The sequence below is a fragment of the Vigna angularis genome, chromosome 11, assembly GCF_016808095.1.
Source record: "Vigna angularis cultivar LongXiaoDou No.4 chromosome 11, ASM1680809v1, whole genome shotgun sequence".
Taxonomy (NCBI): domain Eukaryota; kingdom Viridiplantae; phylum Streptophyta; class Magnoliopsida; order Fabales; family Fabaceae; genus Vigna; species Vigna angularis.
The window spans coordinates 13,127,912-13,200,000 of NC_068980.1; the positions used below are offsets into that span (position 1 = coordinate 13,127,912).

At 34.2% G+C, this 72,089-nt stretch overlaps 2 protein-coding genes, 2 non-coding genes and 1 pseudogene across 5 annotated transcripts; 4 read left to right on the forward strand and 1 right to left on the reverse strand.

Moving 5' to 3' along the window:
• The first annotated feature begins 17,561 nt into the window (after positions 1 to 17,561).
• LOC108333040 (beta-glucosidase 18) lies at positions 17,562 to 21,236 on the forward strand. 2 transcript variants are annotated; one of them, XM_017568361.2, is made up of 12 exons: positions 17,562 to 17,809; positions 18,007 to 18,067; positions 18,180 to 18,238; positions 18,327 to 18,402; positions 18,487 to 18,561; positions 18,786 to 18,873; positions 19,054 to 19,306; positions 19,387 to 19,502; positions 19,593 to 19,845; positions 20,172 to 20,274; positions 20,470 to 20,578; positions 20,657 to 21,236. In XM_017568361.2, the coding sequence occupies exons 1-12, from the start codon at positions 17,657 to 17,659 to the stop codon at positions 20,901 to 20,903; spliced, it is 1,593 nt and encodes a 530-aa protein (XP_017423850.1). In that variant the 5' UTR covers positions 17,562 to 17,656; the 3' UTR covers positions 20,904 to 21,236. The 2 variants fall into 2 exon arrangements, with proteins under 2 accessions (XP_017423850.1, XP_052726909.1); XM_052870949.1 differs by having other exon boundaries at positions 17,667 to 18,067; positions 18,331 to 18,402.
• A 150-nt stretch (positions 21,237 to 21,386) lies between these two features.
• TRNAN-GUU (transfer RNA asparagine (anticodon GUU)) lies at positions 21,387 to 21,460 on the forward strand. Its single transcript has one exon. It is a non-coding gene; the product is annotated as a tRNA-Asn (tRNA).
• Positions 21,461 to 32,042: 10,582 nt separating this feature from the next.
• LOC108332787 (probable calcium-binding protein CML25) lies at positions 32,043 to 33,984 on the forward strand (annotated as a pseudogene).
• A 5,303-nt stretch (positions 33,985 to 39,287) lies between these two features.
• On the forward strand, positions 39,288 to 49,197 carry LOC108332786 (nuclear/nucleolar GTPase 2). Its single transcript, XM_017568091.2, is given in 12 exon segments — positions 39,288 to 39,644; positions 39,748 to 39,881; positions 39,985 to 40,114; positions 40,665 to 40,825; positions 41,185 to 41,286; positions 41,393 to 41,497; positions 41,644 to 41,772; positions 41,941 to 42,081; positions 47,522 to 47,622; positions 47,900 to 47,957; positions 48,318 to 48,695; positions 48,698 to 49,197. Coding segments are annotated over 12 exon segments (1,689 nt in total). The 5' UTR covers positions 39,288 to 39,412; the 3' UTR covers positions 48,716 to 49,197.
• Positions 49,198 to 58,193: 8,996 nt separating this feature from the next.
• On the reverse strand, positions 58,194 to 58,266 carry TRNAA-AGC (transfer RNA alanine (anticodon AGC)). The gene has a single exon. It is a non-coding gene; the product is annotated as a tRNA-Ala (tRNA).
• Between the last annotated feature and the right edge of the window lie 13,823 nt (positions 58,267 to 72,089).

Genomic DNA, 72,089 nt, shown 5'->3' on the forward strand with positions numbered 1-72,089 from the left:
GTTGCTGCCAGAATTTGCTGATGAATATTTTGTCTCTATCCGAGACAATTGATATAGGAAAACGATGAAGCTTAATAATATGTTACACAAAAGTTTTAGCAACATGTTGACTAGATAAATCATGTTTCAATGGTAAAATAGGTGCAAATTTTGAGAGTTTATCAATCACAACTATTATAACAGAATAACATTGTGCTGGAGGTAGGGCAGTGATAAAATCCATGCAAATTTCTTCCTATATTTGTGATGGAACAAGTAAAGGTTGTAGCAATCCAGCAGGTAACATATTTTCAGTTTTAGCTTGTTGGCAAATTTTTCAATTCAGTACATATTCTTTGATTTGTTTGTGCATTTTGGCCCAGTAAAATTGAAAGCATATCCTTTCCACTATTTTAGAAATCCCTAAGTTTCCTCCTTCCAATGTTTCATGGCATTCTTTGAGAATTAGATTAATCAGGTCTCTATTTTGGGGAAGTACCATTTTGTTCCTCCATAATGATAACCTATTTGTGCAACTGTAATTGCTATCTAGTTGGTCTTTACTACCACATTGTTGTAAAATTTTATTTAGTTGCTCATCTTTAACCAATTCATCTTTAAGTGTTTGCAACCAATCTAATTGAGAAGTTGACCAAGTAGGCAAAAAACATCGTGAAAGAGCATCAATTGTAGTATTTTGTGCCTTTGGTTTATACTTTATATCTCGAAGTCATATCCCAAAAACTTGTGCAACCACTTCTAATGTTTAGGTGTTGAAAGATTTTGATCAAGCAAAGATTTAAAACTTTGTTCATCTGTTCTTATGATGAATCTCTTTCTTTCCCAACAAATAATGTATGAATTTGGCAATTTCCTCGGTTATAGCATACAAATGTAAGCCGACTATCTTTGCATACCTGGAGACATCTTTTTAGAGAAGTAATCAATGAGGTGTTTCCCTTGAATAAGGCCTATCAAAATTGGGTAGAGCTTGTTGAAATCGCACAACAAATTGTTTAATGCGTAGGACAAAAACCAAGAGGGGAGTGAATTGATTCTAGTTAAAAATTGCTTCTCTTTAATAGATTTTTGCTTTTAAAAATTTCTTTAATAAATATGAAAAAATTAATTTGAATAAAAGCAAATAAAAAAATGAGAGAAGGGAAGAGAAAAATTACACAAGTATTTTTTATACTGGTTCAGATCAGAAGACCCTATGTCCAGTGGTTAATCTCTCCAAAAAAGGGATTAACCTTTCCACTAAGATAAGTAATAATTTACAATAGAGAAATAAAGATTGAGAGTAGAACCACATCTCCTTAACAGATAAGAGACGAAAGACATCTCCTTTTGACGCACAAAAAGAATGAACAACTTGACTCTGCTTTATAGGTATACTTCACCACTTAGACACACTGTAAAAGAGAACTTTCTTCTACAAGCACCAAGTAACACAAGATCTCTTTTTTCATAAATAGAGAAATTCCATTAAACACACAGCTATAATACTCTTAGTGAAAATTTAAAGTTAAGTTAGGTTTAAGTTAAGTATTTATAGACTCTTATGTTTGAAAATTAGGTCAGAAAACTAAAAGTCAGGTTTAAAGTTAATTATCCCAAGTGATAATCGATTATCTAAAATCATTAAAAAGCGTTTTTATTCGATAATAATCGATTATCCCAAGTGATAATCAATTATTGCATAATCAAAGTATTTTCTTAGTTTTCCTTTGATAACCAATTATCTTAAGTGATAATCGATTATTACATATGTAGAAAAAGGGATGCCTTGTATCTCAACCAAGAGGAGGAGGGGGGGGGGGGGGGGGTGGGGGGGTTGAATTGGTTAGCCCTTTAAAAAACTGTTCCTTCAAAAAGCTTTTCAAAATCTTTAAGTTTTCTTGAAATCAATTTGACAAGTATATGAACAACAATAAAAGAAAAGGAAAGAAAGATCAACACAAAGATTTATATTAGTTCGGCCAAGCCTACATCTAGTCTTTCTTCAATAACCTTAATTGAAGGGAACCACTACAATGATAGAGTTATACAAGCTAGAATACAAAGAACTCATCTCTCAATGCATTCTCCTTCCCCAACTCAATATCACTTATAGCACAAGATGTGAACACCTCATAATCTCATAATCTCACAACCCAGAAAGAAATCCCAACTTTTTGTACACCTTGAGAGCAATCCAAACTCTATATGTAGAACACACATACTCTCCTGTTGGCTCACAACAAGAGGAAACACAATCCTCTTGATTGTAGCGTAGACACTGATCCTCAAAGAGTACACCTCAAGTGTAAAATATGATCAACAATGTATAAGCATAACTATATTGCAAGAATCTTAATGAATTTCTTTCCAAATGAATGATCTTGATTCTCCAAGAAGTTTATGACGCTCCTACAATCAATTCTTAACAAAAAAAGTCAATTATGAAAGTGTAAGTTCAAAGAATTGTATTGAATGAGCCCGCAACGCGTCTATTTATAGAATTTTTCAAACCAGATGTTGTTTAATCGATTTCGCTTTTAATGTAATCTGTTAAGCTTTTCTTTCTGCTTTAACAGTTTTACATCTGTATTAGATTTAACAGATTAAATAACGCATGCAATCAATTAGATAAATTATACAAGCCAACAACAAACAAATATGACCGTTATAGGCAATTATGACTTTTAATGAAAATGATTTTCACAAGATAAACACTTTAACCGATTATGAAACTTATGTAATCAGTTAAGTTCCATACTTAAGCAAATTTCAAAATCATTTTCCTTTTCAAGCACATTATTGCACTCAACAAACACATGTTGGCATAACAACGTGTTTTAATCGATTATACCACTAATGTAATCAATTAAAACATAGCTATTTTGCGCTTGTTATGCATGTACCGGAATATGAAGAAATTTAACAGATTATATAAATAGTTTAATCGATTATTTCTTCCAAATATGCAAAGTGCAATATGTTTCAACTTATGATTCATTTCATACAATAAATGCATATACCAATCATTTCAAGCACACACAGAATAAAGATCAAGTAATTGTTTTGTCATTTATTGTGCAAGAAACTTTAAAACATTTCTTTCGTTCATCATCAAAAACACATGGGAGATGGGTTTTGCTAGATATAGCTCCCCCTATCAACAATCTTCCACTTTTTTGATGATGCATAACAAGAAATTTGTTTTCCAATTACTCTCCCCTTTAGGCATTGGCAAAAAATGACAAAACAAGTAACATGGAAATAAAGTGCTAAAAGACACATCAAAATAAATCCTTACAAACCATTGAAGAATGTGATGCTCCCCCTATCATTAAACAATGTAACACTTAACCAGTTGAGCAGTATAAGATTTATCACAGTGTAAATCATGGCTCAAATGATCATTTTGAAAACAATATAACATTATATAACAGTATATAGATCAGAGTACATATACTGAATTCTAATGAATACACCATGTGATGTCATGTGCAATTGCCAATACTCAATATGGTTTATGCAATAAAGATAAATCTCAGAGTATTATAGCAGTTCAAATGTATGATACCAGCTAATTATGCAGTAGAATATTTGAACATATGTTAGCAAATCTGCAACAGTGCTGCTTTTTCATAATGAAACATATATATTGAGTTTCAAAACACTTTTTTTTAGTATGCAACATATGACATGTATAATATGCTCAACATGTATATAAGAATATGAAAATATGTTTAGCAATGAAGATTGTTAAAATAGAATGGCTCACACCAAGAGGGGGGGTGAATTGGTGAACTGTAAAAACAAAAGCTTTTAAAATCTTTTTCACAAAATGTGATGTCGTTACACTTTTCTTGAATCTCAAGGTAAATGAATAGCAATGCAGTGGAAACTTAATCGAATATGCAAAGAACTTAATCGAATGAATAAAAGAGAGTAGGGATCAGAAAATTCAAACACTTAATCGAATACTGTGTTGTTATACTAGTTCGGCCAAGCCTACATCCAGTGTCCTTCCAACCATAGGAAGCAAATGCACTATAAAGATCAAGGTGTTTACAACAAGGTTTTTATAGAGACCTCATGTCAAAAATATAAAACACCTTCTAATCTAATATAGGCAGTAAACAACAAGACCATAAGCAAGAACACCCTCTTCTACTGTCTAACCCTTTGAGGCACCCTCAAAGTCAAGAACACCACCGTTCTTCTTCATGTAATCACAACAGGGAAACCAAGCTAATCTTCAAAAGATTGCAAATCCTGATCACACAGTAAACCCCCAAAAGGTGAAGATTGATCAGACGTTTGAAACATAGCAAGTCTTGCTCCTCAACAAATCTCAGAATCCTTGATCACCACAGTCAATCTTGATTCTTGGAGCTTTTCCTTCTCTATAAGATCACACAACTTTCTGTAAAGAATATGAAAGTATTAGAATCACAAAAGTTCTTACAGAATTCAAATCAGTGTCAATTTATAGTTAAACACTTATCAGACACATTTTAATCGACTTTGCTACTAACGTAATCGAATATATCATTCAGTTATAACAATTTAGCAACAATCACAACAATTAATTGAATGTACAATTAATGCAATCGACTATCATTTAATGCTTGGTCAACACAATTAAAAATATGACTGTTATGTTGGTTGTGACAATCATTTAACAGTTTTTCAAAACATCAACCAACTTAGTCGAATACAAATCACATGCAATCGATTAAACAACAATACTTAACAAAGTTTTGAATACTTTTCTTCTTGAAAAATCTCACAACACACTTGAAAAGATTTTGTGCAAACACACGAGTTTTAACCGATTCACCCCATAATGTAATCGACTTAAAACTGTTGTTTTGCCACATATTTAAAGTTCAACTAAAGTGCTTGTGGTTTTCCTTTTCCAAAAACAAATGTTATGCATACACATATCAAATCACATATTTAACACAGTAATGATATGCAATGAACAACACAATCATGTTCTCATGTATGCTCATACAAATTTAACATAGTAAAGAACAACATATAATATGTAAACATAGAACATGTAACACAGAATATACATGTGTTATTAGTTATGTGTTGTCATCATAAAAAACTCAGATATTTCTGAGATTGGGTTAAGCAACAATTGTGCTCTCCCTATCAATAATCTCAACAATCTCCCCCTTTTTTTATGATGCACAACCATGATTAATAAAAAACCATGTTGCCCAAATCATACAGCCTATCTTCAATTACAAAAATCATCATAATTCTCCCCCTTTGGGAATTAGCAAAAAAAGTAAGCACACTGTAATTGATACACAGATAATCAACAATCTTAAGATGCATCAGATATAATAATCAAAACAGATTATGATGCGCCCCCTATCATTAATATCCACATGATTTTAAGATTTTCTCCCCTTAAATGAAAACATGTGAGATATATCAATAAAATGCAATGCTCCCCCTGTCATTATGCATGTATTAATCTCAAATCACATATGCACAATTAGTACAATCAGAGTATATATCAGAGCATGTAATAACATATTCCAGCATTGTATCAGAGCTCATGTATAGCAGTATAAACGTAGCAAAGTTGATACAATTTCAATCATCAAACACGGTTTAATCTTTTATCATCTCAGAACGTAGATATAGTGGATAAGCATAGAGATATAAGAAGAATAAACATTCAATCAGAATATAAAACAAGGTTTAAAGATAACAAATATTCCAAGTTTGGAAATTTCAAACCAATGTCGAAACTCAATCGATTTGATCACAGTCATAATCGATTTCTTGCTGTAACACTTTGTTGATTTCTCAGATTCACACAGTCAGCAAGCAATGTTTCTACAAAACCTTTCATGGTCTTTCCAGATCAAGCCTTTTAGAATCAATGTATTACAGGAATTATCACATGTAATGTATGAGTATGCAAAATATGAATGTAACAGTAAAATGTAACACATTGCATACACTCATAGTGTAATCGATTCCATCACTTATTTTATACTACTATCAGTTACACTTAATCACAAATATAAACATCCATATGATAACAGTTGAACATATCATTATTTGTGATTCAATTTTGATATTAAATAAACCCTTTTTTACTTAGAAGCTTGCTTGAACTCATGTTTTTAGTGTAGTTTTGTGAATAAGTGAGTAGAGGGTATACTTGATGATTTTATCACTAAATTCCTTTGATTTTGTAAATAATTGGAATGATTTAAAAGTACCAAGGAGTTGGAATGCAGAAAAAGAGAAAAAGACGCAGTGTAGAAAAGCCAGTCAGGGTTGAGCGCCAAAAAGGGGGGCTGAGCGCCAGTTTCATGTATCGCACAAAGCTTGAGCGCCCTTTTAGGGGCGCTGAGCGCCAATTTTCTCGCAGTTTTTCCTGGGCGCCCTAAGTAGGGGCACTAAGCGCCAGCGACATTAGCCCATGATCCAATTTAAATCTATTTAAGGACTTGCACGACCTAGGGTTGGTATCTTTTGATGGCTTAAGCATAGAAACACACTTTTCGCCCCTTGGAGGCAGATTTGGGGATGTGAGAGTTCTCCTCTTCAGTTTCTAGGGTTTTTCTATCTCTTTCATTCCATTGTTCATCTAGTTTCTCCATGATATTGGAGAACTAAACCTTATTTGTTGTTGGGGAAGATGTAACCTCTAAACTCTCATGTATTTGAATTGATTTCAATTTATATATGCTTCTTTCATTAATTGTTAGGGTTATTCTTCTTTGCTCTATGCTTGTTATGTTTAACTCATTCATGACATGATTATTGGTTTTCGTAATATGAACACATATGGGGAAACCTAGATCTGGAGAATTTCTCCCAAAAGTAGTATTGGTTAGGGATGGGGATATGAGTTTTGGTTATCTTAAGCTTCTAATCGTAATGCAGAATTAATTTTTAGGGATACAAGACATTGTGATCTAGTAAATAAGAATAGGCTTTCTTCGTTGAGACATCGGGTTTTAAGTAATTTAGAAAGTGATATTAACATTAATGAAGAAGATGAAATCATATATGCATGAGAGTAAACTAGGTGAAATCTAGACACCAACAAAATTATCATCTCATATTATCAACTTCATCCATTCATTCTAGTGTTTAGCCTCAATTGATCAAATTGTATTCATGTTTATTTTTATTGCATTTGCATTCAAAACCCCAAAAAAATTGTTCTTAAGTATTAATAAGTTAAGCAATTACACGACTTTTTAGTGCCATGAGTCCTCTAGGATACGATACTTGGTCTTACCATTTTATATTACTTGATACGATTCGGTACACTTGCCGACATCTTAACAAGGTTTTGGCGTTGTTACCGGAGACTCGTGGTTTAAACTATACTTTTTGTGTGATTCTTAACCGATTAGACTTTATCTTTAATTTTATCTTTTTTATCTTTAATTTTATCTTTTTGTTTTTTATTTTTGTTTTATCTTTAATTTTATCTTTTTTATCTGTTGGTGCTAATTGAGTGCTCTAGTGCAGTGTTCTTTAATGTCTGCAGGATAAAATTCGAAAATCTGTAATAGGAGCACAAGATCATCAGAATTTTTTTAGGTCTGGAAGTAGAGAAGACTGCCAATAGTAGATGAAGAAGGAAGATAATGAAGAGAAACTAGTTCATCAAGACTCTATGCATGAAAATAATGAACCCTACCTTGGCAAACCAGTGAAATTCAAGAATAGGTTATGGGTGATTAAAGATATTAAAGATAATGAAGTTATTGAGATTGAGGCTCCTTATTCAAGGAGAGTAAAGATGGTGACTAGGAAGTTGTTGAAGTTATGTTGGTGTGATGAAAGAAAGAAAAGCACCAATATCAAAAATTCGGATTGTGCTTAATGGTGTCAGGCTCGTGACGTTAAACAAGCGCTTATTAAGAGGCAACCCAGTTTCTGACTTTTTCTTTTTAATTGATTATTTGTGTGGTTTGGATTTGATTTTGCTTTGTAGTAATGACAACATCTACTGATGGATGTTGGACAACATCTACTGAGGGATGCTATGAGGACTCGGATGATAGCATCTACTGATGAATGCTAGGATGATTTAGATGAGAGCATCTAATGATGGATGCTACTAGATTATAGCATCTACTGATGGATGTTATGAAGATGAAGATTCATATGAAAGCATCTACTGATGGATGCTACTGGCGACATCTACTAATGGTTGCCGATGAAGATGAGAAAGATCAGCATCTATTAATGGATGCTGATGAGAAGGATTTGCATCTATTGATGGATGCTATGTGATTAAACATCTACTGATGGATTTTATTGATAGCATCTACTGATGGATGCTACTAGATCTGGATTTATTTTGCTTTATTTTTATGCTTATTTGAATTTTGTTTATTTTGTTTTTATTTAGCTTGCTTATGTACTTGGTTTAATGAATTGTGCTACAATGGTTTGGTATGATGTGATAAATTGTTGTTTGTGATGAGTAATATTTTTGTGTTTGCTCTATTGTTCTATGATGCATTTTGAGTTAATGATTGGTGAGGCTTTTAAGCATAGATGGTGGTTGCTCATAATTGTGTTTAACACAAATGCATGATTTCAATTGTGATTAATATGTTGGGCATGATGTTTATCAAATTGTTGAACTTGAGTTAACTGGTGAGAGGTTGGACTCCAGAGTCTTTGATTGAATTGAATGCTATTGCTTTGGAATCATAATTGATTTTGCCTGATTTTCTATGATTGAATCACTTGCTTGCTTGTTACACATGATCAAGGCCATTTTTTCTTCTCCCATATAGGCCAATGCCAATATGTGAACCCAACAAAGAACAATGTTTTTTTTATCCTTTGAACCTTGAGCTTAAATTTGAAATTTAAAAAAAAAAAACTTTTTGAAATTCTTGCCTTGAGTTTAGTAGAGATATGGAATCTGATAGAACAACAAATATGATCAACACTAAATATCCAGTCGAGGGCATGAGAATCATCAAACTTGGGAAGGCCGAAGTTCATCCTTCATGTTGGAAACGGTTGATGATTTGAAATGTGGACATCATTGTGGGAGTTCGCACCATGGTTGTGCTCGTGATGGGATAAAGAATCGTGATTGGAGTTCTGATTATGCAAAACCAAAGCTAATGATTGTTGAATTGGATCCACCCTACATTGATTAACCTCATTTATGCGAGCCATTTCAACTCGATGGGCTTCCAAATTTCCTTCCATAAGCTAGTAAAGTTTGTAATCTCAGCTTCCATTGCCTGCATCCTTGTACCTTCAATCATGCTAAATGAAAGTACCAATGTTAGGATTAAAATCCTAATACTAGATAAAACTTTGCACCCATAGGGGTATTGGTATTGAAACTAGGTTCAGTACAACACTAACCAAACCGGTAAAAGTAGCAAAACAAAAATTGGTTTCACCAGGCAATTACACTTTTCTAATATAAGAATTAAGTTGTGATAGTGACGAGATTTCAACGACTGCATTCACTTCAATTGCTTGACACTTGAGTAGGAGCATGAAGATTAGAAAGAGGTTTTTCCAAGAGAGATGACAGAAAATACTATGAAAAAGAGAAAGTACCACACTTTTCCTCCCAGACAAAGTCATGTAACCCAGTATTTAAGACTCTCCTTCTACTCTTCATTGGCTCCATGATTCTAGGATTGGTTGTCACATGTCTCCTCCTTATAACTAATTTTGAATTTCTCTCATTGTGCACTAGATCTTCCATGTGAGCATCCATTTCAATATTTGCATTAGTAGCCACCTCACAACTACTTTTCTTCCTTATGCCCCCACATTTTCATTGTGTTGTGTTGTTTTCTCAAATTTATGATAAAGGAATTGGTGCTAAAATTAATCTCTTATATAATTTGTTGTTTTTAGCAGACAAGAATATTACTATGTGGTTCCACAATGCATGGAGAAAATTGTAGACTACATTAAGATAAGATACCATAATATGCCTATGTACATTACATAAAATTGTGGGTAAACATTGATTATCCAAGCACAAAATCATTTCTTTGTTTCCATTTTTTTGTGTTTCGTAAACCAAGTTATTTGATGCCTTATAAATAATTTTAAAAAACTACTTATCTTAAAAAGACCTCTTATCTTGAATTAAGAGGCCAACAACAGTGACTATAAAGAGTTGATAATGGTTGATATGTATGTCTTGTTTTTGTTAAATGAGTTAGACAACAAAATTTGGCTTATTCTATGCAAAAGTTGTTTTAGGATATTCATCAATGCTTAAACTAGATTATGCACTCCACGATTTATTACAAGATTTCATAAAGCTTATCTTCCAGCCTTGCTTAGAGCCATAAGGTATCATATGAGTAGCAACTTTGTTTAAGGCCTATTCTTAGTTACTTTGTTGAGATAGAGGGATTTTATTATATGATATGGTCATTGATGTAAAAATTTGAATGGGCAAATGGTTATGACGTCAAATATGGTCTTTATTATGTGGATAGAGATACTATTGAACAAATTCCCAAACTTTCTATTCAATGGTTTTCAAGTTTCCTCAACAACACCACCAACACTAATGAATAAGACTTAAGTAAGATATATGTTAGAAGCCAAGATGCAATGACTATTGGTTTCAAAGTTATTTGAACTAGATGAATACTAGCAACATACTCCTTAGCATGACAACACTAAGCTTTACTCAAAAGTACTGCACATGGATCAAAAATCGTTGCGAAATAGAATGACATTCCTATAATGTTTCCCTAAAGATTTATGTCTTTTCGTAGTCGTACAAGCTCTCAATTCTAAAGCAATGTTTCTCTTCCCAAGATGTAGAAAAATATAAATCTTCATACAAGAAGTCACCTACTCTCAAGGAGGTCAACTCTCTCTGAGTAACAGTCATCTTTCAAAGAAAGTTATACAAGGAGGACTCACAAAAGATAATAGAAGAACTTTTGCTATCATTGAATAGTTACACTGTTATTTTCTCTAAAAGCTTACATCGTCTGAGTTTATTCTTAGAACAAGAAAAAGCATTTCAAGTTATCATATTTCATTGTATTGAACTTATTCTCTCTTTGAGAGTTATTTAAATATGTACTTGTAATCAAAACAGTGATTGTGTTTGTATATTAAGAACTGAATTAAAACACTTGTATTGTTTAACTCAGTTGAGTTAAAGCTTACATCGTTTGAGTTTATTCTTAGAACAAGAAAAACATTTCAAGTTATCATATTTCATTGTATTGAACTTATTCTCTCTTTGAGAGTTATTTAAATATGTACTTGTAATCAATACAGTGATTGTGTTCGTATATTCAGAAGTGAATTAAAACACTTGTATTATTTAACTCAGTTGAGTTAAACATTCTAGATAGTTGTCTAAGGTTGATACCAGGAGTGGTTACGCACTGACTAGTCAGGTTGACTAGGAGAACCAGAAGTGGTTTGATAATACTTGTATACCAGAAGTGATTTGTACTCGTTTGTAATCTTTGAAAAAGATTAGTGAAACCCCTTAAGTGGTCTTAAGGGAGAGTGAACTAGTACAAAAATATTTATGTTATTGTTTTTCCCATTAAAAACAGTTTCCTAAATGCTTGCTTGAAAACACAAGTGTGTAACAACTACTGCAGTTTATCTATCACTCGCAATAGTTATTAAACGTTGTTTTTGCAAAAAGTTTGAAACAGACCCCGTTTTCACTGTATTTCAAATATTTCATACTAAATTTTATAATCTTTTTGTTTTTCTTTAAAGAAAGTGAGTTTAATAAGCATTTACAAGATTTTATCAAATAATTATTAATATTACATATCATGGTTATCGAACTCGCGAGTTAACTCGTTAACTCAGTCGAGTTTACGAGTTCACACAGTGCTTTCGAGTTAACTTGTAAGCAAACTCGTTTTCAGAGTAGGATCGGTGGGATCAATGGTAGACTCGCTAAACTCGCTTAAAATCGCGAGTTTGGTTTCGATTTTGCGAGTTTGGGAAGAAATTTCGAAAACACAAAAATGACTACGTTTTTAGGACTCACCAGATTAGGTTTTCTAAAAGATTCACTCATTGTTCATCTTCGTTTTCACTGTTCATCTTCGTTTTCCCTGTTCATCTTCATTCTCGCACTCTCTCCTTCTATCTCGTTGTTCAATCTCGCCCTCCATCGCGCTGTCCATCTCAACATTCGAACTCAGCCTCCGTCTCACCGTCGATCTCCTCCTTTGATCTCGGTTTCGTTCCTACCATTTGCGTCGTTTGTAAGTTCAAACTCTCGGTTGGGTTCATTGAGTTTTAATGGTTTATAGCATTGACACTGCAACAGATATTTTAAACATTTTATGTTGGGTTTATGGCCTTGTCTCTCTACAACATATATTTTTTTAATAATTTTATGTTGAGTTTATGGCACGGAACTGCAACATATATATTTTTTAATGATTTTATGTTGGGTTCATTCATAGCACTGCAACATATATTTTAATGATATTTTATTCTACATTGCTGCAACATATATTTTAAAAATATTTTGTTTTACAAGCACTGCACCATTTTACAAGCATTATTCCTTTTATTTTTTTCAAAAATAAACACTATTAATTTTTTTTTCTAATTTATGTTTTACAATATTTCTATGAGTAATATTTCTATAAAACTATGTATTTAAATTTATATAATTTTGTTATTTTATTTGAATTAGATGTTATTTATATTTTTTTTTTCAAAAAAGTAAACTCTTACTAGTTTACGATTCAAGTTTACGAGTCGAGTTTATTGGACTCTTACGAGTTTACGTAAACTCTCGAGTTTGACAACCTTGTTACATACATACATATATATATATATGTGTGTGTGTGTGTGTGTGTATACATGTTTAAACCCCCGGATGGTCCTCGTATTTTTTTAGTAATCTAAGTTTGGTCCTCTAGTTTAAAACTACCTCCAATGGGTCCTAAATTTTGTAAAATAGTAACAATTGAGCCCTTTCCATTAAGTGATAACAAACGGCGTCAAGATCTACTTATGTGGTGTATATTAAACATTTTGATCTGGATTATTTTATTACATGGAAATGAAATTTAAATTATAACGTTCAATTAATAACACTACAAGCACTCATCTTCTTCATTGCACATATCTCGCGCTGTCATAATCTTCATCAGACCACAGTGAATCCACAATGTTTGTTGCAATCACCACAGTGAGCATCATCTTTCACGAGTCGCGCGCTCATCAGCTTCCTCACACACAGTAGGCCGTCGTTCAGCTACCGCGATGAAACCCTAATCACAAAAATCGCAAGTTCCACCACTACACCTTGATCGCGCCTCCATGAAGACCAAAAAACCCAGATTGTGAAAAGCCCCAAATCACAACTAAGACACGAACAAAAGAAGCGTCACCACGATCTCGTGTCTTCGTTCCTCTTCCACCGTGAATCATCTTCTTCGCAAACCTGAAGAAACCAAATCGCATAATCACAGTGGCCATGGAGCATCTAGTTCCATCATCACGCGCCTACAATCATAGATAACCCAAAACCATAAAAGCCCAAAGAAACACAAATTGAAACCGTAAGTCGTGAGTTCGCAAGCTCCTTACAGAAAACCATCAACCTCGTCGTTAATCACCGACAAAACTCAAATCACGCTCCAACCTGCAGAGAAAACAAAAGCCTAGTTTGAATCCTCGCGCAATCCTCCTTCATAGCGAGCTTAATCGCACCATCCATCGCTCTGCAATGGCAAATCACCTACAAATCGAAACAAGAAATCGCATTCTCGCGAGCATCATATGAACCTCATCTTCTGTAGGGAACCTCACAAACTGTCTACATTAGCTTCTTCAACCTGCAAAAAGGAAAAGACCACAAAACCCAACTATGCAATGTGCCATCGTGATAGAACTAGCAGCCACCAAAAAACCTTCTCCATGTCCTCGCGGCGCAAGAATCCCCTCTGCATCATAACCTTACTTTGGATGGGGAATTATAGGTCATAATTCACTTCACATATAAATTATCATCATAAAACACATCAGCCATTAAAACTAATCAAGAATGAAACGTCCTCCAAAAAATATTACAGTTCAGTATGTCTTGACTTCGTTTCTGACCACTTAACGAAAAACACTTAATTGTTACGAATTTACAAAAAATTTAAGAACCAATTGAAATCGTTTTAAAAAAGAGAACTAACTTGAGATTCCTTAACAAATATGGAGATCATCCGAAGGTTATATATATATATATATATATATATATATATATATATATATATATATATATATATATATATATATATATATATATATATATATATATATATATATATATATATATATATATATATATATATATACCCAATAAATATTTTTCTATTAAAATGCATGTTTGTTTCATTATTTTATATTTTACATTAAAGTTATTTTCTTAAATAAGTAACATTAACACTTAATTAAAAAAAATAAACATGAAATACTTACAAAATATTGATGGTTACGAAATCAAATATGGTGTAATATTTATATTATTTTTGCTATTTATTAACAAAACATTTTGAGTAGGAGTGATATCACCGCTACCTACTATAAAATAAATAAACATTTATATATTATTTACATTATTATTTTCTTAAGTTTTTTTTAAACATTTCTATTCATATAAAAAACATATTATATTTACATAAATTTTAAAAGAAATAAAGATAATATAGAAATTTATATGATTTAAATTACTAAAATACAAATATTACATGTGTTATATTTTAAAAAAATCATAGAGAATTTTAAGTACTTTATAACATAACATTTGTAACATCCCAAATACACTATTGAAACCATAAAGAAAAAATCACATAATCAATAAGATAAATAAGTTAACAAGCTGGAAAAAAAATATAAAGTCATTTCTACAGTTATCCAAGGTAAATATAAAGCTAACTATATACACAACAAGTACAAGTATTAAAACTATGAACAAGAATGATGTATCAAAAACCACCAAGAAAAGATAACCACTCAAGAATTAAAGTACTAAAATCACTACACATCAACACCCTCTCCGCCTAATGCTTGCTCAATCGTCACATCATCAAACTCTACTCATACCCATCAGATGATCATCGACAAAAGAATAACACATAAAACAAACAACCAAGAAACATACAAGAAGGGTAAGCTAACTATAAAACAACTATTCTATTAAAGTAAGTACAACATACAAAAACTAAAACACTCAATAAGCAGAACATCATTCACATTTATATCTACTGACTCAGCTTGGCCAAACCCTTTATTATATAGTATAAATCTCGACCCATCGAAGGTTCTGTACCTGTGTGGTGAAACAACTGACCTACTCAAACACAAGGTTAGTTCTTAAAACGCTCTTTGCCACCATGAAGAAAGGCCTCAGGCTAGGACCTCCTGCTCCTCTCACGACATGACTCATCACTCTCTAATTGAGCATGGATGATCATTAGAGTGTTAGAATAACCATCATTACGGCTTCTTACAATTTTATACTAGTCTTTCATAAAACCACCAATAAGAGATTTCTCTTTGGAATTCTCATCATAATGTTTCATTCACACTTTGATAACCTCATTGTACATTTCATCCAAACACAGGAAAATCATGCAACATCCATAAAAGAATCCAAAAAATACCAAATCAAGTATCACAAAATGCCTAAAAGTCAACTTGAAAAAAAAACTTGTTCCTGGCGCCCAAGTGCCCCCAAACCATGGGCGCTCAAGCGCCATGTCAGAAACAGACCCCTTTTTCTTGCCTTAGACACCATACCCCCAATTTCTACTACTCCCTAAGACCCTATAGACACTTAGACATCTCAGAAAAATCATCTCTAACTCAAATTGACCATTTCAAACCAAAACAACCTCTTTAAACTACCCGAACTCATTTCCATTTCTTCTAACAACCATTTCACTGCACAATCTACATAAACAAGTTTTGAATGACTTAATAATAGACTCTAAGTTCTCCAATTCCACCCAGAATCACTCCCTTAGAAATACACTACCTAAAACCCCTCTTTTTGACCAAAAACCATCAAATACACCCTCACAAGACCTCTACTGCATAATAGATCAGATTTTTACTGTTTTAAAAGTCCCAACAAGTATGAAATAACTCCAACACAGTTCCCAAACTTGTACTATTATTAAATCACCATTTCCTCAAAAATTCACCTACCAAAACCCCTAATTTTCACTCCAAAACAAGTAAGATTTGAACTCATTTTATCTCCCTCCCTTAACCTTCTTAATTTGACCATCTAATGATGCTAACAAATCATAAAACACTCCAAAACATATATCAAACTGTAGGTTTCACATTGTGATCATTATTCCAAAAATTGACATACCCACATCATCAATTCAAGCTACAAAGTGGAGTTTAATTTCATACGTTCACAACCATCATTATTAATACTCTTTTATCTCAGCAATATACTAAATTCATCATGCAATAACTCACAACAACAATCACATATTTTCAAAAGTATCATAACACGTGTTAAAATTATTATCACTCAACACTTTTCTCCAATTCAACATCACCAATTTTCATATAATTACATACACACAAATTAACAGATTTCAATCATCTTACTACACTTATGAAAGACAAATTAGCTTCACATACCTTAGGGAAACTAAGGCAGCTCTACAAATACCCGCTCGAAGCTTTCACCACCAAGAATTTTAGGAGAAAGCCTACAATTTGACATAATGATGATCAGAATGAAATCTTGGGACCCAAAATTAACCAATAATCAAAGAAGAAACTAAATTGATAAATGAGGGACAGATTTGGTACGTATGATCATAGACCGAAGATAGACCGAAAAAAGGGGTAGAAACTTACTTGCTCTAAACAAATAATCAATTGGATGAAAATGGAGAGTACTTCGTTGTGATCCTCTAGGAACCTTCTGATTGTCAAACAAAATATTAGACAGTAAGAAAATGTAGAGAGAAGATAGAAAAAGCTTAGAGAACGAGTTTTAGAGAGATGAAATGTGTTTTAAGGAATGAGACGACAGTATGAAAATTCTATTTATTTTATCAACTTATTTTAAAATAAAATAATTAATCTCATTATTTTAAAACACCTATCTATTATAATACTTCATTTTCTAGCTTTTTATAACATTCAACATTAGCATGTCTAATTTTATTTAAATCTATACTTCTATTGAATATGTAACTCTAATACTTTACAAAATTTATTCATATATTTTATATTATTTATCTAATTTTACATTTAAACAATGTTTTCATAAAAATATAAATTCTTATATTTTTAAATGAGAATTTATAATTGAGTCAAAAATATTTTTTATATTATTATAAATTATAACTAAATGCATCAATTTATCAAAAACTAAAATACTGAAATTCTATTATATTAAAACATAAAACAATATCTATTTAAAAACTTAAAAAAATGTAAGTTGATAAAGAAAGGCCAAATTTTTTTTGTCTTTATTGGACGATAACAGCATCCACATTTCCGGCAAATAATAATTGTAGACAGTCTACAGAATTATAGGAATTAGTTAGCAGAAACTACTTTGTCAATCATATGATATGTTTGTTTTAACCACCTGATCAGTTTATATAATGGTTTCAACATTTTGGCTAACACAAGTCAATAAACGATGATTATGTTGGAAAAACAACTGGTTCTTGTGTTGATACTACTTTGCCGTGTTCCTTTTCATGTCAAAAATTGTCTTGGATTAGAAGATGGAATCACCAGATCTCAATTCCCAAAAGGGTTCCTCTTCGGAGCATGCACTTCCTCCTACCAGGTACATGTTTTACTTCACCTTTCCCTGCCTTCAAATTCATGTTGGAGTTACTCTAAAGTTGAACTTTTCCCAGAAATATACCAAGTTTGTTGGAGTTACACAGTTGCTTACTTTTCCTTCTCTGTTTCTGAAATATTTAAAGTTGCTGTTTTTATAATGGGGTTTTTCTTCTTCTTTTTCTCCAAAAAAAAATTGAGGGAGCACCTCGTGAAGATGGCAAGGGTTTGAGCAACTGGGATGTTTTCAGTCATATTCCAGGTAAATTGTCAGTTGAATATGCAAAGTCGGTCTTCATTTCTTGTTGAGCATAAAGCTATGGAATTATAATGATGAACCCGAATGATCATTCTGCAATTTGATGAATTTTCAGGAAAGACAAGCAATGATGAGAATGGTGACATTGCAGATGATCACTATCATCTGTATTTGGTAAATATCAGCTTCATATTTTACCTGTTTTTGTTTCACTCTGATAGCATAGTTGACTTGCTTAATCATTGTCCCTCTTACTTGACAGGAAGACATCAAGTTGATGTCCTCTCTTGGGATAAACGTGTATCGATTTTCTATTTCATGGGCAAGGATTCTACCTAGTATGTAATTAGCAATACATGTAATAAATAGCTCTTATGATCTTATCATTAAAAATTTCTGATGAATTTGGTCTTCATTAACAGGAGGGATATATGGGGACATAAATCCAGGTGGAATAAAGTTCTACAATAAAATCATAGACAATCTGCTGCTTAGAGGTGAAGTAAAATTCCCCACATGGTTCTTTATATTCCATAACAATGCTACTTTGTTTTGGCTTCATATTGATGGCATTCACTTTTAGCAAGACACAAGAACTAACTCTCCCTAGAAAAGAAAACTATAGCTGTTTTGTTGAACTTCATATTTAATGTTTGTGTTTATAACCGCGTGACATTGTCCTAAGTTATGCCTAAATCTGAGCGTGGTGTGCTTAATCCAGGGATTGAGCCATTTGTGACAATTCACCATCATGACTTGCCACAAGAACTGGAAGAAAAATATGGTGGTTGGCTTAGTCCCCTGATACAGTAAATGCGTTGTTCTTACTATTTCAGTCCTGTGATATACATATGCTAGTGATTTTGGAAATTTGCCACTTCTTCTAAGAAATTATCCTCTAAGCTGATGAATTCCTCAGCATAACTGTAGCCTGAAAGTTAAGCTAAGTTTACTGTAAAACTTTGATAACGTGTATTCTTGTGTTGTAGGAGAGATTTTGTGTATTTTGCTGAGATTTGTTTCAAGAGCTTTGGAGACAGGGTTAAGTACTGGACTACCATCAATGAACCAAACCTAGTTGCAGACTTTGGCTTTATAAGAGGAACATATCCCCCTGGTCACTGCTCCCCACCTTTTGGAAATTGTTCTACTGGTAACTCTGATGTTGAGCCTCTCATTGCCATGCACAATATGTTACTTTCACATGCCAAGGCTGTTGAGTTGTACCGAAAGCATTTTCAGGTATTTGTTGTCACATTTTCTAGTTTAGGTGAAAAAGGATTAAAGGCTAAGATGGGCTTCTAATTAGTAAACTAATCCAGAAAAAGCAAGGCGGAATCATTGGCATTGTTGCTCATACCTTCATGTATGAACCTCTTAGAGATGAAGAATGTGATACACAAGCTGTGAAAAGAGTCTTGTCTTTTGTTGTATCATGGTAAGTTGTGTTAGTAAGTAGTATTATAAATTATTATGTACTTTATTAATGAAAAGACTAGCAGCACAATAAAATTCTGATATTTTGTAGGTGCTTAGATCCCTTGGTTTTTGGTGAGTACCCTGCTGAAATGCGTTCTATTCTTGGGAACCAGTTGCCAAGATTCTCTCCTGAGGAGAAGAATCTCATAAAAGGAAGCTTAGACTTCATTGGCATCAATAACTATGGAACTCTTTATGCCAAGGACTGCTCCCTCACTGCTTGTCCTTTAGGAACAGATCGTCCAATAAGAGGCTTTGTAGAAACAATCGGAATAAGAGATGGCATTCCTATTGGTGATGAGGTACTTTTGTGTCTTCCAAGTGTTCTAACCATTGTGTTATTGATGGTCTTTTTTTTCTTTTTTTAAGGGGGTACTTAGGGAGAGCTTTTATATATATGTGTGTGTGTGTGAGACTTGAGTCCAATCCATATAAAGTATTGGCATCATTTTTAATCCAAAATCTTGAAACCATGGATTTATGAGTCTTTTTTGTGTAACTTTGTTGGTTATACCTAATTGGGACTTAGACTTAGATTATTTCCACTAGATACAGTGTTTACTCAAATGTTTGATAAAGGAAAAAACATTCAACATAATTGGTGATACATTTTCTTTTGTCCTAGTAGACAGGAAACCCAAGGTTCTTTGTGGTTCCAAGGGGCTTGGAGAAGATTGTAGACTACATCAAGATAAGATACCATAACAGGCCCATGTATATTACAGAAAATGGTAAGTGAAACTAAATACATTTCATGATCTCATTTTCTCCCATTTTGTTATTTTCATGGGTTGTGCTTGATCAATGAATGAGTAATGTAATCTCAAACATTTTACCTAAGGGACATGGAACCTTAACTATTGAGGGTTGCTTTTGTGAAGGTATTAGTTAATAACTTATAGATGACCACTTGGAAATTGTTTCAGGATATTCATCACCACCAAAACCAGATATGACAATAAATGATCTACTGCAAGATTTCAAACGAGTAGATTATCATAAAGCTTACCTTGCAGCCCTGCTTAGAGCCATAAGGTATGATATGAGTAGCAACATTGTTTAAGGCCTATTCTTAGTTACTTTGTTGACAGGGAGGGATTTTATTATGTGCAGGAAAGGTGCTGATGTAAGAGGATATATGATATGGTCATTGATGGACAACTTTGAATGGGCAAGTGGCTATGAAGTCAAATATGGTCTTTATTATGTGGATAGAGATACTCTTGAACGGATCCCCAAACTTTCTGTTCAATGGTTTTCAAGTTTCCTCAACAACACTACCAACACTTATGAACAAGACTTGAGTGAGCAATACGTTAGAAGCCAAGATGCAATGACTGCTGGTTTCAAAGTTATTTGAACTAGCTGAATACTAGCAACATACTCTTTAGCATATTTCATTGTTGGTTGAAATTTGTTGGAAGTCATAAAATTTTCTGGAACTTGGAATTTCTTGAGTGTTACTTGTGATTTTATAATTTATAAAAAATTTAATCATCAGAGTATGTTTGAAAAATTGTATCAGTAGGCTCATCTTTTTGTTCATAGCATGTTTTGTTGAAGAAGATGAACCCACAACCAAAACATCAGCAAGAAAAAAGGGCCCATAAGGCAAATGTTTGAATTCATTGTTGAACCTAGACAATGTACTACAAGCTCGTTGACAACTTTTATGTTCAGAACACTTTCAATATTTTTTTCCAATATGCTTAAAATCTCCTATATTCCTCAGAAATGAATGTTAATTTTTAAGTTGGAGGATTTTCTAAATGCTAGTTAAATGTCAGACAAGACTTAAATTAATATGATTAAATTATATTTTCTGATAACTTGTAAACAAAAAGCTGGAATAGCTCAGTTGGTTAGAGCGTGTGGCTGTTAACCACAAGGTCGGAGGTTCAAGCCCTCCTTCTAGCGGTTTTACTTTTATTTCTTCTTTTAATGGTTCAGCCAAATAATTGTACACGAAGAGAATTTTTTATTATAATTAAAAAATAATTTTTTTTAACTTAATACAGTTTTTATTTTTGAAAATTTAGTTTTTCTATCTCATCTTTCCTTTGTATTTCCTTTTAGCCAAAACAAATCAAGGCTCCTTTGATAAGTTGATGGCGGAGTATTGAAAACTGTATCAACACGTAATTTAATACAATATTTATTTTTTATTTTAGTGTATCATAATTTAAGAGTGAATGTAGTTTTGATATAATTTCATTAAAACACATTAATATTATAAATTTTTAGTATTATTATATATAATAAATCTATCGACACTTTAAATAATAAATTTAAATCAAAATATATCGATAATGATTTTGTTATACATATGCAAGTAAATTTTAATACCAAAATACCCTTCGAATTTTAGTTACCTTATTTTCACTTCTTTTTAAATTTAAGTTTGAATTTATTTTGCTATAACTAACATAAGTCTATTTGTATTTGTTTTAAAATGATAATCGACAATGTTTATTGATATGAAAAATAAATAATAGATTGATATATCATTAATATTTTTTAACTAATAATATAGCTCTAAAATATTATGACATACAATATCTCATGATATAATTTATTATTATCTCATGATATAATTTATTATTATCTCATGATATAATTTATTATTAGATTCTTTCCAGGAATAATACTTAATTATTCAAGTAACAAAATATTTTTAATATATATTTACTTCCTAATGCTCTAATAAACCTATAAATACAACTTCTTACCACTCAACTCTAATTTTCAATCATACCTTCTACAATTAATTATAATAATACATATATTTACCTTTTTTATTAACTTAAAGCATAGAAAAAAATTTCATTTGAATTTCTTTTTTATCACACATGCAAATCAATACAGACTATTTAGTAATAACAACCTAACATTCAAGAATGAAGATTTTGCCTTAAAGACTCTTCTCAATAATATCTAGTAAGAATAATAATGTTTATGTTAATTTTAGGGAATATTGTGAGGTGGGATGAGGTATATCATCGTTTCCCTAAGTGTTTTACTTGCTCAAAAGGATGACCTAGCAGCTGTCAGAGCGGCTGCAGCGGAATGGTTAGCGTGGGAACAAACCAAGAGGGGGGTGAATTGGTTATATTCAAATATTATCCCTTTTTAATATTTTTCTCTTAATTTCTTACTAAGCAGATAATTAAACTTAAATAACAGAGTAAGGGAAAGAGAAAAATTACACAGGTATTTTATCCTGGTTCAGATCACTAGGATCCTACGTCCAGTCGCTTATCTCAAACAAGATAAACCTTTTTCACTATCACAAAACTATTACAAATATTAGTCACACAGAAAAACAATTTGTAACAGTTTAGAAATTACCACCTCTCTTGAAACCACAAGAGATGAACTTACACCTCCTTTGAATCTTCACAAAGGATGATCACCTCCTTCGAATGCTTCACGAAGGATGATTCTCTTCCAGACACTTCCTCAGACACACCAAGGATGATCAAGCTATTCCTCTGTCACCGCAGTACCACTTCAGGACTTTGCAGACAGGAGTTTCCTTAGCTTCAGCAATTTCACAGAGTTCTCAAAAGAGTTCAGAGTACTTGAGCACAAGGGAAGAGTTTCTCAAGTTCTTGTTGAGAGAAAATGAGAGTCTATTTATAGACTCATCCAAAGGCTCCTCCATTTTCGCTTTTAGACTTTCTGACTGTGTTAATCGATTAGCTACAGTGGTTAATCGATTAACAACCCAACGGATACTTCAACGGCTCTAAAAACGGCTAGTTTTTCAAACGTTCACCTTGTTAATCGATTAACAGCCCTTGTTAATCGATTAACGCTAATCGATTAACACCCTCTGTTAATCGATTAGCACTGCACTGCTGGGCTTCTTCATGGCGCACTGGAACAATCGATTAACAGCCCTTGTTAATCGATTAACGCTAATCGATTAGCACCTCTTGTTAATCGATTAGCACTGCACAGAATTTTGCTTATGGCTTATTTTTACATCACTTTTGAATGCATACATAAAACTACTAATTTTCCTATGTTCATACAATTATTACAAAAGATTACAAGTCTTCAAAGATCATTCTTCATGAGTCTTGTTTGTTCTTGACTTGATTTGGACATCATCAAAACTTCATCTTCATCAATTTGCTAACAATCTCCCCCTTTTTGATGATGATCAAAACTTTCTTGATTTAAAGCTTTTGGTAATAATCTGTATTTGAAACACAACTTAAGGAAGAAATAATTGTTAGGGTACTTAGAAATAAGTTTAAGGCTTTAAATATTTCTCCCCCTTTTTGATCATTATTAAAAAGTGATGAATAAGTGCTCCCCCTAATTTGATTAGAAATTATACTCCCCCTTAATAAAAGCATGTAGGCATAGAATAAGAAAAGACAACATACATTTTATTGAATATTAAGATGCAAGCATACAAGGAAATATAAAGGGTACACACTAATAAAAACATAGAAACATAAATTTCCTAGGGCTCATCATCGCTATCGGGTACATAGAGTTTTGCCAGTTTGTCATCAATCTCCTTAAGATGATTATCAATTGCATCATATCTAAGAGCATGATAAGCCATCATATCATCCATCCGTGATTGGTGCATAGAAGCCATATCTGCAATTTGTCTAGATATACTCTCTAGACTATATTCTTGGGGAGGATGGGATGGTCCAGCAACATTGGTTGGATGAGGCATAGGTAAATCTTCATCTTCTTCAGCTGATGCATCATCTTCTGGTGCAATATCATCTTCAGCACGGACAAACATATTTCCTTGGCGTATAAATCCCATTTGATGCAAAGTTGATTCCTCAATTTCATGACTTCTTAAGACGGAGAGATGTTTCTCTCCGGTAACATCAACTCCTTTATACACACATATTAAGGAAATAAGGAGGGGATATGGAAGATGACTTCTATCATACCTCTTTGCCCGGACAATAGTTTCGGAGATAAGATCTACCCAATTGATTTTGATATTTTGAGTAATGGCAGACATGATCATGAGATCAATTTCAAAGCATTGGGCTAGGTTTGAGCCTCTTGGACACAACAACCATACAATAAGATAATGAAGAACCCTTTCCTCCATTCTAAGATTTCCTACAAGAAGATATCGCCTATTTGGTAGAGGTTGTTGAGGGTTGCGCATGAAAGAACGATATGCCAAAATTTTGTTAAAATCACCAAAGTCATTTGGCACATGCATGGTATTTTCTAAGATGGGAAGATGAGCAACATTGGTCCAAATGTCATTATCCAGAATGATATCGATCCCTTTGACACGAGTGTAAATAATACCGTTTTGGGATTTTAGATTGTAGTAGAATACTCTTACCAAATCTGGATAGTAATTCCCTTGAAGTTGCAGTAGATGCTGGACACCTTGCTCAATCAATTGCTGAGAAAATTGAAATTGATGTGTGGTAAACCAATTGAGATCTACAAATTTTTGACGAAGAATCTTGCGTTCTTTCCACATTTATAGATATTCTTCATGCTTTCCATCATCGGAAATCCACCCTTGAATATTTGGACCACGTGCAATAGGTGTGCTTTCTGATCCATAGCTTCTTCTTCTTCTTCTTCTTGATGGTTCAGCCATGAGAGCAAGAGATTGGAATTTTGAGAGAAGAAATGAAGTGAATTTGAGTTGTAGAGGGATGGTAAAGTGAGTGGGTAAAAATGAGGGATGGTATGGGTTTAAATAGGCTGAAAAAGGACCCCCCTAACGTTCAAATTTAAAAAATGACCGTTTATAGCCGTTACAACGGCTATTTTTGGGCAGAATTTACTGCCAGTAACGTATGCTAATCGATTAACAGGACCTGTTAATCGATTAACGTTAATCGATTAACACCCTCTGTTAATCGATTAACTGACGCTGATTTCCGGAAATCAGCAAATTGTTCTTAGTTTCAATTTTTAACATGTTTTCAATATCCCTAAGTCTCTTCTAAGCTCATAGAATCTATCTTTAGGCAATGCTTTGGTGAAAATATCAGCTAATTGATGTTGGGTATCAATATATTCTATTTCACAATCTCCTTTTTGCACATGATCTCTAAGAAAGTGATGCCTAATCTCAATGTGCTTGGTTCTAGAATGCATTATGGGATTCTTTGTAAGGTTTATTGCACTTGTATTATCACACTTAAGTGGTATATGATCTAAATGAATGTCATAATCTTCTAATTGCTGTTTCATCCATAAAATTTGCGCACAACAATTTCCCGCAGCAATATATTCAGCCTCAGTGGTAGATAAGGCTACACAGGCTTGTTTCTTAGAATGCCAAGAAACTAATGAACTACCTAGAAGATGACATGTTCCACTAGTGCTTTTTCTATCTATCTTACAACCTCCATAATCAGCATCTGAAAATCCTACAAGACTAGGTTCCGTTCCAGATGGATACCATAAACCAAAGGATGCAGTTCCCTTAAGATATTTCAATATTCTTTTAACTGTAGTAAGGTGAGATTCTCTAGGACTAGATTGATACCTAGCACACACACAAACACTTTGCATAATATCTGGTCTACTAGCAGTGAGATATAACAAAGAACCTATCATACATCTATATTTGGTTTGATTTACCTCTTTACCTGACTCATCTTTGTCAAGATAGCATGAGGTTCCCATAGGTGTAGATGCTTCCTTTGCTTTGTCCATTTCAAACTTCTTAAGAATTTCTCTACAATACTTAGTTTGAGAAATGAACGTACCTTCTTTCGTTTGCTTAATTTGAAGACCAAGGAAGAATGTTAATTCTCCCATCATAGACATTTCAAATTCACCCTGCATAGTCTTAGCAAATTCCTCACAAAGAGATTTATTAGTTGATCCAAAAATAATATCATCAACATATACTTGAATAATCAAAATATGTTTTCCGACTCTTTTAATAAACAAAGTGGAATCAACTTTTCCTCTATTAAAGTCATTTTCTAAAAGAAAATTGCTAAGTCTTTCATACCAAGATCTAGGTGCTTGTTTTAAACCATAAAGTGCTTTCTTTAATTTATAGATGTGATTTGGAAATTTAAAATCTTCAAAACCGGGTGGTTGTTCAACATACACATCTTCTTTTATAAAACCATTTAGAAATGCACTTTTAACATCCATTTGAAATAATTTAAATTTCATTATAGATGCATAAGCAAGAAGTAGGCGTATTGCCTCTAACCTGGCAACTGGAGCATATGTCTCATCATAATCTATACCTTCTTCTTGACTATATCCTTGAGCCACAAGCCTAGCTTTATTCTTGGTGATGTTTCCATCTTCATCCAGTTTGTTTCTGAATACCCATTTTGTTCCAATTACTTGATGAGTATCTTCTCTAGGAATCAATTCCCAAACTTGATTTCTTTCAAACTGGTTGAGTTCTTCTTGCATTGCTATACACCATTGTTCATCTTGAAGAGCTTCCTTAATGTTCTTAGGTTCAATCTGCGACATAAAAGCTACATTCATACAAAAATTAACTAAATTTCTTCTAGTGTTTACCCCTTTTGATATGTCGCCAATGATGTTGTCCAATGATAATCCTCTAGGTTGTTGCCATATTTTGTTTAGATCTTCATCATCTTGAGGATTATTCATTTTCTCTTCATTGGTTGTCTTTTGCAAGTCTTCATTTTCACCTGCATCTGATTCATCTGACTCAAGAGGTTTTACCTCAAGGTCCACAATTTCATCAAAGACAACATGCACAGATTCTTCTATTTCAAGTGTTTTCCGATTAAAAACTCTATAAGCTTTGCTAGTTAGAGAATATCCTAGAAAAATAGCTTCATCGGATTTGGAATCAAATTTTCCTAAATTTTGTTTTCCATTATTTAAGACAAAACATTTGCATCCAAAAATTCTTAAATGTGAAACATTTGGTTTTCTACCTTTAAAAAGTTCATAAGGAGTACATTTCAAAATTGGCCTAATAAGCATTCTATTCAATACATAACATGCAGTACTCACAGCATCAGCCCAAAATTGTTTAGGAACACTATATTCATTTAACATAGTTCTAGCAAGTTCCTCTAAGGATCTATTCTTTCTTTCTACAACTCCATTTTGTTGAGGAGTTCTAGGTGCAGAAAAATTATGAGAAATGCCATATTCTTCACAAAAAGTTTCAAAAGATTCATTTTGAAATTCACCTCCATGGTCACTTCTAATAGCCTTTATTTTCAAGTCCTTTTCATTTTGAACTAAATTTGCAAACTTTTTAAATTCTTTGAAAGCTTCACTTTTAAGAGTAAGAAAGAAAGTCCAAGTATATCTTGAATAATCATCCACAATAACTAAAGCATAATAATTTCCACCAAAACTTTTTATCCTAGAGGGACCAAATAAATCCATGTGCAAAAGTTCTAAGGGTTTTAAACTAGAAACAACATTTTTCGAATGGAAAGATGATTTCACTTGTTTTCCCTTTTGACATGCATCACACAATTTATTTTTCACATATTTTAGTTTTGGTAAACCAATTACTAAGTCTTTAGAAATGAGTTTATTCAATTGTTGCATATGAATATGTGCAGCTCTTTTATGCCATAACCATGGATTTTCTTCTTTTACTACTAAACATGAAATATTCCTATTTGATGCATTTTCTAAATCAATCAAATAAATATTGTTATGCCTAATTCCTTTCAAAGCAATTTCGGAAGAATCATTTTTATAAATAGTGCAAGAATTTTGTTCGAAGGTTACCTTGAATCCTTTATCGCATAATTGACTAATGCTAATTAAGTTATGCTTTAATCCTTCCACATATAGCACGTCTTTGATCATCAAGGTATCTTCACTTCCAATATCTCCAATTCCAAGGATTTTTCCTTTGTTGTTATCACCATAGGTGACAAAGCCTCGTTCCTTTTTCCGGAAGCTTGTAAATTTCTTTTTATCTCCGGTCATGTGTTTTGAGCATCCACTGTCAAGACACCACATATACTTCCTTGGTTTTGATAATTCCTACAACACAAAAAGAACAAGCTATTTAGGTACCCAACTACTTTGTATGGGTCCTTTGGGTTAGATTTAAAAAGATTAAAATCATTTTACAACCCAAACATATCTACCACTTGGAACACCATAATGCTTAATTTTACATTTGTTAGATGTATGACCCTTTTTCATACAATAAAAGCATGATGCAACATTTGTGTTCCTATAAGTTGTTCCTTTTTGTACCCAAGTTCTACGGGTTCTATGATTATGTTTAATTTTAGGAACATACTTATTTTTAACAACCTTATTTTCATTAGTTTTACTACATTCTCCAGTGGTTGTATTTTCAGAAAAATATTTGAATTTTATGCAAGATTCACATTCATTATTAGCAACATATTTTTCTTTTTCATAATATAAAACTTTACTTTTTAAATTTCTAATTTCTTCCGCTTGATATAAAAATTTATTTTTCAAACTTCTGTTTTCTTCAGATAAATTTGTAAATTCAGTTTTCAAATTATCATTTATTTTAGAGAAATTTTCAGAAGTAATTTTCAAATTTTTATTTTCTTCAAGAACATTTTCAAAATTTAATTTTACCTCTTTGAAATCCTTTTTCAATTTCTTATGAGCTATATCTAATTTTTCGGATTCTACTAATAAAGCAGCATAAGTATCATGCAATTCAGTTTCACTATCATATTGACTAGAATTATCTGAATCGTTAGATGTACTTACTTGGCTTCCAGAGTCATCGTCATCCGCCATTAGACATATGTTTGCTTCTTCATCAGAACTGCTCGAGTCAGAAATTGATTCGTTGTCATCGTCCCATGCGATGTATGCTTTCTTTTTCTTGAAGAACTTCTTTTCTTTCTTTTCTTCACCCTTCTTTTGATTTGGGCAGTCTGCTTTTAAGTGTCCTTTTTCTCCGCAACCATAGCATCTATAGTTTGAGGAAGATCCTTGATTTTCTCTCTTTTCATTTCTGAATCTCCCTTTACCTTTTGATTTCATGAACCTATTGAACCTCTTGATGAGTAAACTCAAATTTTCATCTTCTTCTAAGTCTTCATCTTCCATTTTGCTTTTGTTCTTTTCTACCTCAGATTTGAAGGCTAGAGTCTTTTTCTTAGTTTTTGCTTCTTCTTCATCTAGTCTTCCGAGGTCAAGTTCATGCTCTCTCAACTTTCCAAATAATGCAGCCATTGTCATTGTGTTGAGATTTTGTGACTCAGAAATTGCAGTCACTATTGGTTGCCAAGACCTGTCTAAAGATTTCAAAATTTTAATGTTAAGCTCATCAGTATCGAAAGACTTACCTAATCCAATAAGATGATTTACGATGTTGGTGAAGCGTTTCTGAACATCTACTATTGTTTCCCCTTGCTTCATCCTGAACATTTCGTATTCCTGGATTAATGTATTCTTTCTTGCTCTCTTAACATCATCTGTACCTTCATGGGTTACTCTAAGTACTTCCCACATTTCTTGTGCAGTTTTACAAATAGAAATCCTGTAAAACTCGTCAACAGTTAAAGCAGATGAAATAATATTACGAGCTTTTACATCATTACCAAATTTTTTCTTATCTTCAGCAGTCCATTGGTCACGGGGCTTTGGTTCCTGCATATTGTTAATTGGAACAAAAGGACCAGATACAACAGCATCCCAAATATCTATATCAATAGATTCCATAAAAATTTGCATTCTTACCTTCCAGAATGTGTAATTTTCACCTGTGAATAGTGGTGGTCTATTGATAGAAGCACCCTCTGCAAATGTTTGATGTGATCCCGCCATTTGAATGACTATCAAAGCAAGCTCTGATACCAATTGTCAGAGCGGCTGCAGCGGAATGGTTAGCGTGGGAACAAACCAAGAGGGGGGGTGAATTGGTTATATTCAAATATTATCCCTTTTTAATATTTTTCTCTTAATTTCTTACTAAGCAGATAATTAAACTTAAATAACAGAGTAAGGGAAAGAGAAAAATTACACAGGTATTTTATCCTGGTTCAGATCACTAGGATCCTACGTCCAGTCGCTTATCTCAAACAAGATAAACCTTTTTCACTATCACAAAACTATTACAAATATTAGTCACACAGAAAAACAATTTGTAACAGTTTAGAAATTACCACCTCTCTTGAAACCACAAGAGATGAACTTACACCTCCTTTGAATCTTCACAAAGGATGATCACCTCCTTCGAATGCTTCACGAAGGATGATTCTCTTCCAGACACTTCCTCAGACACACCAAGGATGATCAAGCTATTCCTCTGTCACCGCAGTACCACTTCAGGACTTTGCAGACAGGAGTTTCCTTAGCTTCAGCAATTTCACAGAGTTCTCAAAAGAGTTCAGAGTACTTGAGCACAAGGGAAGAGTTTCTCAAGTTCTTGTTGAGAGAAAATGAGAGTCTATTTATAGACTCATCCAAAGGCTCCTCCATTTTCGCTTTTAGACTTTCTGACTGTGTTAATCGATTAGCTACAGTGGTTAATCGATTAACAACCCAACGGATACTTCAACGGCTCTAAAAACGGCTAGTTTTTCAAACGTTCACCTTGTTAATCGATTAACAGCCCTTGTTAATCGATTAACGCTAATCGATTAACACCCTATGTTAATCGATTAGCACTGCACTGCTGGGCTTCTTCATGGCGCACTGGAACAATCGATTAACAGCCCTTGTTAATCGATTAACGCTAATCGATTAGCACCTTTTGTTAATCGATTAGCACTGCACAGAATTTTGCTTATGGCTTATTTTTACATCACTTTTGAATGCATACATAAAACTACTAATTTTCCTATGTTCATACAATTATTACAAAAGATTACAAGTCTTCAAAGATCATTCTTCATGAGTCTTGTTTGTTCTTGACTTGATTTGGACATCATCAAAACTTCATCTTCATCAATTTGCTAACAGCAGCATCACAAGGCGCGACCACTGTCAAAAAGTTTTTAAGGTGAAGTTGGTCTTCCATGTCAGATTACTACAATTGAGTAACCTAAATCAAGCTTTGAGTGCAACGGAATACAAATACACACACAATTATTAAACACGTGAATATCGACTTTAACAAATATATAGGGTAATATCATATATGAACTTGAAGAGTCTACACATGTGTCCCGAAGTCCATGTTTTTCATTGGAGTTAGGTACTCCATATAAATCATTTTTGGGCTTTGAGATTTGGGTTAGGTATGTACTTGGCTATATTGCCACGTGGTTTTGGTGTGGGCAGAGGAAAAACGGGTTTCGACCTAGCAAAATGACTTGAGGGTTTTAGTGGGTGGAAGTGGATTGTGTAGGGGTCTTGGTGATTGAGGAGGGATGGGGGAGGGGTGGAGCCCAATACACACAGGGAGTTGTTGTGGAGCTTGTGGTGTTTGAGGTTGAGGTTGTGCTATTGTAGTTGGGTGTAGTGGAAGAAGCCATTTTGGCAGCCGATGGAATGAGATGATTGAGGGGTTAGTGAGAGATGAAGCAGAAAACGTCCATGACAACATCATTTGTCCATGGCGTACCTAATGGTGATGATAGTGGTGATAAAAGGTTCATGTTAGGCTTTGCATAAGGATCATATGCAATATGGTTGGGAAAAAGTTTTACTTGAGTCTCATGTTGGGCATAAAATATTATTATTAGATTTTATAGATGAATCTTTAGGTGGAGTTGTTTCTCTTGAATGTTGAGTTATTACTTTATAGTAGCTTGGGCCGAGCTTGAGCACAATGAGAGGGGGAAATCCATTTGGAAAAAGTTCTCTAATGCTTAAGTTGGTAAGAGTGTGATAATTTATATAATGATAGTGAGAGTAGAGAGTATGAAAACTTGTGAGAGTTAAATATCATAATTGAGTGTTGAGTTAAGTCTCATAGTTTAGTGTTAAATATGTATTTTATAGGCTTCCTAGGTCATGAGTAAATAAAAATATTAAAAAGATCATGTTATTGGAAATATTATATAATAAATTATGTGTTAAATGTATTTTTAGTTTTTAAATTTTGACACAAAATTCAAATTCATCTATATCCCAAATTTTGATACAGTTTGGTTTCTGAACTTAAAAAATGAATAGATATACATAATCCAAATGTGTTACATATTTTTTACATTAAAAATAAATAGATATAGTTCTCATAACCTAATAGTGTGTTACTATTTTTGATATGTCAAACGACGTATCTGACTAACCTTTAAGCAGTTTACACCATTTGATATTTTCTAAGTCAAATGCAAGTCTAAAACGTCGTTTAACACGAAATAAAATTATATCCATTGATATCTTAAGATTTAGGACAAAAATATTTCAAAATTTTAAAAATAAACAAATTTCAATTTTGCATCAAAATTCAGACAAACATATATAACCCATAAATTATTATATCATAATATCTTAGAATTATTAAATAATTATTAAATATATCATAATATATTAAAGTTATAATAGAATGTAATACTAAATTATTATATTATAAAATATATTAAAAATATTTCATAATATCTAAAACATATGTAAAAAAGTTATTGTTAATTATAGTTTTAGCATAATTACAACAAGATCATGGAGTTAATATACAAGTATAATTTTATTTAGGTTTTACTCGTTGGTTAGATATCTATTTACATATTGTTATGTAAAAAATAATGTGTAAATTATTTAATGTATCAGTCAATTGATTTTTTTTAACAAAAACAAAAATATATTATTAAAACAGAAAGTTATTATTATTTCCAATCATTTTTTTAAATATTCATTTTTGAATCCTCTCTATATGACCAATTGAATGTGGTTAAGAAGTGATAGCTCAATGATTTTGATTTATAATGGTGTGTTTGTTTTAGAGTGTGTTAGTTTGTGTGGATGGTGTTGTTCACGGTGCTACGCAAAGACGAAATTGCGAGATTTAGTGTGTTTGTATGACATGATTTTAAAGTGAATGAGAGCGAATATTTGAGGGATGAGTGAGGTTTGGAACAAGTGTTCAAGAAGTTCGATGTGAACAAAAATGGGAAGACATCAATGTTGGAGCTGGGGTCGATGATGAGGAGCCTGGGGCAAGTGGTGACAAAGCAGGTGGTGGAAGGTGACGGTTGCAGGTGCATCAACCTACAAGAGTTCATCGAGCTAAACATCGAGGGCGCAAACTCCGACAAGGTGATGAAGAACATGAAGGACGTGTTCTCTGTGTTCAACATTGACGAAAACAAGTTTGTCATAGTGGAGGAGCTGAACATGGTGATGTAGGGCTTAAGGGAGGAGTGCTCCATGGCGGAGTGTCGGAGGATGATCGACGACGTAGACAAAGGCGACGACGACACCACTGACTTCGAGGAGTTTAGGATGATGAGATGGGATCACACCATGACACCACCGATAGAGAGTTAAACAACCTCGAGAAACATATTAACTTTTTTGCACAATATTCTTTTTATTCCTCTCCTTTGACCTTATAAAAACTTAGCAAATAAATATACTATAGATAAATTCCTTCAATTCAAACACCTGTTTTTTTGTTATTTCTGTATCATACGGATCAAACGGTCCAAGGAAGACCACGTAGGATCACCTTAACTGAACGGTTCCATCAATACCGGTCGGTTGTTTATCTGGTTCATTAAGACCATGATCAAGGTAAGTAGCGATTAGAGCTATTGGGCTGAAATTGGGCCGTGATTAACTTTTCACTAATCCTAAGCCCCATAACCGAAATATTTTGGCACCCACCGTGGGGCCGAGTTACTTGCAAAACCCAATGGTGATCACGAGAAACATGAGCGTTGACGACCTAGTGGAGATGACCCGGATGCTACAATAGAAGATGGAGGAGATGCAGCAATGCCATGAGGCGAAACTCATAGCCGTTAGGGCCGAATGTTCGGCGCAGATTGCCAGAGGGGGGGGGGGGCAGGAGAGAAGGGGGAAGGAGAGCAGGCTAAGGAACGTGGCAAGGCCACACTGGAAGATCAAGCCGAACATAGCAGTGGGCTAGACAAAACATGGAAACCTACAGAATCGGAGGTCGAGGGAAGTAAAGTCAAATCCGTACACGCGGAAAGTGCCGCGGGGGATAAGCAGTTAGTGGTAAAAACCGAGACCTTGTCAACATTACTCCCCTTCGTCCAGGCAATCATGGACGTCCAGATATTAGAGTAGTTTGTCCCACCCCAGTTTAAGATATACGACGGGACAATAGACCTAGAGGCCCACATCAAGACCTTTTCGAACACAATGGCGTTTCGTACGGGCAACGACGTCATCTGGTGCCGAGCGTTTTCCTTATCATTAGAGGGGGAGGCACTTGAGTGGTTTAATTCACTTCCTCCCAACTCCATAGAGAATTTCACAGGATTGCAGTGCATGTTCAACCGTCACTTCGCCAACAGTAACACTCAGGACCTGACTATTCTCGAGTTGGTCACCCTGAAGCAAGGGAAAGAAGAAACTTTGAGAGCATTCATGGATCGCTACCAGAAGACCATCCAGCGGGTGAAGGGTTTAAGCCCGAAACTCGCCTTGCAGTACGTTCTACCTGCTCTAGAGCCCGGACCATTCAAGGACAACATCTGCCGACAAGCGCCCAAAACCATGGAAGAACTGCGAGAAAGGGCGACCGATGAGATAAGGTGGAGAAGATGATGAAGTCGTACAAGAGAGAGAATTAGGAGAATAAAGGAGAAAAGACTGACAGAAGGAAATAGAACGGTCAGCTTGGGAAATCTGGAGGGTTCAAGCAGAGAGAACCACCCTGAGGACCGCGATTTCAAAAGTACACCCCGTTGAACACCCCTCGGGCGAAAATTTTTCACGAAGCCCTAAGTGCTGAATTGATCCCAGAACCAAATAGACGACCTACTTCGCCATGGGAAACGACAACAAACACTGTTTGTATCATAAAAACATGGGTCACACCACAGAAGAGTGCGTGACCCTGAAGGATAAAATAGAAGAATTAATCCGAGCGGGGCAATTAAAGAAGTATGTGAGGATCGACCGCCCCCAGGTACCCTTGGATTGACCAAGTCCACGACGGACCAGTCCCAGAAGACCAGAAAGACAAGAAAGGTCTCGACGGGACCGAACGGACCACCCACGAGTAGGAGCCACAACCGTCCTCTGCGGGGGCACATCAACACGATATACGGCGGTTTCACCGGAGGAGGATCTTCGTCGTCCGCCCAGAAGCGTCATGTATGAGCCCTACGATCCGTTCTCGCGGTTGATAAACCTCGGAGGACGATTCTGCGCATTACATTTTCAGACGAAGACTTTCACGCGCCCGACTCTGATCAAGATGATCCAATGGTGATAACAGCAGAGATTGTCCGCTATAGTGTGAGCAAAGTGCTGGTGGACTAGGGAAGTTCGGTGAACATCCTCTACTAGAAAACCTTCTAGCAGATGGATATATCGGATGACCTCATTGTCCCGTACAACGAGGATATTGTGGATTTCGCGGGCGAGAGGGTGGACAAAAGGGGATATGTGGATTTGCGCACACGGTTGGGGACCGGTCGGGATAGTGAGAAGAAGAGGGTTAGATACTTGTTGGTGGAAGCCAACACTTCCTATATAATGTACTCCTGGGTCGACCGCGTCTGAATGCTTTTGGGGCAATTGTGTCAACCCCCCACCTCACAATGAAATATCCATCTGGCAAAGGAGCAATTTGTACCGTCCGGGCAGACCAGAAGACAACCAGAGAATGTTATGCAGCGAGTCTGAAACTTTATACCCGCACGATCAAGAGAAGGGCGAGCGGTCTGAAGTTGCCATGGCGGACCTAAACCCGCGAACGAACACCGAAGACCGATTGGAGCCCTTGGGGGAGACATAGTCGGTCCTGGTAGGAAAAGACGTCTCCCAGACTACCACTATGGCCTGTGGACTAGAGCCAGCACTAGAGAAGGAGATTCGGTCCATTTTGTGGAGGAATCGGGACCTATTCGCCTGGACAACCGCCGATATGCTGGGGATCCACCCCTCGGTCATGTCACACAAATTGGCGTTGTTTAAGGAGACGCGTCCAGTAGCGCAGAAGAAGCGGCGAATGGGAGAAGAGAAGAGAAAAGATGTTGAGGAGGAGGTGAGAAAGTTGAAGGGGGCTGGATTTGTCAAGGAGGTGACATATACCACTTGTCTTGCCAATGTGGTCATGGTAAAGAAGGCCAACGGAAAATGACGCATTTGCACCGACTACACCGACCTGAATAAGGCCTATCCTAAGGATTCTCATCCTTTGCCGAGCATTGACGCGTTGGTAGACGAGGCCTCGGGTCATAAGATGTTAAGCTTCTTGGATGCATACTCTGGGTATAACGAGATACCTATGTACGAACCCGACCGGGAGAATACAACATTCATCACAGATAGGGCAAACTTTTGTTATGAAGTTATGCCCTTCGGCTTGAAGAACGCTGGAGCCACGTACCAATGTTTGATGGATAAGATCTTCACCGGGCAGATCGGTCGATGTATGGATGTATACGTTGATGACATGGTCGTCCGTTCTCCCGATGGCAGGCAAAACCTAAAGGACTTGGAGGAGGTCTTCAAACAAGTCCGAAAATTTGGGATGCGGTTAAACCCAACAAAGTGTACATTCGAGGTAGCTGCAGGGAAGTTTCTCGGGTTTATAATCGCACGAGAAATCGAGGCTAACCCCGACAAATGTGCGGTCGTGTTGGAAATGCCAAGCCTGGTCACCCTTAAGGAGGTCCAGAGATTGGTCGGGCGACTCACAGCGCTGTCAAGATTCATTCCTAAGTTGGCCGAACGGGTTCGACCAATGCTAAGGAAGATGGGGAAGGATCCAACAACATGTGGGAATATGAATACGAGAAAGCATTCCAGGATGTGAAGACAATCTTGATGAATCCCCTAGTTATGAACCGCCCAACGCCAGGAGAAGATTTGCAGATCTATCTGGGTGTTTTAGAATCGGCAATCAGCGCCGTTTTGCTCCAAGAGCGACCCGAGCCTAGGCTCGTGTACTTCATAAGCCGAACCCTACAGGAGGAAGAAACACGATACCAACAAGTGGAGAAGGTGGTCTTAGCCTTGCTGAACGCGTTCAGAAGACTCCGACCGTATTTCTAGAGTTACTAGGTTGTCGTCCGGACGGACTTCCCTATTTCAAAAATCTTGAGGAAGCCCGACTTGGCAGGACAAATGGTGGGATGAGCGGTCGAGTTGTCTGAGTTTGGTCTACATTCTGAGCCGAGAGGATCGATTAAGGGCCAACACTTGGCCAATTTTGCAACAGAGCTCCCCCTAACTTGTATGTCGGCGACGCGTCTGGACGGTCTGTGAGCGGGGCAGGTATAGTTCTAGAGGGCCCGAACGACTTCTTGCTGGAACATTCGTTAATTTTTAAGTTCAAAGCCTCCAACAACCAGGCGGAGTATGAGGCTCTAGTGGCCAGCCTAGAACTAGCAAGGAGGGCGGCAGGATTTCAATCATACGAAGATGCCTCGGCTCCCACCATCACACGCACAACACGTGTTTTCCCGCCCAAACCCATTTTCGAAAATTGAAGGGTGGCAGGATTTCAATAGCTTGGAACCGGTAGTCACATGGCGCACTAATCAGCACAAATCCTCGGCCAAAGACGAACGGTCCGTGAAAGGAACTCCCATGCCTTCAACCAACATATCGGTCAGCTTTCAACCCAACGTCCACTACGTGCACTAGGGGTTGGGAGGCTTGTGTACCATACGGACCGGACGGTCCAAGAAAGACCATGTAGGATCACCTTAACCGGACAGTTCCACCAAGACCAGTCGGTTGTTTATCTGGATCATTAAGACAATGATCAAGATAAATAACAATTAGAGTTACCGGACTGAAATTGGATCGTGATTAACTTTTCACTAATCCTAAACCCCATAACCGAAACAATTTCAATTTACACTTTTACCTTCACCCATCCAACTTTTCAGCTAAATTAATTCTTCCTATATTTATTCTTTTTTACTTTTATCATTTATCATTAATAGTTAGTCTATTTTTATTGAGGAATTAAAATACATTGAATTGAAATGTTTGTTTTAATTTGAAATGGTTTGTTTTTTTCAAATTACACTTAAAATTTTTCAAATATGAGTATTAGGTAAAATAATACTTTATTTTTAAAAAAATATATTTTAAACATAATTATTTGACTTTACTTAAATATATCTTTTTTATCTTAAAATTTCCTCACTATTACCAATAAATATATTATTAATAAATTTATTTTATATTACTTTTATCACTAAGTGTATTTTGATAATTTTTTCTATCAATTAACATTTTTTTTTATCATATTGATCGAATTCTATCTTAACTTTATTTATAAATCTACTCTTACTCATATTCAAATCTCTTAAAAAAATAACACACAATTTACTCTCAAATCTCCTAAAATTCATTCAATCCCCTCTCTCAAATCTATCCCTCAAAATAAACACACTCTGAGGAGGTATTTAATTTTTGTTAATATGATAATAAATTTTATTTAAGTATTTTATTTTACTCTTTAAATGTTATACAATAAAATTTATTTATAATCCAAAATTTTAAATCTAAATTATTTTTTAAAATAAAAAAATTAGCACATACTTTTTATTAAATTTTCTAAGTCAAAATTTTCAAAAAGTGCGTCTTTATATTTTAAGTTGATGAATTTAATTTTGTTATTTTAAAAAATATTTGTATTTTCCTTTATTGGGCTTTCAGGCCCATATATTAACTTAACCAGGTCTCTAATTCCATCACGACGCCACAGAAAAAGTTCTCACTGTTCCTCTCAGTATAACTAAAACCCTAACCCTCACATCGTAGGCTGGTTTCGCCCTCAGTGATAATAAACCGACCTGAATCTCTCTTTCTCCCTGCACGGCAATGACGAAGAAGAAGGAGAAAAAGGTGAACGTCTCCGGCAAACCGAAGCACTCTCTCGACGTTAATCGCAGCAATGACACGAAGAAGGAGAGGCGCTCGGCCGCCACCGTGCGCCGCCTCAAGATGTACAAGACCAGGCCCGTGCGCGACCGAAAAGGAAAAGTCCTCTCCAACGAGTTTCAATCGAAGGAGCTTCCCAGCACACGAATCCAACCTGATCGCCGGTGGTTTGGTTTGTCCAATTTCTTAACAACAATCACTTAATTGCTTAATTTAATAATAATAAGACTAATCGCCTTTTGTCAACTTGAACTTGCGAATATTACAATCCACAGGGAACACGCGTGTTGTGAATCAGAAGGAGCTGGAGTTCTTCCGGGAAGAGCTGCAGAGCCGCATGTCGAGTAATTACAATGTGATTCTTAAGGAGAAGAAACTGCCGCTGTCGCTGCTCAATGATCACCAGAAGGTTTGTTTGTTAGGTTCTGCATGATTCGTGAACGACTAGTGTCCGTGTTTTTTAAATAAAAATTACAATGAATTTAGTAATAGTTGATGGATTTTGAATGTAGCAAGCCAGGGTTCACCTACTTGATAGAGAGCCTTTTCAAGATGCCTTCGGACCTAAGACCAAAAGGAAGCGCCCCAGTCTCATGGCGGCTGACTACGAGTCGTTGCTGAAGAAAGCTGATGGTTCTCATGGTAAAAGGATGCTTTCTCTGTGAATTTGTATGTCGGATGAGCAACGGGGTTTTGTTGTTATCTTTTAGAGTTCAGGGCCTGTTTTATTGTGCGTATTCTCGGAAAAACGTTTGAGCGAAAAATTCAGAGATTACATGATTTTCTTCGAATAAGTAAATCTCAAGGACACCGATTTTTATTTATTTATGTATTGCTTATTAACTCTTTTCTAAATTAGTTTACTATTTTTTTTTAAGTTATCTGTCCTACATTTCACCAGATCACTTGAGAAAACAGGAGATGGTAAATGTTTTTGTAAAAGTTAGAAATAACAGCTCAAGAAAGTTATATTATAAAATTTTGATTTTGTTTCTTATCTAAACACCCCTTGGTCTATTACTTATTTTATGATGGTGTACTTAGTAGATTCTCTTCAATTGAAACTGAACAATAATTTTTTTTGTTTGTATTTTGGGAATTCTTATTTTATGTGATTGGTAGTTTCTTTGTACAAATTAATTGTGTTTTACTTAGTGTGAGATTATTACTTATTTTCTATGGTACTTCGCAGATGCTTTTGAACAGAAGTATGGTTCTAGTGCATCTGGAGATGCTGATGATGGAGATGGATTTAGAGATTTAGTGCGGCATACCATGTTTGAAAAGGGTCAAAGTAAACGCATATGGGGTGAGCTTTACAAAGTGATAGATTCGTCGGATGTTGTTGTCCAGGTAGTTTCTCTTTTTTTTTTCTTTGTATATTTTCTGATGTCTATGTTTCTGTAGTGTGCATGTGTTTGTTTCTATTGGACATGATTGTGCCATAGAAAAATGCGCTTTATGTTAGACATTTCTGTTGTTATGTTGCTCTGTCAATGTAAGGTCACTGTTAGGCCTTATTTCAAATTTGAAAAAAAAATTTGGTTAGTGTTTTCCATTTTTGAAGCAACTTTCTTTGTGTTTCTTTTGTGCTTTGTTTTGATAAAGAGTCTATGGTAGGCCAAATTTCTTTGAACACGACTCCTTGAAGTTGTCCTGCAGATCCATCTTCTCTTCCTCTAAGTTTGAATACTTTATGCATCCTAATGCAGGTTCTAGATGCAAGGGATCCACAAGGCACAAGGTGTTACCATTTAGAGAAGCATTTGAAGGAAAATTGTAAGCACAAACACATGGTGCTTTTATTGAACAAGGTTGGTAACGATATTATTTTATTTTAGCATTAATCTAATATGTTAAATGCCCTGCATTGCTATTATGTGACATACAACAAACTTAATTTTGCTTCTCCCTTTTTAGTGTGATCTAGTTCCTGCTTGGGCAACAAAAGGATGGCTTAGAGTTTTGTCTAAAGAATTTCCAACTCTTGCATTTCATGCAAACATTAACAAGTCCTTTGGAAAAGTATGTCTGATACTCTTAGTCATCATTTAATTTGTTTACTTTATCTGCCAATTTTGTTAATTTATGATAGAAATATAACTGAAATTTGTTATAGCTATTCTGCATCTGCTATGTGCTATTTTCTTATTTGTCATTGTTGCGTTTAGGGTTCTCTTCTATCAGTACTTAGACAATTTGCACGTTTGAAACGGGATAAGCAAGCAATATCTGTTGGATTTGTTGGATATCCAAATGTTGGGAAGTCATCAGTAATCAACACTTTGCGTACCAAGAATGTAATGGTTCTATCTCCTTTAATTCTTCTCATTATTTTGCTTAAGCTTTTGTTTATGCATTTATGCGGACATTAATGCCAGCATAATATGTTGAAGTTTTAAGTTATTGTTGTGAAATAATCACTTTAACAATTTGACTAACATGTATCTAATTATATGTGATAAAAGGTCTGCAAGGTTGCTCCAATTCCAGGGGAAACGAAAGTCTGGCAGTATATAACGCTTACTAAAAGAATCTTTTTGATAGATTGTCCAGGTGTAGTCTACCACAACAATGATTCTGAAACAGATGTTGTGTTGAAGGGTGTGGTAGGTTATCTTCTGGTTTCTCTAATTTTGGTTGTCATGTGCTTTTAGCAAGAATGTCTTGTTTAGGCTTGTTTGAATGGTAATTTTTGTTAAATAACTACATAAGTAGTTTTTATTTCTTAGATGATATATTACAATGTGTGATACTCTATAAATAGAGTATGTAGTAGGTGGGAATTAATCCCAACCATCAAAGTTGGGCTACACAGTAACATATGCATAATACATTTCAACACTCCCCCTCAAGCTGGAGCATATAGATCATATGCACCAAGCTTGGAACATATAAACTGAATTCTGGGCCCTCTTAAAGACTTAGTCAAAATATCTGCAAGTTGTTCATTAGAACTGACAAATTCTGTAATGAGATCCTTGGACAATAGCTTTTCTCTGATGAAATGACAATCAACTTCTATGTGTTTTGTTCTTTCGTGAAACACTGGATTAGAGGCAATGTGAAGAGCTGCTTGATTGTCACAATACAACTTCATAGTCTTATTTTCACAGAATTTTAATTCCTGAAGGAATTGTTTGATCCACATGAGTTCACAGGTAGCCAAGGCCATAGAACGATATTCTGCTTCTGCACTAGATCGAGCAATAACACTTTGTTTCTTGCTTTTCCAAGATACAAGATTGCCTCCAAGGAGTATACAATATCCTGTGGTAGATCTTCGATCATTTGGACAACCAGCCCAATCTGCATCACAATATCCTTCTACCTCAGAACTTCCCTTATTTTCATATAACACTCCTTGTCCTGGATTCCCTTTTACATATCTAAGGATGCGTATTACAACATTCCAATGATCAATATGTGGATTTTGCACAAATTGGCTCACAACTCCCACTGGATAGGAAAGGTCAGGTCTTGTTATAGTAAGATATATTAGTTTTCCCACCAACCTTCTGTATCTTTCTGGATCTGAGAAAAGTTCACCATGGTCTCTCATTAACTTTTGATTTGAGTCCATAGGACTATCAATAGGCTTGCAATCTGTAAGACCTGTTTCCTCCAAAATATCAAGGGCATATTTTCTTTGTGAAATGACGACTCCTTCTTTTGATTGTGCCACTTCAATACCAAGGAAGTATTTCAACCGACCTAGGTCTTTGGTTTGGAAGTGGTTGAACAAGTGATCTTTTAATTGAGCAATTCTCGCAACATCATTTCCTGTAATCACAATATCGTCAACATAGACCATAAGATAAACACATTTGTTAGGAGTAGAATGCCCATAAAATACTGAATGATCGGCTTCACATCGTGTCAATCCAAATTGTTGCACAACACGACTAAATTTACCAAACCAAGCTCGAGGTGATTGTTTCAAACCATAAAGTGAACGACGTAATTTACAAACTAAATTAGACTCCCCCTGAGCAGCACGACGAAATCCAGGAGGTTGCTCCATGTATATCTCCTCTTCCAGATCACCATGAAGAAAGGCATTTTTAATGTCCAGTTGATGAAGTGGCCACTGTCGAATGGCAGCCATGGCAAGAAAAAGACGAACACTACTGATTTTGGCTACAGGAGAAAATGTATCACAATAATCGAGACCATAAATCTGAGTATATCCCTTTGCTACTAGACGAGCTTTTAGCCGATCAATTGCACCAGTAGGACCAACTTTAATAGCATAAACCCATCTACATCCCACAGGTTTCTTACCAGGAGGAAGAGATACAAGTTCCCAAGTACCACTATTGTCAAGTGCCTGCATTTCATCAATCATGGCTTGTCGCCATCCAGGGTGATCAAGTGCCTCACGAACATTATTAGGAACTTTGATGTTAGAAAGAGAGGAAACAAAGGAGAAATAGGTAGGAGACAAACGATGGTAACTTAAAAAGTTATAAACAGGATAAGGATTACGAGTTGATCGAATACCTTTCCGAAGAGCAATAGGCCAAGCCTGATCAGATTCAACAGAGGGTGAAGGATCCATGGTCTGGGAATCTGGTGAAGAAGGAGCTGAGTCTCGAGGATCTTCAGGCAAGGGAGGAGGTGGTTGAATAATGTCATCTGCATTTTGAGTGTGATTGGGAACTGAAGAAGTAGGAATGACTAAGGGATCACATGATGGGATAGGAAGCATGTTTTGAACAGATGAACATTCTTGCTTAGAGGAGGTGAAGAAGGGTGTATCTTCAAAAAATGTGACATCAGAAGACATATAGTATCTTTTTGTTGAGGGAGAATAACATTTATATCCTTTTTGAAGACGAGAATATCCTAAAAAGACACACTTAATAGACTTTGGAGAAAGTTTATCAAGACCAGGAGAGACATTATGAACAAAACAGGTACTCCCAAACACACGTGGAGAGACATGATATAGAGGATCGTGTGGAAAAATTATGGAGTAAGGAATCTTATTATCAAGGGAAGAAGAAGGCATCCTATTTATCAAAACACAGGCAGTGAGGACAACATCCCCCCAATGATGAATAGGAACATTAGTATTTAACATCAGGGAACGTGCAGTTTCAATGAGATGTTTATTCTTTCTTTCAGCTATACCATTTTGTTGTGGAGTATGAGGACATGTTGACCTATGTAAGATTCCTTTAGATGATAAAAAGGATGAGAGTTTACTAGAAAAATATTCTTTGGCATTATCACTCCTGAGAATTTTAATTGTCTTTCCAAATTGGTTCTGAATTTCATTAAAAAAGGACATAAATATGTCTAAAAGTTCAGATCTCTCTTTCATTAGATAAACCCAGGTAAAAGCAGAATTACATCGTGTCTCAGATGTCTTTGGATAGGAAGATCGAACATGTTTCCCTAACTGACAAGACTCACAATCTAAGACACTAATGTTTTTAAGATTTGGAACCATCATTTTTAATTTAGACAAACTTGGGTGACCTAAACGATCATGCAAAAGTTTAGGAGATAAAGTTGAAAGACAGGAAACAGATGAACTAGGCTTTAGATAATAAAGTCCCCGTGACTCACGTCCTTCCCCAATCAGACGTCCCGTTCCATGTTCCTGTATAACAAAGGAATTTGCAGTAAAAGTTACGGAACAATTTAGTGAACGAGTCAATTGACTTAAAGAGATTAAATTATAAGGACAATGAGGAATGTACAAAACAGAATTTAAATTTAAGGAAGGAGATAATGAAACTTTGCCAATTCCTTGAGATGCTACTTTGGATCCATTGGCAACAGTAATTAAATTAGGAATTTTTTGAGAGGAAATGGAGTAAAATGAAGGGAGGTTACCAGAGAGATGATCTGAAGCACCTGAATCAAGTATCCATGAATTTTGACTTTCTCTAGTTTGAGAAATGCATGCCGTTGATGATTGATCAAGATTGGTAGATTTTTCAGATTTGTACCTTAAAAATTCTCGATATTCTTCGTCGGAAATTTTAGATTCTGGAATATCAGATCTAAACACCTGCACAGTTTTATCAGGAAAACCATGTAAAGAATAACATCTTTCCTGGGTGTGGCCAATTTTCTTACAGTATGAGCATTGCACACGCCCACTTCGACCTCCACGACCTCCTCGAGTACTCCTACCTCTTCCTCTTCCTTGTGGAACTACCATTGCTGCAGTTTCAATAACATCAGTTGAATTCCCTTCTTTCACTAAAGTAGGTACTCGAAGGAGTCGAGTAACCAAATTATCCATTGACGGGATTTGATCTCCTGCTAAAACTTGATCACGGACATGATCAAAATCAGAGTGCAAACTTCTAAGGATTAAGACCATGTAATACTTGTCAAGTCTTTTGTTAATACTTTCTAATGAATCAGCTACGAAGAATGTTTTTAATTCTTCTACTGCAGCTCTAGCCTTTGCTATATGAGAAATCATATCGTGATTGACTTGTTTGAGAGAGGATACTTTTTCGGTTGCATCAAAAAGTCTTTGTATATCATTAGCAAAAATATCTTGAGCTCTTTTCCAAAAAGAGAAACAAGTCTTGTAAGGTCTCATTATATCTAGAACTTCTTGTTCAACCGATTGCCACAACACAGCACATAACTGGAAGTCTAGTTTCTGCCATTGGGGTTTTTCTTCCTCCGAGACCATAGATGCATCTTGTTCAAGGTGATTATGGTGTCCTTGACCAAGAAACCATAATTCCACCGCAGAAGACCATGACAAATAATTTTTCCAATTCAACTTTGCAGATGTAATGATAGGAGTTGCAGAGAAGGAAGAATTAATTCCAGAAGAAGCCATTCCAGATCTGAAAAAAAACTGAAACAGAGACAAATAACTTTAGGGAGAAAAACCCTAGGTCTTGAACAAAAACACCAGAACACAAAACGAAGTGCCTAAACACGCTCAGGGAGCTCAGGCGAGACGACTGGTGGAGACGCGGTGTCGCTCTGACACCGGGAGGGTGGCGCGTGAGATGCACGCGCCTGAGACTCGCCGGAGAAAGGTGGCGCGTGTGGGAGCGTGCGGCGACGAATGAGACGGCGACCACCAGGGTTGGGTCGCGCTTCTCAGGGCGAACCTAACCCTTGACTTCGCCGGAGGAAAGGCGACGGTGGACAGCGGCGGTGGCGACGGCGGCGGTGGCGACGGCGGCGGTGACGGCGGCGGCGACGGCGGCGGTGGTGACGGAGATGACAGAAGCCAGATTTTGTCCTGCTCTTGATACCATGTTAAATAACTACATAAGTAGTTTTTATTTCTTAGATGATATATTACAATGTGTGATACTCTATAAATAGAGTATGTAGTAGGTGGGAATTAATCCCAACCATCAAAGTTGGGCTACACAGTAGCTACACAGTAACATATGCATAATACATTTCAACAATTTTATTAGTGTTAATTTAATGAATAAGGTCTAGTCCTTTAGTCCTTGTAGGCAATTTTGCCAAGTCCGGAAAAGGTTTTGGTGTTGTAATGGTTAATCAACTGTCTAGGGATATGGTTTATTGTATTCTAATCAACCTAGTTTTCTCCTGTGATATCATCTATCTTGTTGGGATGTTTTATTTTATTACACTGTGATTTGTTGGACCAGAGTCCAGGAAACTATTCTTGTATTTTGAAAGGCTGAATGACAAGTATTACTTGATTGGGTGTTATATCCAGGTATCGACACACAAGTTAAACTGTTAAAAAACTTTAATGTCACAAAATAAAAAATGAAGGTGGTCAATGTTTTTTCTCCCTTGTTGATATATCAGAATGGTGACTATCTATTGGTGATATAGGATAGTATATTTGAGAGAGATGAAGTTAGTTTCAACCTGGCATCTCCTGAATCATCATAGTTTTAGTTTACTAATCTGAGACTGTAGTCTCATTCTCAGGAGTCATGCTTGTTTTGCTTGTCCACAGGACAATCTACTCCTTGCTTTTGTCTGTAGAAGTGGAATTAATTTTTCTGTAGTTGATGATTATATTATTATTATTCAATACAGTCATCCTAATTAAGGTATTACTTTCAGGTGCGTGTAACTAATTTAAAAGATGCAGCAGACCATATAGGCGAGGTGTTGAAACGTGTGAAGAAAGCACATTTGGAGAGAGCATATAAAATAAAAGAGTGGTATGGTTCTGTCTCCTCTTCTTTGTGGTGTAGATGTGGTTAACTGTAAAGTGTGTCCACCTTTTGTATTCGTGTGTTTGTTTGATGAAATATCCTAAATTTGCCAATCAAGTGATCAATCTTCATCTCTGATAATGTGCTATTGTAGTTGATATAGGACACTTTTATGCCATGGCAAAAATTACAAGCAAAATAAAAAATAACAGTATTATACCGTGATGCACCTTTAACCCTGTTTTTCTGTTCTGGCATCTCAAGGATTTTTTGTTGTCACCAGGGATGACGAAAATGACTTCTTACTGCAGCTTTGCAAATCAAGTGGCAAACTTCTGAAGGTATTATTTTTTAGTTAATCTGAATATTAGTTTAATATCTCAGTTATTTCATGATAGCATTGTTGTCGAGAAAAGTGAACAGCTATATAGTGTATTTTGGCTCTGCTCAAGTTGGCCAAGACTATATACGCTGTCTGTATGCATTATCTTCTAAGTATGCGATGACTGACTGATTAGAGTCAAAAGCCAATAATGAACTGAATTAACACATGTTTCTCTGCTACTGAACTGAATGGTGTCTTGTGATATATTTAACTGATTCCATCCAATGAAACGAGACTTCTGTTGAAGTAATTTGCTCTTCTGGTAAGATAGGATAACGTACTTCTGTGTGACTGTTTCCTATGTTGGTTGTTTCAGGGTGGTGAGCCTGACCTGATGACTGGAGCAAAAATGGTACTTCATGACTGGCAGAGGGGTAGAATTCCCTTTTTTGTTCCTCCTCCTAAGCAGGAAGAAGGATCTGAAGAACCTAATGTTAATGGTGTTGACATAGATGATACTGTTGATGGCAATGAAGCATCTGCTGCTATTAAGGCTATCGCAGATGTTCTTTCATCACAGCAGCAAATAAGTGTTCCTGTTCAAAAGGATTTATATAGTGAGAATGAGTTGAAGGGGGAGGCGACTGACCAACCTCCTAACCATAACGCATACGAAGATATTCCAGCTCCTGATAGTGACACATCTGAACAGGATTCAGCTACTAAGGTTCCATCTGAGCTGCTTGTTCCTGCTGAGCTGGTCCCAATCAGTGAGTAATAACTTATGGTTGCATTGGAGTTTTAGGTGTTAGGAAATTGTATGTAAATTATAAACTAGTTCTATTTCCATCCTCTAAAGCTTTGGTAGAGAACAGCTCCTTTTCCTTTCGCATCATTTCTATGGCCAGCTTCATTTTTGGGAGTTCATCTACCTCAAACGACCTTTGTCAAATTCATCGTTTTGCTTTTGGGGGAATGTTGGTTGGCTAAATTGATGTTTGGATTCGTGAGATAGAAGAGAGTGGTACTGCTATGTGCTAGGGAGATCACAAGAGCCTCGCACAGGAGAGGTTTTGTTTTGTTGAGCATTGGTTTTATATAGTTATTATTTATGCATTAGATGTAGCGATATAGCTTTTGTACCATGGTGGAAAATTTTGTTTTATTTGGTAATGTACCATTTTGTGATTCAAAGTTGTAAACGTGGGTAATGCAACGTTTCCTAATTTAATGCCAAGCTAGTATATTGCCATTCATGTTGAATGTTGGGAGAAGTGTGGATTGATTGCTTTCTTAACCAAGCTGATTTTCATGATATTTTGACACTTACCTATCTCTAACTAGTAGATTTACAACTTTTTATGATAATAAAATATTTAATTAAAATATAAATTAAATTGTTTAAGAATACCAATTATGATATGATGATATAAAATGAGAGGGTTATGGAGCTGCCATAACTTTTAATTTAAAATGTTATTGTAGACAGTGGTGGGCTTTGGCTGAGTAACCTCGTCCAATGGGTAATAGCATATCTTTTTTATTTTTCTCGTGTTCATGATAAGTAGAAAAATAACACGATGAAGCTAGGCCAGCTATGTTATTGACAAGGGAATAATGAATGTCAATTTACTTTTTCAAATGATTTTGCACGGAATAGTAAATTAGGACACAATAGTTCGAATATATCATGTAGATTATATAGATCTTTTAATGTAAATATAAAACATCTTGAACAGAATAAAATAGAGCTATTACTGTAGTCTATATTTATATAGATTTTGCTAGGCCTATCTTAAAATAATAAAACAAAGTAAATAGAACATGTATTGAATATGAAAAATAAAGGTAAAATACCAAGTGGATAAATTCATAAGGTTTCGTGGAGATTGATTTTCACTCAAAAATTTAAATATATATTAATTTATAAACCTTTTATGAGAATTGATGAAAAATTGAAAGCGTACATCCTGTGAATTTGTTGTCTCTGTCCCAAATAAATAGAGTGTCCCTGCATGCTAAATGATGCATCTAAAATTGCCAAAATCCCACGTTGTGTGCCCAAAAGTTGGCCAGATGTTCTCTTGGTTCAAAATTGGTGGCTAATTAGTTGACATTTGCTAGCAACCTTCTGATGTGATTTATGTAATAAGTATTTGGTAAGTGTTATTCTATTATAGTATTTAAAAATCATATTACGATGACTTATAATTGAATGGCGATGTCTGACACCATTACGGTAAATTTCAATTTTAATATATATATATATATATATATATATATATATATATATATATATATATATATATATATATATATTATTGTACGAGTTGACGAGCTTCACAATCTCATAATTTTATTTTACAAGTGAAAATAGCAGACTTAACTTACTATCTGTTAAATTTTGAGACTAAGAGTCTAGAGGCTAAAAAGAGAGGTTGGTGGTAAGATTCAACACGGTTGCAATAATCTAGAAAGTACGCAGAAGCTTTAAACAGGCTGGCTATGATCAGGTTGGTGAAGATGACCATCACCCTATTCATCATATTCACAAAGGAAAAAGGTGCATGCACACTCTATCTTCTTGACATTGAGAAAGATATAAAAAGTATAAATTCTAAGAAATAACTTTCATGGTTGTAATCCAGACATGCTTCACTTTCATGGTTGAGCTTTTTCACCTGATTAAAGGGACTTTGATAAAGTGAATATTAGGTTAGGCTGGTTTTCTCTCACGGGTAAATTATGTACACTTATAACTTTTCAATCGTAGATCTACAACACACATGTTATATATATATATATATATATATATATATATATATATATATATATTTCATTAAATAATTTTAGGTTAAATATATACACCTATAAAATACTAGTATGTTGACGAAATAAAATATATATTAAACTCATATCACACTTAAATAAATACTTCAATACAAATTTAGATACAAGAGACTATAATGCTTACATATTTTCAAAAGGACTTTAGACGTATGTTATTTTGGACTTTTAAAATCAGATTCCGATTCGACGTCTTTATGAGTGACGTTAATGGGACGTCGTGACTCTACAGGTCCGACATCTTTATAGACGTTAGATTACACAAAAGCCGATGTCTATAGACGTCAGACATGACATTAACCGACGTCTACTACAGCTCATGTCTTTGGGTGGCGTAATAACACCTTCTTCCTTTGCTTGTTTTCTCATAAGAAAAGCTTGCGTCTTTTGGACCTCTTTTGGCATTTCAACCGAAAACCGAATCTAGGTCCTTGCCTAGTTTGATTCCAACTAGGCAATGAAAACGAATACGGTGACATGCGAATTAGGCAAGGACCCAGGTTCGGTTTTGGGTTGAAATGCTATAAGACATCCAAAAGACGCAAGCTTTCCTTACGAGGAAACTAGCAAAGGGAGAAGGTGCTACTACGCTATCCAAAGACACGAGAAAAACTGCACAAAAACACAACGAAAACTCATTTTAATCGGTTCAAATGGAAGATAATTCATCAAAGACTAATTTAATCGGAGTAAACGTAAGTTTAAACAGTTCAAAAGAGATAAAACGCACCTGAAAATGCAATGCCGTGGAGAGAAAAGGTGAGAAGGAAGACGATGAAGTGGGCGTAACCGCGGGTTCGATTTCTGGTTTAACAGGAAACCAGATGTTGGGCACAGGGGAGCACCGACGTTTATTCTAAACGTCGGGGGACCTCACTAATATGACGTCTATCCGATTTAAAAATTAATATTCGTGGTGTATATAGACGTCGGTCGTAAGGAGAGTCGACGTCCAAAATAACTCTTCACCTACCCTATCAGGCCATTTAGACGTCGGATGGCGGGATCAAACGTCCATATGGCGGAGAAAACAACTTTTCACCTACCTGTCAGGCATATAGACGTCTGTTGCAGGGGGCCGACGTCAATAATCGTGTATATAGACGTCGGGGATGGCGGGAAATTTTTTTTTTCATCTACCTGTCAGACATATAAACATCTGTTAGGAGGGACACCGACGTCTATAATATTAGAGTTGTCGGGGACCCCCCCTAACCGACGTCTATATGCCCAACTTATTAACGAAAATGTCACCGGTCAATAATTTACATTGGTTATTTTGTAGTCCGACGTCTACGGGGTGACGTTAAAGGCCAATTCTGCACTAGAATTTAATATTTTAATATGGTAGGACAACACGCTTGTTTAAAACGTCATTCTCTAACATTTAAACATATCATACCTCATGGAACCCTCTTCAAGGATCTTGATAAGAAGTCTTAGAATAACATGTGAAAGACTTGATTTGATGAAGAAGGTGAGTTGTGAAGAGTGGTTTGAAAGGAGTTTTTGAAGGAGGTTCAACTAACCTTGCAAGAAAGGAGGTAGGACAAGTCTTAGAAAAAAGACAACCTACTTGATCTTAGAGAAAGTAAGATTTCCATTTGACAAAGTTTCACTATCATTAATTTTCAAGATGTCTTTACAAAAAGATGAGCTCTTCTTTTATAGGAGAAAGAGAAACCTCTAAAAAAAATAAGAGTGCATGTATCTACAAGAGGTACTTTGAACTTCAAAAGGTCCTATAAGCTTCCTTTATTCAAGGAGAGTGAATGAGAGCATTTCCCTTCACCAACCGTCCAAGAAGGATGCATGAAAGCCTTTCCCTTTGATGATTGGCCAAGGGGGATGTTCCTTCACCCTTCTAAGTCCAAATGATTCTCCAAGGCCCAAAACAAGCCCAAATGTGACATCAATGATGTTCCAAGGCCCAAATGTGACGCTAATCCTCTCTAAACTTATGCTAATCTACTTTGGTAATGTAATCAATACTAAATAAAGTTCTTGGCTCAAATACAAAACCTAAAAGAAAGATATGTACAAGATTTATAAAGGTTTTTAAGAGAAAGGAAGAGACTAATAAGTAATCTTCCATAGAAGTAGAGTTCTTTGAGATCCATCTTCCTCTTCCATCCTCTTCGCGATTACTCTAGTGAGAGGTGCAATGTGTACTCTAGATGGTCCTCTATCAATACCTCAACTCCAATAATCTAGTTTCCCAAAAGATAAACGCTACAACACTCCATGACAAAATCATAATAAATTATAAATCACAATAGAAGAACATTTATTGACCTTCAATGCCCTCTATTTCAATGAACTATTCCAAGGAACCAACTCCCAACAATGATGAAAAATATCACTAAATGAACCCTAATTTCGTTAATTGCTCTTTCAATCTCTAAAGTTGGTGAATGAACCCACAACTTGAATCCCTAATTTGACCACAAAATATGTTTTTATTAAATATTTCCCCTTTTCTATTTTAAAACTAAAATATCACATCATAAAATTGTTTATTAAGCAACTTAATTTGAAAACTACACACCATGTTTACTCAGAGCTTATAATATTTATTTCTTCAAATTAGAAACTAAATTAAGACAAATAAAAATAAAGAAACCAAATTTCTCTACAAAAATAGAGACGAGAAGAATGAAATAATTTAACTATAATTTTATTCGAATAAATTACAGAAAAACTTAATTTTTTTATATTCTCAACTTAACTCTTTTTTAATTGTTTAAAAATATTACTAATACTAGTTATAGATTAGATTTGAAATTTATGCATTACATTAATGTTTTCTTAAATTTTTTAAAACATAATATCATGACATTGTGGTAAGTGCAAAAGATCATTATATTACATGCATTCTAGAATATTTAGAAAAATGAACATAATTAACTTAATTTTTATATGAATTTTAAATTTTATGTTAAATTAATAGTTTTGATAAGTAGATTAAGCTTATAATTTTATGTAATTTAAAAATTGACTAAGGTTTTATCTATACCTCATTTTCATGTGTGATGAAATTTACATACTATAAAAAAGGGAAAATTATTATATAATATATTTGTAAATATTTAGTTTATACTAATTTTTATATATAATTATTCAGATAATATTGTATAATTTAATAGTTATATTATATTATATATATATATATATATATATATTTATATTATTGAAATACTAAGTAGTTGTACTTTGTATTTCATGCTACATGGAGACATTATATTATTAGGATAGTTGATGTACACTTAGGATCAAACATGTCATACATTCTTCATTAGAAATTGATGTAATAACAATAAGAATACTGTTCTATCATTTCTCATTTTTCTTAAAATATTTATATTTTAAAAAAAATATAAAATAGTATTATAATTTTTAATTTAAAATTTTGAATTATATATATATATATATATATATATATATATATATATATATATATATATATATATATTGAGAGTTGAGATATTGAATAAGAGAATCGAGGTAAGGTAAGAAAAGTAAAAGAAATGATATAATGTAAATAAAAGATGAATGTAGTAAAATAGAATATGTTAGAAAAGTAGTCTTTATATCTCAAGTCAAGAGGGGTGAATTGGATTTTAAAAGTTTTTTCAAATCTTTGAAGATCTTTGAATCTTGAAATCAATAATAAAAGATGTTTGAATCAACCAAGTAAAGAAAAATGAAAGAAAGATCAAAACACACAAATTTATACTAGTTCAACTTTTCACAAGCCTACATCCAATCTTCCCTCAACAACCTTAGTTGGGGGCAATCCACTAATCAAGATTTGAGTACAAGATAACAATTATCCTCTCAGTTGCTATCCTCACACCACTCAAATATGAAAACAACAATACTAGAGAGGATACACTCACTCTTAATCAATATAAGGGATGATTCACTTAATCTCTAACAACACAAGAGAGTAATCACTCACTCTCCAACCTAGCCTACCTAGCACAGGTACCAAATTACATCAAAAGAATAAGAACCTAATTTGATCACACACCTATAGTGTAGAAAGATTAGAACATATGAAGTCCAATGTAACTTGAATGAATTCTTGATTGCTTGATCACCAATGAAGCTCCAAATCCTCCAAGAATACTTCTTGAGAAAATCTGTACTCAAAAGTCAGAGATAATGTTAGTATATGCCAATTAAAACGTTAAAGAGTCAGATCTCAAGTTTGATTTATATAGAAAATCAGACCCTGTCGCAGTTTAATCGATTATGTTAATATCATAATTGATTAGGCTTTAGCTTCTGTTTTAATCGATTATGTCACTTATATAATCGATTATATTTCCATTTATGTTTCTAACTGCTACTTTCAACTAACCTAACATATTAAGTTATTAGTATAATGGATTAGACCTTTGTTTCTGTTTTAATCGATTATGTAACTTATATAATAGATTTTTTTAATACTATTCCTTGTTTCTCTTCCATTTGCCTTCTCTAACAGATTATGTTATCCATATAACAAATTATGCCTTTCTCTCTGTTTTAATCGATTATATAACTTATGTAATCTATTATAACAAAGTGTTTTGTCCTGTTTAGCATTCGAAGTGTTCTGGTTTAATCTAATGGATTATATTACTAATGTAATCGATTAATAGTACCAGAAAACTAGATTGTTGATATGTTTAGGCCTATTTCATTAATCATGAAAGGATTAATACATCTAGCACTAACATTTTAATGATTTAAAAACTTGTTATGCGATTTTGTTGTACAAGGATGATTAAAACCATTTCTAATAATTTAAAATCATTCATCATCAAAAATCAATATGTGGAGTCTATGCTCCCTCTCTCAACATAAGAGATTGATGAAGAAGATCCAAAGAAAGGTTATAGAAAATTCGTCGAACAATGCATCATGGAATATAATATCGAAAAAAGCTCACATTCAAGAAAAAGATTAAAGCTAAATCATTGGAGGAGTTGCTTATGATAACTATTGTAAAAGATGAGAGAAGTGAACACAACTAACATTCTGGATGATTTTAAGGCAGTTATAACAATTGATGTAATTTTCTTTTATAATATTTTAGTTTAATTGTGGTGAGAGGATATAAATAGGTTATTCAAATATAAAATTTGGGACAAATTCTGGTTACAATTTAAAAGTTTTATGAACATCGTGAATTGAAGAAATGACAAATCTAATGATAAAAGTAGCAATTTGGATCACAACTTTCATAGATTTCTTATAACAATTCCTCTTTTATACTTGCTAATTTAGTTTTATTGTAATTTACATTCCTACAAACCTTCCACTTCATCTTCATCTTCATATATTTCTTCCCCACTTTTTATCGTTTTTTCTCTTTATGCACCATTTCATCTTTAAATAAACAAAAAAGAAGTATGATTGTTGGAAAGAAATGTTTGAATTCTTGATTGAAATATGATGGGTTAACTTTGGTTGAGAATTTTTCGTCCATTAGGCTTAAGCCCTAACATCATACAATATCAAGTTTAAAAGAGTTATCTAGTTGTATAACCTATTGGCAAGTGCACTAAGTTAATTGTAATATAACCAAATGAAAATTATCGTATCCTATATGGATTTAACAACTATATTGGTAGTTTGTTTTTAGGATTTTTGTATGAAAGCATTGATATTAGTATATATTATATAGATTGAGTGAAGTGAAGGATATGATTGGATTTCATGTCACCCTATTCTACTGCACAACTGCTCATCTTGTCTATTTAATATGAAAATCAGTTAATGTCTTGGAAATACTCCAAGGAAGATCTAGGCCCATTTCTATAGCCTAGAACCTACGAACTTCAGACCCAATGCAATTTCTTCACTCCTGATTGAATGAATTCTTGCTTTAAGTGAAGGATTTTTATCCAGTTGACCCTTTAGATCATGTAGGAGTCTATAACAAGAATTAGATGATTTGATTGGATGACAGATTGAGACTAGTCTTCCAACTCAATCCAAACCAATGAAATTAAATGAGTTATCAATTCATCCAAGCATTAAGCATAAATCAAATCACCATACATAAATATCAAAGGGTAGTAGTGTAAAGAATCATAATCAATTACATCCAACCTCATCAATAGAGAATTCATCTACACATAAAATATTACAATGCAATCCCAACAACATCTAGCATAGAATTTTCACCTGTGGTCAGCTCCAACCTTTGGTGTTCAACCACAAAGGTTTCCTTCCAAGGAGAACTTTCTTCTTTCTTTGTCGCCTTAAATCTTAGCGTCACTTTCTTATTGCTTAAGCTTTTCACTACCTTTGATTATCCACCTTTAGTGCTAAATGTTATTTTTTGTTGCTCAGCTACAAAAGTCACATTCTATATATCTTTTCAAAGTGTTTTACTAATGTTCAATGTTATTTTCTTGTGGTTCAGTTTAAAAAGTCATAACTGCCTTAATAACGCTCAAAGATGGATTTTGGGAGTAAGTTTGCATTATGTTTTAATTTCTTAAAAAATTGCTATAAATAATAAAAATATCATAAATTCCTAGTTTTTCTTCTTCTTAGTTAAAAACTAAAAGAGACTGTTTATTTAAAAATATAATCAATTAAAACATATTAAGTTCGAGATTTATGTGAAAATTAACTTATAACCAAAATCCTCATTAAACAATACATAAACATTTTTTAATTTTATGGTAACTCACTTTATATATTTTATTTGTATTCTATTATTAATTAGAATTTTGAGTTTGCATATTATTTTACTAAAAATAGTTCTAAAATAAATTAATTTGAAAAAACATAACTAAAAAATGTAAAGCATATTTATAAACTTCTATTTTTGCATTTTAAAGATATGTTTGTTTATGCTCTATGTAAACCTTTTTTCTACAATTATATAAATGGAAATCACGATAAATAACATCATTTTTATTAAAAGAAACATTTTATACATCTATTCTAATCAACAACTAAATTAGAAAGTATTCTAGTAGTAATATATTTGAGTTTGTGTAAAACCATATAATATTATTAGTTATAAAAAAAATCAATAATTAGTGATAAAAATTATTAATATGGTATGTTTATTTTCATTTTTGATTTATAATTAGTATAAAAATTAGTTATGTTGTCACACTCCAATAAATGAAAAAAAAAAACAACTCAACGAGATAATTAAAAGAAAATATCAACGTACTATCAATGTGTAAGAAGAACCATATGTTTTGATCATATCTTTCTAAAGAACTCTGATGTTCTGTTGTTAAACAAATTGTGCATTTAATAAATTATTTTATTTTAATTTTAATTGGAATAATTTATTTTTTTTGGAATTTCTATATACACAAAATTTTGTTTTTCGAAACTTAAAATTATTTTATTATTTAGACCCAGGAAAATTAAAAAATGAAAATGGAGATGCGGGGTATCGATCCCCGTACCTCTCGCATGCTAAGCGAGCGCTCTACCATCTGAGCTACATCCCCAATTTATTATAATGTGTTGGATTGTTTGTAATTAATGTAAAAGTTCAAACACAGTGAGTGCAGTTGTATACGAATGTATTTTTTTATTACTAGTTTTAAACTGCGGACGGCTGTGTTGTCGGTTTATATTAATTTATTCAAAATTTAATTAGTAATTTAATTTTTATATTTAAAGTTATAATATTTATATATTATTTTTATTTAATTTCTTTTCTATATTTTTAAAATAGAGTTAAAGTTGTTTTATTTATTAACGGTGGTTAAAGTGAAAATAAAAGGTGAGAGTTGTCATTTGATGACTGAAATTTCTGGACTCGAGAATGAGATTTTTCACTTTAAGGAGTGAGCTTGTGGCGATGAAAATGTGGTTTTTAATTTTGTTGAGATTTTTTTTATCATATATATATATATATATATAATTTAAATGTATTAGGATTATTATTTGGTTACTCAAAATTATAAAATGGTATATTAATATTAAAGTTACAATTAAGAATATAATTATCATAAAAAGTTATTTTTGTTAAAGTAATATTTTAATTTAACGAGAAATTCAATTAAACTTATTAAAATATGAAATATGACTGAAAATAAATATAAAAGAGTTATGATCCTATTTACAGAGAATGTAACATTATATAATTTATTAGGAGTTTTGTTTTCTTTTCATTTTCAATAGCAATACCTAAAACTCTTTACACCTACAAGATTATATACTTGCGATTAATTTCATCATCTACATATTTTATAGTGACAAACTCAAGTACCTTTTCACATTTTTTTATATCATAAATTAGATTATAAGTTCATCAAAGATTATTATATGATGGTGCTGTGCATTTGGGATCTTTGGGAAAAAGCATTTGGTTAGACACAATTATAATATTTTTACAAATTTCCTTTCATTGGTATCAAAGCCAACCCATACTCTATTAATATGTGATTTTGAAATTTGGGTTTATTAGGCATATCAACATTATACGAATATGCATAAAGCTATTTTAAAATTGTGGTTTCCAAATTTATGGTGAATTGGGAAAAAAGCATTTGGTTAGACACAATTATAATTTTTTAGAATTTTTTTTCAATTGGTATCAAAGCCAACCCATACTCTATTAAAGTGTGATTTTGAAATTTGGGTTTCTTAGGCATATCAATATTATATGAATATGCATAAAGCTATTCTAAAATCGTGGTTTCCAAATTCATGATGAAATTTATTTTGAAAGTTTTATTGTTATTAATTTTTTCATTAGATTTGGTACATAAAGATTTAAGTTTTAGTAGTTTAGCATTTTAAATGAGCTAATTGAATCAAGAAGTCGTCAAAGTTCTCTTGAGTAAATTATTCATGATAAATGTTAAATGTTTGTGTTTATGTTTATTCATGGGAACCAATGAGCCCAAAAGGAAGATTATTGCTTGACCAGGTTGCAATCAAACTTGTGATGGCAAACGTATGATAATTATGAGGTTTTTGCGTGTTAATTGTTCATATGAGGAGATATACACACCTATATATCTAATGTTTTTGATGATGAAAAAGAATGGTTTTATGGTTTCTTGCACAACAAATGACATAACAATTGATTTATTCTTATTGTGTTTATGCTTGAGATGCTTGATATATGTATTCATTGTTTGTAAATGAATCATGAGTTTAAACAGATTCACATTACATTTGAAAATTGATATGTTTGGAATAGAAATTGATTTTAAAATTTGCTTAAGTGTTAAATATAACCAATTACATAAGTTTCCTAATCGGTTAAATATGTTTATCTTGTGAAATTCAATTTCATTTAAAGCCTTAACTGTTTTTATCGGTCATATGAATTACATAATCAATTGCATGCGCTATATAATCTATTAAATCTTAAACAAATGTAAAACTGTTAAAGTATAAGGAAAAGCTTAACAGATTACATTAATTGTGTAATCGTTAAAAGTGTGTCAGGATTCAAAAATCCTATAAATAATTGTCTTGCGCGCCGTTTCAATGCAATCTTTTGAACTATCAATTTCATAACTAACATTTTGATTTAGTATTGATTGCATGAGCGTCTAAGAACAATCTTGAAGAATCGAAGATCATATTGAGGTTTATCATCAAGATTCTTTTAAGAAATTTGTGCTAAAAAGTTCTAATCAATTCTACAGTGCTGGTGTGTTGCTATGAAGAGTAGGTTCATCATTTTCAATCATTGGATTAAGTTCCTGTGTGGTTTTGCTAGGGGGGAGAATTGTGATTGTTCTCATTGAGAGTTGGGATTGCTCTTAAGGTGTTTAGAGAGCTGGTATTGTTCTCTATTTTGGTAAGATTGTGAGGGTGTTCACATCTTGTTACTATAAGTGATTTTGAGTGTGGTGAGAAGTACATTGAGGGGGTATATCTCTTTATTCTTGTAACTCAATCATTATAGTGAAATCCCTTTAACTAAGGTTGTTCAAGGAAGATTGGATGTAGGCTTGACCGAACCAGTATATATCGTTGTGTTGATCTTTCTCTCATTTCTCTTTTATTTTTGTTTCATCATACTTGGTTTATTGATTTCAAGAATCACAAAGAACTCATCAAGTTTTTGAAAGATCAAATTTTAAAGGGCTAACCAATTCACCCCCCTCTTGGTTGAGATATAAGACATCACTTTTCTAACAATTGGCACTAGAGCTAGGAATTCGAAAATTACTCGAATTTTAATCGGTTACGTTTTCTGTGTAATCGATTAAAAAGTTCCTGATGGCCAGTATATCTCAAAATTTTGGAGAAGGGGCATCCAAAGATAGGCCACCACTATTTGCGAGTAAGAATTACCCTTTTTGGAAAATGAGGATGAAGATTTTCTTGGAATCAGTAGATAAGGGTGTATGGGATACCATTATTAATGGTCCATTTCAACCAACAAAAATAGAGAATGGTAAGACAAAGGCCAAAGATTTTTCTGAGTGGACTGTAGATGAGAATAAGATAGCACATTATGATGTAAGGGCCAAGAACATAATCTCTTCATCACTCACAATTGACGAGTTCTACAAAATCTCCACGTGTACAAGAGCAAAGGAAATGTGGGACATTGTTTTGGTGACTCATGAAGGAACAAATGAGGTTAAGAGAGCAAGAAAAAACTCTCTCATCCAAGAGTACGAGATGTTTAGAATGAAGGCTGATGAGACTATCTTTGATGTGCAAAAGAGGTTCAAACATATTGTTAACCACCTTCTTGGTTTGGGAAAGACTTTTGGCAAGGAAGAAATCAATATCAATTATTGTTTGCGCATTTTAACCGATTATATAAATAATATAATCGATTAGAGTTTTGTCAATGCTTTCTCTGTTTTCATGAATTTTAGTTTTGCCATGATTTAATCTGTTAAGAAATTAATATAATCGATTAGAGTTTTCATTATTTTTTTTTATGTTGGATTTGTGTTATGCAATGAACCTAATTTGTTAATAGAGAAGGTTAATCGATTAGAGCTAGTTTTATCTAGGCCTTTCAAGTCTTCAAATGAGTTTCTCTCTGAGCTTAATCAACTAGGTTAACTTCTTGAATCAATTAATTTGTTCTTGTGCCATACTCTTTCATCAACTTGAATCCAAACCCTGGTTCTAAAAAGAGATTATCTTGAATTCGAAATCTCCATGGCTTCCTCATCTAGATGTGGAAAGATGTGGAAAAAGGATTGCTCCAACATTCAAATTAGCATGTCCCTCTAGTTGGATCAGTGACAAAGAAGCACAAACCGACTTCGTTTGCTGCTAGCGTCTTAGAAAGGTAATCCCGCACAAGGTTTTGGGTATTCTGCACTATAGGAAATAAGGGTTTTCTTTTCAAGAATGGCTGGTGTACCAAGGTCTTGTGAGGTTTGTGGAAATGTCAAACGACTGATATCCTAACTTAGTGAAAGTCTTTTATGCGAACATAAAGGTTGTAAATGGTGGTATGTGTTCAAGGGTTAATGGTGTTGATATCAAACTTGATGAAGCTATTTGGACAACCATTGTTGGCTTCAGGCCGAATGGTCACAAATTCCACTTAAGTGTACCCGACATAAACAAATTGACTATATACAGGGACTGCCCGAGGAACTCTGATGAACCTAGGGACTTCACTTTGTTCAAAGCTTGGGGTATGAGGAAAGATGAAAGATTATGTGCATTTGTAATAGCATGGATCCTACTACCCAGAGGAAGAAATCATACACAACTTACTATTGAGGATGTTTATCTTATTCATGCTTTAAAAGGGAGGATTCAGACTTATTGGACTGTCGCAATTTATGACCACATGGTCAAAGTCGCCAAACAACACCTGGCTAGCCTTCCATATGTTGTATTCTTGTGCAAAGTCATGCGTCACTACTTTGTTGATCTCAATGATGAAGTCACCTTGAGTTGCAGCAAGAAGAATTTGATTGAAAAGCTTACTCTTCATCATATGGGTTTAAGAAAGAATGAGGATGGATGGTCGTTTAAAGATGAGCATGTGCTTGTGGTTGAAGAAGTTGAGCCTTTAAAGGTTGACAAATCAGAATCCAAGTATACCTTCAATACTTGAGTGAATGATTGGAATCAAGTGTTAGAATTAATGAACTTTGTTTCTCAACACCAAGAGGGGGAGGGGGGGGGGGGGGGGGGGGGGGGGGGGGGTTGAATTGGTGTTTTTGTACACTTTTTAAATCTTTTTCGCAAATATGAATGATCTTGAAATCTTTCTTGTGCAGTAAGAAAATATGTATGCAATGAAACTGGAAATGTAAAGAGATAATGAGAGAAAATCAAACACAATTTTTATCCTGGTTTGGCCTCAATGCCTAAATCTAGTCACCCTCCCAATCAACCTTAGATTCGAGAGTATTTCACTATAATGATCAGAGTATTACAACCAAGGCTTTACAGAGCACACTCAAATGTAAACACCTTACAAACTCTCAATCAAATATAGAACAAAATACACCTGCAAGCATAGAACCCCTTGTCCCTGTTGCAGAAACCCTTTGAGAATCCCCTGTCAAAGTCAATAGCTCCTCACTCTTCTTCCTAACTCGCACGTCCAGGGGAACAACAACACAAAGATTGTAAAATCTTCTCCTGATCAAAATAGATGCACCTTCAATCATGCTAATATGATCAGCCAATATAGTTCAGTCAATTGCCTCTCAAGAATTCGTCAAGATTCTTCAAATTCTTCGCGTTCTTGCTTCACATAGTCAGCAAGCAATGTTCCTGCAACACCTTTCATGGTCTTTCCAGATCAAGCATTTTAGAATCAATGTATTACAAGATTTATCACATGTAATGTATAAGTATGCAAAGATATGAATGTAATAGTAAAATGTAACACATTGCATACACTCAGAGTGTGATCGATTTCATCACTTATTTTATACTACTATCATCTAGAATTCCCAGTTCATTTCTAATTGTATAAAATCTTTCCTTGTTCAATGGTTTTGTGAAAATATCAACACATTGATGTAAGGTATGTACATATTCGACCTTAATTTCACCCTTGAGGATGTGATCTCGTATGAAGTGATGCCTTATTTAAATATGTTTCGTTTTATAGTGAAGAACATGATAATTAGTTAAATTTATTGCACTAGTGTTATCACATTTTAAGGGAATATGGTATAATGATATGTCATAATCCTCTAGCTGACTCTTAATCCAAAGAGACTGAGCACAACTAGTCCTCTTTATGTCTAGCTTGCAGCCACCAAAATTAGAATCACTCTATCCCTCAAGAAATATGTTTGAACCACTAGGATACCACAGTCCAATATTGTTGGTCCTCTTTAAGTATTTCAAAATTCTTTTTACAGTTGTTAGGTGTGATTCTTTTGGTAGAGACTGAAACCTAGCACAAAGACAGACACTGTGCATAATGTCTAGTATACTGGGAATTAAGTACAGCAGAGATCCGATCATACCTCTATACATTTTTCTAATCAATCTCTTTTCCAGCTTCATCAAGATCAAGATAGGAGTTTGTTGCCATAGGTGTGGCAACCTCTTTGCAGTCCAACATTTTGTATTTCTTTAACAAGTCACTACAATACTTGGATTGATGGATAAAGATGCCATTCTCAATCTGCTTAACTTGAAGTCCTAGGAAATATGTGAGTTCTCCCATCATGGACATCTCAAATTCATCCTGCATAGTCTTAGAAAATTCTCTGCATAAAATATGATTAGTTGATCCAAAAATGATATCATCAACATAAATTTGCACATATAATCTATCCTTTTTGGAATTCTTAATGAAAAGAGTTGAATCAACTTTACCCCTAATGAATCCCTTCTTTATCAGAAACTAACTTAGACGCTCATACCAAGACCTTGGTGCTTGTTTCAACCCATATAGAGCCTTTTTGAGTTTGAAGACATCGTCTGGATGCTCATAGTCTTGGAATCCTGGTGGTTGTTCCACATAGACTTCACCCTTTATATAGCCGTTTAAGAACGAACTTTTGACATCCATTTGATACAGCTTAAACTTCATTACAGAAGCAACAACAAGAAAAATTCTTATTGCTTCCAGTCTAGCCACTGATGCATATGTCTCATCGTAGTCGATTCCCTCTTCTTGGCTGTAACCTTTAGCAACCAACCTTTCCTTGTTCTTAATGATTTCTCCTGAATCATCCATCTAGTTTCTGAAGACCCACTTAGTGCCTATAACCTGAAGGTTTTCACTTCTTGGAACCAACTCCTATACGTTGTTCCTCTTAAACTGATTTAGCTCCTCTTGCATGGCCATCATCCAATTTTCATCAGCAAGTGCAGCTTTAATACCTTTGGGTTCAATCTTAGAAACATACGCTACATTCATGCAAAATTGATTAAACACTGGGTTTTTATACTGGTTCGGCCAAGCCTACATCTAGTGTCCTTCCAACCATAGGAAGCCAATGCACTATAATGACCAAGGCTTTTACAACAAGGTTTTTATAGCTACCTCACGTCAAAAATATAAAACACCTCTCTAACCCTCTAATCAAAATATAGGCATATACAAAACAGACTAACAGCAAGAATCCCCTCTCCTGCAGTCCAACCCTTTGAGTCACCCTCAAAGTCAAGAACGTAGCACGCTCTTCTTCCTGTAATCACAACAGGGAAACCACAAACCAATCTTTACAAGATTGTAGCCTCTGATCTTTTAGTAACACCCAAATGTGCAGATATGATCAGCCTTTTGTAAATGCAGTTAACTTGCTCTTCAAGAATCCATAAGTAGATGAACACCACGGTCACTTCTTGTTTCTTGGAGCTTTTTACCTTTCTCTGTAAGAATGCACTTTCTACAAAATATCACAAAACTGTTAGAATCACAAAAGTTCTTACAAAGATCAAGTTCGTGTCAATTTATAGATTTTCACAATTCAGATGCATTTTAATCGACTTAGCTACTAATGCAGTCGAATGTAACAATTCAGTCAAAGTAGTTAGCAACAGTTAATGCAGTTAATTGAATGTGTAGTTAATGCAATCGAGAACCATAATAAATGGTTGGTCAACATATATAAAAATATAGCCGTTGTAACATTTAACACAAGCATTAACAGAATTTCAAAACTGTTACAAACTTAGTCGAATGCAAGTTGCATATAATCAACTGTGTAACACAGTTAAATAGAGTTTTGAAAAACTTCTTTGAAAATCCTCACAGCACACTTTGAACAAGTTTGTGAAAAGCCACGAGTTTTAATCAACTCACTCCATAATGAAGTCGACTTAAAACTGTTGTTTTGCCACACAATAAAAAGTTCAGCATAAGTGCTTGTGGTTTTCTTTCTATAAAACATCAAACATGCATTCGCCAATAAAATCAATTATATAGCACATTGAAATGCAATTTATCAACACAATCATGTTCTCCATGCTTTAAACAGATTTATACATTGATTAAAACATGTAGCGTGTAAGCAATAGAACATGTACCACATAAACATCACATTGTTATTAATTATGTTGTCATCATAAAAAACCAGAAGCTCTGAGATTGTAGGTTCAGCTAAACTAGTGCTCTTCCTATCAACAACCTCAATACTACTTATGTGCTTCAATCAATTGGGTGTATTTGCTGAAGATACTCTTATGCTTAAGTTAGTTCATTATCTGAAAGGTATAACAATTAATGTTGTTGTTGAGATTGGTGATAGAGGAAGCACAAGTATATCTAAAACCTACACAATCTTAGTGATGACTGTGTTTTTGGTGATGACAACACATAATTAATAATAACACGTGTGTATACTGTGTTATGCATGTTATATGCTTTTGCTTACTGTGTTATATCTGTACAAGCATATGTGTGAACATTATTGTGTTGTGTAAAGCATACCACTGTGTTTAATCTGTGATTTTATATGTGTATGCATAACATAAGTGTTCGGAAATGAAAAACCACAAGCACTTTGGTTGAACTTTATTGTGTGGCAAAACAACAATTGTTAGAACTTTTGGATTGTAACACTTTCATATCTTTCACAAAACGTTGTGATTCCTTACAGAGAAAAGAAAAGCTCCAAGAACCAAAGATTAATCGTGGTGATCAAGGCTTAGAGGTTTCTTAAGAAGCAAGATTTACTGGGTTTGAACGTCTAATCTATTAGCACATAAAGGTGTAATGTGCGTGATCAGGAATTTTTGTAATCGTGAAGATTGGTTGATTTCCCCTTTGTGATTACAGGAAGAAGAATTGTGTTCTTGACTTTGAGGGTGGTTCAAAGGGTTTGACAGCAGAAGAGGGTGTTCTTGCTGCGTTTCTGTCTTGTTTATTGCCTATATTAGATTAGATTAGAGGGTTAGAGAGGTGTTTTACATTTCTCACGTGAGGTTGCTGTAAAAACCTTGGTGTAAAAACCTTGGTCTTTATAATGCATTTGCTTCCTGTGATTGGAAGGACACTAGATGTAGGCTTGGTCGAACCTGTATAAAAACCAGCGTTTGAATTCTCTGTTCCCTACACTTTTTCATTATAGTCGATTAAACTGTTTGTGCATTCAATTAAGTGAATTGTTGCATTACATATCATTTTACTTGCGATTCAAGAAAAAACGTAAAGACATCCTATTTTGCGAAAAAGTTTTTGAAAGCTTTTATTTTTACGCATCACCAATTCACCCCCCTCTTGGTGTGAGAATCTAAGCTATTCCTTTTTTAACAATTGGTATCAGAGCTCGTTTTCATATTTGAAAAACAAATCGATTAATATTTTTGCTTAATCGATTCGATCCTAAAAAATGACTTTTATTTCTCAAACAGTGAGGAAAAGTGAATCGGTTTTTGAACTTGTGCATGTTACGTGTATTGCTAAGTGTAATTCCATTACTAATGGCCTTTATGAGTCTTTTGAAACAGGTTTCTTGCGAAATAAGAAAAATGGTATAGATGGGTTGGAATCCAGAGCTGAAAGGATAAATCTGCAGGCTGGAAAATTTACAAGATTCCTAAATGAGAAGAAAAACAACAGGGATCAAATTCAAAATAAAGTGAATGTACCAGGAAATGATCTCATCATGATGGCTAAATCTGAAATGACGAAAGCGTGTTTGGAACAAGGAGAAAAAGGTTCAATGTGGTATTTGGACAGTGGATGCCCCAAGGCACATGACAGGAGATCCAACAAAGTTTACAAGCATCTCTTACAATACTATTGGTCATGTCACATATGGTGATAACAACAAGGGTAAAATCCTCGAAATGGGAATCTCTCACAACTTCTCTGCACCAAGAACACCTCAATATAATGGAGTGTTGGAAAGGAAGAATAGAGCATTAGAAGAACTGGCAAGAACCATGCTAAACAAAAGGGACTTACTAAAATAATTTTGGGCAGATGTTGTAAGTACAACATGTTATGTACTGAACAGAACTGTAACTAGGTCATTGCTGAAGTTGACTCCTTATGAGTTGTTCAAAGGAAGGAAGCCTAACATCACTCATCTGCGGATCTTTGGATGTAAGTGTTTTGTTCTAAACAATGGTAAGGAAAGCCTTGGTAAGTTTGATTCCAAAGCCGATGAGGCTATTTTTATTGGCTATTCTCTTACAAGTAAAGCTTACCGTGTTTATAACAAAAGGACTATGTGTGTTGCAGAGTCTATACATGTAGCTTTTGATGAGTATATTAATACTTCCACTAATCCTGTACAATCTAGGAAGTCTATAGATGCAGGTGATTTCGCTGGAGAGAAAGAAGAAAATGAAGAAATTCCGGAAGAGGAAAACTCTAAGAATGTAATTGATCCTCCCAAAGCTGAATCGATTAAGGAGTGGAAAACACCAAGAAATGTCTCGACAAGAAACATCATTGCTGGAATCACGAGAGAAGTTTTCCCCAAACGACAACTAAATCAGTTCTGCATGAATGTAGCGTATGTTTCTAAGATTGAACCCAATAACATTAAGGTTGCACTTGCGGATGAAAATTAGATGATGGCTATGCAAGAGGAGCTGAGTTAGTTCAAAGGAAACAACGTGTGGGAACTGGTTCCAAGATTAGAGAATCTACAGGTAATAGGTACAAAGTGGGTTTTCAGAAATAAAATGGATGACATAGGAGAAATCATAAAAAACAAGGCAAGGTTGGTTGCAAAAGGCTACAGTCAAAAAGAGGGAATCGATTATGATGAGACTTATGCACTTGTGGCCAGATTGGAAGCAATAATAATTCTGCTTGCTATTGCATCAATAATGAAGTTTAAGTTGTACCAAATGGATGTCAAGAGTGCGTTCCTAAACAGATATATCAATCAAGAAGTCTATGTGGAACAACCACCAGGATTTCAAGATTCTGAACATCCAGATTTTGTCTTCAAATTGAAAATGACAATATATGGACTGAAATAGGCGCCAAGGTCTTGGTACGAGTGTCTAAGTGAATTTCTGATAAAGAAAGGATTCACTAAGGATAAAGTAGATTCAACCCTCTTCATTAAAAATTCCAAAAAGGATAGATTGTACGTAAAAATTTATGTTGATGATATCATTTTTGGTTCAACTAATCCTGCTCTATGCAAAGAATTTTGTAAGACTATGCAGGAAGAGTTTGAGATGTCCATGATGGGAGAACTCACATATTTTATGGGACTTCAAGTTAAGTAGAATGAGAACGACATCTTCATACATCAATCTAAATACTGTAATGATTTGTTGAAGAAGTACAAAATGCTTGATTGCAAAGAAGCTGCAACACCTATGGCAACCAACTGCTATCTGGACCTTAATGAGAGAGGCAATGTTATAGACCAGAAACTATACAGAGGTATATGATCAGATCTCTATTGTACTTAACTGCTAGTAGATCAGATATCATGCATAGTGTCTGTCTTTGTGCTAGGTTTCAGTCTCAACCAAAAGAATCACACTTAACTACTATAAAAAGAATTTTGAAATACTTAAAGGGAACCAAGAATCTTGGACTGTGGTATCCCAGTGGTTCAAACTTTTTTTCTTGAAGGATACAGTGATTCAGATTTTGGTGGTTGTAAGTTAGACAAAAAGAGCACTAGTGGTACATGCGATATGCTAGGATGCTCACTAGTTTCTTGGCATTCAAAGAAACAAGCTTGTGTGGCATTATCTACCATAGAAGTCGAGTACATAGCTGTTGGAAGCTGTTGTGCTCAGTCTCTTTGGATTAAGAGCCAGCTAGAAGATTATGGCATTTCATTAGACCATATTCCTTTAAAATATGACAACACAAGTGCAATAAATCTGACTAAGAACCCTATTCTTCATTCTAAACCTAAGCATATTGAAATAAGGCATCATTTCATAACAGAGCACATCCTCAAGGGTGAAATTAAGGTCGAATATGTAGATACCTTACATCAATGGGATGATATTTTTACAAAACCTTTGAATAAGGAAAGATTTTATACAATTAGAAATGAATTAGGGATTCTGGATGACAGTAGCATAAACTGATTAATTGTTTAACCTGTGTGTATGAATGCAATTGATATTTTAAATGTTACATTCACATAATTGCATATTCATACATTAAATGTGTTAATTATTGTACTGCATTAATGCTAAAAAGCTTGATCTGGAAAAGCCTGAAAGGTTATGTAGGAACAATGCTTGCTGTCTGAGATCAAATGGAAAATCAACATTATTGTACAACAAAGGAAGTCGATTATGACGATATTCAAACCGATTGGGTTTCGTCATTGGGTTTGAACTTTCCAAACGTATGATATTTGATAGCTTAAACCTTGTTTGACTATTTGTTGAATGTTTATTCATCTTATATCTCTGTGTTTATCCACTATGTATATGATTAATGAGATAATAAGAGATTAAAATGTTTTGATAATTCATCATGTATCAATCTGTTCAAACAAGAAGTGATAAAATTTGATCTGATACATTGCTTGAATATGCTTGTATATGCTCTGAAAATACTTACTCTGATATGTTTGTATTATGTATTTGTCAATTGAAGATTAAGACATGCATAATGACAAGGGAGCATTGCATATTGCTGAATAGTTCACATGTTCTCATGAAGGGGGAGAAAATATAAATGTCATGTGAATATCCATTGATATGGGGGAGTATCAAGATCATTCTGTTATTATAACTAATGCATCTCTATATGATTGATAATCAATGATTCAATTACAGTTTATATATCTTTTTTTATAATGCCCAAAGGGGGAGAATTTGATGTAATTGGATAAGTTGATATAATCTGTGATTGTGAATGTGTGTACGAACATGATTTTATTAATCATGGTTGTGCATCATCAAAAAAAGGGGAAATTGTTGAGATTGGTGATAGGGGGAACACAAGTTTAGCTAAAACCTACACAATCTCAGTGATGACTATTTTTTTGATGATGACAACACATAATTAATAATAACACCTGTGTATATTGTGTTATACATTTTATACGCTTTTGCTTACTGTGTTATATCTGTACAAACATATGTGTGAACATTATTGTGTTGTGTAAAGCATACCACTGTGTTTAATATGTGATTTTATATGTGTATGCATAACATAAGAGTGTTCGGAAATGAAAAACCACAAGCACTTTGGTTGAACTTTATTGTGTAGCAAAACAACAATTTTAAGTGGATTACATTATGGGGTGAATCGATTAAAACTTGTGGGTTTGGACAAACTCTTTACAAGTGTGTTGTGAGATATTTTGAAGAGAAAAGTTTTCAAAAATTGTTCTAAGTGTTTTTACTTAATCGATTGTATGCTTATTGAATTCGATTAAATCTCTTAAGTTTTTTAAAACTGTTAAATGCTTGTCACAATTGACATAACGGTCATATTTTTAAATATGTTGAATGTGTATTAAATTAAATGTGTATTAAATTAAATGTTGTGATTGTTATTAGTCTGTTATAACTGCAAAGTGTATTCGACTAGATTAACAGCTAAGTCGATTAAAATGTGTCTGATGTATGTAATGCTATAAATTGACGCTGATTTGAATTCTATAAGAACTTTTGGATTCTAACACTTTCATATCTCTCAAAAAAACATTGTGATTCCTTACAGAGAAAAGAAAAGCTCCAAGAACCAAAGATTGACCTTGGTGATCAAGGCTTAGAGGTTTCTTGAGAAGCAAGATTTGCTGGGTTTGAACGTCTAATCTATCAACACATAAAGGTGTAATGTGCATGATCAGGAATTTCTGCAATCGTGAAGATTGGCTAGTTTCCCTTTTGTGATTACAGGAATAAGAACTGTATTCTTGACTTTGAGGGTGGTTCAAAGGGTTTGACAGCAGAAGAGGGTGTTCTTGTTGCGTGTCTGTCTTGTTTACTACCTATATTAGATTAAAGG

Excerpts from the sequence above, each read along its gene's own strand:
- LOC108333040 (XM_017568361.2), top strand. The coding sequence starts at position 17,657 with ATGATTATGTTGGAAAAACAACTGGTTCTTGTGTTGATACTACTTTGC. Across the intron at positions 18,403-18,486 it reads ATGGGCAAGGATTCTACCTA|GAGGGATATATGGGGACATA; the intron begins GTATGTAATTAG and ends CTTCATTAACAG. Across the intron at positions 18,562-18,785 it reads AGACAATCTGCTGCTTAGAG|GGATTGAGCCATTTGTGACA; the intron begins GTGAAGTAAAAT and ends TGCTTAATCCAG.